The sequence below is a fragment of the Lithobates pipiens genome, unplaced genomic scaffold (assembly GCF_037356315.1).
Source record: "Lithobates pipiens isolate NorthernLeopardFrog02 unplaced genomic scaffold, aLitPip1_a1.2 Scaffold_3, whole genome shotgun sequence".
NCBI classification, from domain to species: Eukaryota; Metazoa; Chordata; class Amphibia; order Anura; family Ranidae; genus Lithobates; species Lithobates pipiens.
This window is the reverse complement of record NW_027507790.1, coordinates 56,265,504-56,337,592: the sequence shown is the minus strand read 5'-3', so window position 1 is coordinate 56,337,592 and position 72,089 is coordinate 56,265,504. Positions and strand designations below refer to the sequence as shown.

The 72,089-nt window shown below is 44.9% G+C and overlaps 1 pseudogene; it reads left to right on the top strand.

The window, feature by feature from the left end:
• The first annotated feature begins 61,063 nt into the window (after nucleotides 1-61,063).
• LOC143941231 (E3 ubiquitin/ISG15 ligase TRIM25-like) lies at nucleotides 61,064-71,573 on the top strand (annotated as a pseudogene).
• The last annotated feature ends 516 nt before the right edge of the window (nucleotides 71,574-72,089 follow it).

The window sequence follows — 72,089 nt, the reverse complement described above, 5'->3', positions numbered from 1 at the left end:
ATAAGAACATCTCCTAAATTTTAGGTATAGTGAGACAATAAGAAAGTTAAATAAACATCATTCTGATATGGACAGAGGTAAAGAATTTGACAGCAGCATAGATCACCAAAAGCACATTACACAGAACTAGCAGGATGTTCCTAGTTGCAATTAAAGGTGGAAGTTGTGAGCTGACACATACACAGAACTAGCAGGATGTTCCTAGTTGCAATTAAAGGTGGAAGTTGTGAGCTGACACATACACAGAACTAGCAGGATGTTCCTAGTTGCAATTAAAGGTGGAAGTTGTGAGCTGACACATACACAGAACTAGCAGGATGTTCCTAGTTGCAATTAAAGGTGGAAGTTGTGAGCTGACACATACACAGAACTAGCAGGATGTTCCTAGTTGCAATTAAAGGTGGAAGTTGTGAGCTGACACATACACAGAACTAGCAGGATGTTCCTAGTTGCAATTAAAGGTGGAAGTTGTGAGCTGACACATACCTGTGGGAGGAGAGAAGGAGTTATGTTAGATAGTGCTGAGCAGAAGTGCAATACTTAATCCAATATGAAATACTTTATCCAAGATGTTAGTAGCCAATGCAACCCCATGCCTGTGCAAACCCCTTGCCTGGGCATCCCCTATGGTATGCCTGATTTTATACTGAATTTGGGTGGGGGTTTTGCCAATTAATTAGTCAGGATTGCATAGGAGGAACACATGGCTAACAGAATGAACTTCTCACACCAAGACTCACTACAAGACACAGCAAGAGAGCAGAAAAGGTCAGTGCCATAAAGATAAGAACATCTCCTAAATTTTAGGTATAGTGAGACAATAAGAAAGTTAAATAAACATCATTCTGATATGGACAGAGGTAAAGAATTTGACAGCAGCATAGATCACCAAAAGCACATTACACAGAACTAGCAGGATGTTCCTAGTTGCAATTAAAGGTGGAAGTTGTGAGCTGACACATACACAGAACTAGCAGGATGTTCCTAGTTGCAATTAAAGGTGGAAGTTGTGAGCTGACACATACACAGAACTAGCAGGATGTTCCTAGTTGCAATTAAAGGTGGAAGTTGTGAGCTGACACATACACAGAACTAGCAGGATGTTCCTAGTTGCAATTAAAGGTGGAAGTTGTGAGCTGACACATACACAGAACTAGCAGGATGTTCCTAGTTGCAATTAAAGGTGGAAGTTGTGAGCTGACACATACACAGAACTAGCAGGATGTTCCTAGTTGCAATTAAAGGTGGAAGTTGTGAGCTGACACATACACAGAACTAGCAGGATGTTCCTAGTTGCAATTAAAGGTGGAAGTTGTGAGCTGACACATACACAGAACTAGCAGGATGTTCCTAGTTGCAATTAAAGGTGGAAGTTGTGAGCTGACACATACACAGAACTAGCAGGATGTTCCTAGTTGCAATTAAAGGTGGAAGTTGTGAGCTGACACATACACAGAACTAGCAGGATGTTCCTAGTTGCAATTAAAGGTGGAAGTTGTGAGCTGACACATACACAGAACTAGCAGGATGTTCCTAGTTGCAATTAAAGGTGGAAGTTGTGAGCTGACACATACCTGTGGGAGGAGAGAAGGAGTTATGTTAGATAGTGCTGAGCAGAAGTGCAATACTTAATCCAATATGAAATACTTTATCCAAGATGTTAGTAGCCAATGCAACCCCATGCCTGTGCAAACCCCTTGCCTGGGCATCCCCTATGGTATGCCTGATTTTATACTGAATTTGGGTGGGGGTTTTGCCAATTAATTAGTCAGGATTGCATAGGAGGAACACATGGCTAACAGAATGAACTTCTCACACCAAGACTCACTACAAGACACAGCAAGAGAGCAGAAAAGGTCAGTGCCATAAAGATAAGAACATCTCCTAAATTTTAGGTATAGTGAGACAATAAGAAAGTTAAATAAACATCATTCTGATATGGACAGAGGTAAAGAATTTGACAGCAGCATAGATCACCAAAAGCACATTACACAGAACTAGCAGGATGTTCCTAGTTGCAATTAAAGGTGGAAGTTGTGAGCTGACACATACACAGAACTAGCAGGATGTTCCTAGTTGCAATTAAAGGTGGAAGTTGTGAGCTGACACATACACAGAACTAGCAGGATGTTCCTAGTTGCAATTAAAGGTGGAAGTTGTGAGCTGACACATACACAGAACTAGCAGGATGTTCCTAGTTGCAATTAAAGGTGGAAGTTGTGAGCTGACACATACACAGAACTAGCAGGATGTTCCTAGTTGCAATTAAAGGTGGAAGTTGTGAGCTGACACATACACAGAACTAGCAGGATGTTCCTAGTTGCAATTAAAGGTGGAAGTTGTGAGCTGACACATACACAGAACTAGCAGGATGTTCCTAGTTGCAATTAAAGGTGGAAGTTGTGAGCTGACACATACACAGAACTAGCAGGATGTTCCTAGTTGCAATTAAAGGTGGAAGTTGTGAGCTGACACATACACAGAACTAGCAGGATGTTCCTAGTTGCAATTAAAGGTGGAAGTTGTGAGCTGACACATACACAGAACTAGCAGGATGTTCCTAGTTGCAATTAAAGGTGGAAGTTGTGAGCTGACACATACACAGAACTAGCAGGATGTTCCTAGTTGCAATTAAAGGTGGAAGTTGTGAGCTGACACATACACAGAACTAGCAGGATGTTCCTAGTTGCAATTAAAGGTGGAAGTTGTGAGCTGACACATACCTGTGGGAGGAGAGAAGGAGTTATGTTAGATAGTGCTGAGCAGAAGTGCAATACTTAATCCAATATGAAATACTTTATCCAAGATGTTAGTAGCCAATGCAACCCCATGCCTGTGCAAACCCCTTGCCTGGGCATCCCCTATGGTATGCCTGATTTTATACTGAATTTGGGTGGGGGTTTTGCCAATTAATTAGTCAGGATTGCATAGGAGGAACACATGGCTAACAGAATGAACTTCTCACACCAAGACTCACTACAAGACACAGCAAGAGAGCAGAAAAGGTCAGTGCCATAAAGATAAGAACATCTCCTAAATTTTAGGTATAGTGAGACAATAAGAAAGTTAAATAAACATCATTCTGATATGGACAGAGGTAAAGAATTTGACAGCAGCATAGATCACCAAAAGCACATTACACAGAACTAGCAGGATGTTCCTAGTTGCAATTAAAGGTGGAAGTTGTGAGCTGACACATACACAGAACTAGCAGGATGTTCCTAGTTGCAATTAAAGGTGGAAGTTGTGAGCTGACACATACACAGAACTAGCAGGATGTTCCTAGTTGCAATTAAAGGTGGAAGTTGTGAGCTGACACATACACAGAACTAGCAGGATGTTCCTAGTTGCAATTAAAGGTGGAAGTTGTGAGCTGACACATACACAGAACTAGCAGGATGTTCCTAGTTGCAATTAAAGGTGGAAGTTGTGAGCTGACACATACACAGAACTAGCAGGATGTTCCTAGTTGCAATTAAAGGTGGAAGTTGTGAGCTGACACATACACAGAACTAGCAGGATGTTCCTAGTTGCAATTAAAGGTGGAAGTTGTGAGCTGACACATACACAGAACTAGCAGGATGTTCCTAGTTGCAATTAAAGGTGGAAGTTGTGAGCTGACACATACACAGAACTAGCAGGATGTTCCTAGTTGCAATTAAAGGTGGAAGTTGTGAGCTGACACATACACAGAACTAGCAGGATGTTCCTAGTTGCAATTAAAGGTGGAAGTTGTGAGCTGACACATACACAGAACTAGCAGGATGTTCCTAGTTGCAATTAAAGGTGGAAGTTGTGAGCTGACACATACACAGAACTAGCAGGATGTTCCTAGTTGCAATTAAAGGTGGAAGTTGTGAGCTGACACATACCTGTGGGAGGAGAGAAGGAGTTATGTTAGATAGTGCTGAGCAGAAGTGCAATACTTAATCCAATATGAAATACTTTATCCAAGATGTTAGTAGCCAATGCAACCCCATGCCTGTGCAAACCCCTTGCCTGGGCATCCCCTATGGTATGCCTGATTTTATACTGAATTTGGGTGGGGGTTTTGCCAATTAATTAGTCAGGATTGCATAGGAGGAACACATGGCTAACAGAATGAACTTCTCACACCAAGACTCACTACAAGACACAGCAAGAGAGCAGAAAAGGTCAGTGCCATAAAGATAAGAACATCTCCTAAATTTTAGGTATAGTGAGACAATAAGAAAGTTAAATAAACATCATTCTGATATGGACAGAGGTAAAGAATTTGACAGCAGCATAGATCACCAAAAGCACATTACACAGAACTAGCAGGATGTTCCTAGTTGCAATTAAAGGTGGAAGTTGTGAGCTGACACATACACAGAACTAGCAGGATGTTCCTAGTTGCAATTAAAGGTGGAAGTTGTGAGCTGACACATACACAGAACTAGCAGGATGTTCCTAGTTGCAATTAAAGGTGGAAGTTGTGAGCTGACACATACACAGAACTAGCAGGATGTTCCTAGTTGCAATTAAAGGTGGAAGTTGTGAGCTGACACATACACAGAACTAGCAGGATGTTCCTAGTTGCAATTAAAGGTGGAAGTTGTGAGCTGACACATACACAGAACTAGCAGGATGTTCCTAGTTGCAATTAAAGGTGGAAGTTGTGAGCTGACACATACACAGAACTAGCAGGATGTTCCTAGTTGCAATTAAAGGTGGAAGTTGTGAGCTGACACATACACAGAACTAGCAGGATGTTCCTAGTTGCAATTAAAGGTGGAAGTTGTGAGCTGACACATACACAGAACTAGCAGGATGTTCCTAGTTGCAATTAAAGGTGGAAGTTGTGAGCTGACACATACACAGAACTAGCAGGATGTTCCTAGTTGCAATTAAAGGTGGAAGTTGTGAGCTGACACATACACAGAACTAGCAGGATGTTCCTAGTTGCAATTAAAGGTGGAAGTTGTGAGCTGACACATACACAGAACTAGCAGGATGTTCCTAGTTGCAATTAAAGGTGGAAGTTGTGAGCTGACACATACACAGAACTAGCAGGATGTTCCTAGTTGCAATTAAAGGTGGAAGTTGTGAGCTGACACATACACAGAACTAGCAGGATGTTCCTAGTTGCAATTAAAGGTGGAAGTTGTGAGCTGACACATACACAGAACTAGCAGGATGTTCCTAGTTGCAATTAAAGGTGGAAGTTGTGAGCTGACACATACACAGAACTAGCAGGATGTTCCTAGTTGCAATTAAAGGTGGAAGTTGTGAGCTGACACATACACAGAACTAGCAGGATGTTCCTAGTTGCAATTAAAGGTGGAAGTTGTGAGCTGACACATACCTGTGGGAGGAGAGAAGGAGTTATGTTAGATAGTGCTGAGCAGAAGTGCAATACTTAATCCAATATGAAATACTTTATCCAAGATGTTAGTAGCCAATGCAACCCCATGCCTGTGCAAACCCCTTGCCTGGGCATCCCCTATGGTATGCCTGATTTTATACTGAATTTGGGTGGGGGTTTTGCCAATTAATTAGTCAGGATTGCATAGGAGGAACACATGGCTAACAGAATGAACTTCTCACACCAAGACTCACTACAAGACACAGCAAGAGAGCAGAAAAGGTCAGTGCCATAAAGATAAGAACATCTCCTAAATTTTAGGTATAGTGAGACAATAAGAAAGTTAAATAAACATCATTCTGATATGGACAGAGGTAAAGAATTTGACAGCAGCATAGATCACCAAAAGCACATTACACAGAACTAGCAGGATGTTCCTAGTTGCAATTAAAGGTGGAAGTTGTGAGCTGACACATACACAGAACTAGCAGGATGTTCCTAGTTGCAATTAAAGGTGGAAGTTGTGAGCTGACACATACACAGAACTAGCAGGATGTTCCTAGTTGCAATTAAAGGTGGAAGTTGTGAGCTGACACATACACAGAACTAGCAGGATGTTCCTAGTTGCAATTAAAGGTGGAAGTTGTGAGCTGACACATACACAGAACTAGCAGGATGTTCCTAGTTGCAATTAAAGGTGGAAGTTGTGAGCTGACACATACACAGAACTAGCAGGATGTTCCTAGTTGCAATTAAAGGTGGAAGTTGTGAGCTGACACATACACAGAACTAGCAGGATGTTCCTAGTTGCAATTAAAGGTGGAAGTTGTGAGCTGACACATACACAGAACTAGCAGGATGTTCCTAGTTGCAATTAAAGGTGGAAGTTGTGAGCTGACACATACACAGAACTAGCAGGATGTTCCTAGTTGCAATTAAAGGTGGAAGTTGTGAGCTGACACATACACAGAACTAGCAGGATGTTCCTAGTTGCAATTAAAGGTGGAAGTTGTGAGCTGACACATACACAGAACTAGCAGGATGTTCCTAGTTGCAATTAAAGGTGGAAGTTGTGAGCTGACACATACACAGAACTAGCAGGATGTTCCTAGTTGCAATTAAAGGTGGAAGTTGTGAGCTGACACATACACAGAACTAGCAGGATGTTCCTAGTTGCAATTAAAGGTGGAAGTTGTGAGCTGACACATACACAGAACTAGCAGGATGTTCCTAGTTGCAATTAAAGGTGGAAGTTGTGAGCTGACACATACACAGAACTAGCAGGATGTTCCTAGTTGCAATTAAAGGTGGAAGTTGTGAGCTGACACATACCTGTGGGAGGAGAGAAGGAGTTATGTTAGATAGTGCTGAGCAGAAGTGCAATACTTAATCCAATATGAAATACTTTATCCAAGATGTTAGTAGCCAATGCAACCCCATGCCTGTGCAAACCCCTTGCCTGGGCATCCCCTATGGTATGCCTGATTTTATACTGAATTTGGGTGGGGGTTTTGCCAATTAATTAGTCAGGATTGCATAGGAGGAACACATGGCTAACAGAATGAACTTCTCACACCAAGACTCACTACAAGACACAGCAAGAGAGCAGAAAAGGTCAGTGCCATAAAGATAAGAACATCTCCTAAATTTTAGGTATAGTGAGACAATAAGAAAGTTAAATAAACATCATTCTGATATGGACAGAGGTAAAGAATTTGACAGCAGCATAGATCACCAAAAGCACATTACACAGAACTAGCAGGATGTTCCTAGTTGCAATTAAAGGTGGAAGTTGTGAGCTGACACATACACAGAACTAGCAGGATGTTCCTAGTTGCAATTAAAGGTGGAAGTTGTGAGCTGACACATACACAGAACTAGCAGGATGTTCCTAGTTGCAATTAAAGGTGGAAGTTGTGAGCTGACACATACACAGAACTAGCAGGATGTTCCTAGTTGCAATTAAAGGTGGAAGTTGTGAGCTGACACATACACAGAACTAGCAGGATGTTCCTAGTTGCAATTAAAGGTGGAAGTTGTGAGCTGACACATACACAGAACTAGCAGGATGTTCCTAGTTGCAATTAAAGGTGGAAGTTGTGAGCTGACACATACACAGAACTAGCAGGATGTTCCTAGTTGCAATTAAAGGTGGAAGTTGTGAGCTGACACATACACAGAACTAGCAGGATGTTCCTAGTTGCAATTAAAGGTGGAAGTTGTGAGCTGACACATACACAGAACTAGCAGGATGTTCCTAGTTGCAATTAAAGGTGGAAGTTGTGAGCTGACACATACACAGAACTAGCAGGATGTTCCTAGTTGCAATTAAAGGTGGAAGTTGTGAGCTGACACATACACAGAACTAGCAGGATGTTCCTAGTTGCAATTAAAGGTGGAAGTTGTGAGCTGACACATACACAGAACTAGCAGGATGTTCCTAGTTGCAATTAAAGGTGGAAGTTGTGAGCTGACACATACACAGAACTAGCAGGATGTTCCTAGTTGCAATTAAAGGTGGAAGTTGTGAGCTGACACATACACAGAACTAGCAGGATGTTCCTAGTTGCAATTAAAGGTGGAAGTTGTGAGCTGACACATACACAGAACTAGCAGGATGTTCCTAGTTGCAATTAAAGGTGGAAGTTGTGAGCTGACACATACACAGAACTAGCAGGATGTTCCTAGTTGCAATTAAAGGTGGAAGTTGTGAGCTGACACATACCTGTGGGAGGAGAGAAGGAGTTATGTTAGATAGTGCTGAGCAGAAGTGCAATACTTAATCCAATATGAAATACTTTATCCAAGATGTTAGTAGCCAATGCAACCCCATGCCTGTGCAAACCCCTTGCCTGGGCATCCCCTATGGTATGCCTGATTTTATACTGAATTTGGGTGGGGGTTTTGCCAATTAATTAGTCAGGATTGCATAGGAGGAACACATGGCTAACAGAATGAACTTCTCACACCAAGACTCACTACAAGACACAGCAAGAGAGCAGAAAAGGTCAGTGCCATAAAGATAAGAACATCTCCTAAATTTTAGGTATAGTGAGACAATAAGAAAGTTAAATAAACATCATTCTGATATGGACAGAGGTAAAGAATTTGACAGCAGCATAGATCACCAAAAGCACATTACACAGAACTAGCAGGATGTTCCTAGTTGCAATTAAAGGTGGAAGTTGTGAGCTGACACATACACAGAACTAGCAGGATGTTCCTAGTTGCAATTAAAGGTGGAAGTTGTGAGCTGACACATACACAGAACTAGCAGGATGTTCCTAGTTGCAATTAAAGGTGGAAGTTGTGAGCTGACACATACACAGAACTAGCAGGATGTTCCTAGTTGCAATTAAAGGTGGAAGTTGTGAGCTGACACATACACAGAACTAGCAGGATGTTCCTAGTTGCAATTAAAGGTGGAAGTTGTGAGCTGACACATACACAGAACTAGCAGGATGTTCCTAGTTGCAATTAAAGGTGGAAGTTGTGAGCTGACACATACACAGAACTAGCAGGATGTTCCTAGTTGCAATTAAAGGTGGAAGTTGTGAGCTGACACATACACAGAACTAGCAGGATGTTCCTAGTTGCAATTAAAGGTGGAAGTTGTGAGCTGACACATACACAGAACTAGCAGGATGTTCCTAGTTGCAATTAAAGGTGGAAGTTGTGAGCTGACACATACACAGAACTAGCAGGATGTTCCTAGTTGCAATTAAAGGTGGAAGTTGTGAGCTGACACATACACAGAACTAGCAGGATGTTCCTAGTTGCAATTAAAGGTGGAAGTTGTGAGCTGACACATACACAGAACTAGCAGGATGTTCCTAGTTGCAATTAAAGGTGGAAGTTGTGAGCTGACACATACACAGAACTAGCAGGATGTTCCTAGTTGCAATTAAAGGTGGAAGTTGTGAGCTGACACATACACAGAACTAGCAGGATGTTCCTAGTTGCAATTAAAGGTGGAAGTTGTGAGCTGACACATACACAGAACTAGCAGGATGTTCCTAGTTGCAATTAAAGGTGGAAGTTGTGAGCTGACACATACACAGAACTAGCAGGATGTTCCTAGTTGCAATTAAAGGTGGAAGTTGTGAGCTGACACATACACAGAACTAGCAGGATGTTCCTAGTTGCAATTAAAGGTGGAAGTTGTGAGCTGACACATACACAGAACTAGCAGGATGTTCCTAGTTGCAATTAAAGGTGGAAGTTGTGAGCTGACACATACACAGAACTAGCAGGATGTTCCTAGTTGCAATTAAAGGTGGAAGTTGTGAGCTGACACATACACAGAACTAGCAGGATGTTCCTAGTTGCAATTAAAGGTGGAAGTTGTGAGCTGACACATACACAGAACTAGCAGGATGTTCCTAGTTGCAATTAAAGGTGGAAGTTGTGAGCTGACACATACACAGAACTAGCAGGATGTTCCTAGTTGCAATTAAAGGTGGAAGTTGTGAGCTGACACATACACAGAACTAGCAGGATGTTCCTAGTTGCAATTAAAGGTGGAAGTTGTGAGCTGACACATACCTGTGGGAGGAGAGAAGGAGTTATGTTAGATAGTGCTGAGCAGAAGTGCAATACTTAATCCAATATGAAATACTTTATCCAAGATGTTAGTAGCCAATGCAACCCCATGCCTGTGCAAACCCCTTGCCTGGGCATCCCCTATGGTATGCCTGATTTTATACTGAATTTGGGTGGGGGTTTTGCCAATTAATTAGTCAGGATTGCATAGGAGGAACACATGGCTAACAGAATGAACTTCTCACACCAAGACTCACTACAAGACACAGCAAGAGAGCAGAAAAGGTCAGTGCCATAAAGATAAGAACATCTCCTAAATTTTAGGTATAGTGAGACAATAAGAAAGTTAAATAAACATCATTCTGATATGGACAGAGGTAAAGAATTTGACAGCAGCATAGATCACCAAAAGCACATTACACAGAACTAGCAGGATGTTCCTAGTTGCAATTAAAGGTGGAAGTTGTGAGCTGACACATACACAGAACTAGCAGGATGTTCCTAGTTGCAATTAAAGGTGGAAGTTGTGAGCTGACACATACACAGAACTAGCAGGATGTTCCTAGTTGCAATTAAAGGTGGAAGTTGTGAGCTGACACATACACAGAACTAGCAGGATGTTCCTAGTTGCAATTAAAGGTGGAAGTTGTGAGCTGACACATACCTGTGGGAGGAGAGAAGGAGTTATGTTAGATAGTGCTGAGCAGAAGTGCAATACTTAATCCAATATGAAATACTTTATCCAAGATGTTAGTAGCCAATGCAACCCCATGCCTGTGCAAACCCCTTGCCTGGGCATCCCCTATGGTATGCCTGATTTTATACTGAATTTGGGTGGGGGTTTTGCCAATTAATTAGTCAGGATTGCATAGGAGGAACACATGGCTAACAGAATGAACTTCTCACACCAAGACTCACTACAAGACACAGCAAGAGAGCAGAAAAGGTCAGTGCCATAAAGATAAGAACATCTCCTAAATTTTAGGTATAGTGAGACAATAAGAAAGTTAAATAAACATCATTCTGATATGGACAGAGGTAAAGAATTTGACAGCAGCATAGATCACCAAAAGCACATTACACAGAACTAGCAGGATGTTCCTAGTTGCAATTAAAGGTGGAAGTTGTGAGCTGACACATACACAGAACTAGCAGGATGTTCCTAGTTGCAATTAAAGGTGGAAGTTGTGAGCTGACACATACACAGAACTAGCAGGATGTTCCTAGTTGCAATTAAAGGTGGAAGTTGTGAGCTGACACATACACAGAACTAGCAGGATGTTCCTAGTTGCAATTAAAGGTGGAAGTTGTGAGCTGACACATACACAGAACTAGCAGGATGTTCCTAGTTGCAATTAAAGGTGGAAGTTGTGAGCTGACACATACACAGAACTAGCAGGATGTTCCTAGTTGCAATTAAAGGTGGAAGTTGTGAGCTGACACATACACAGAACTAGCAGGATGTTCCTAGTTGCAATTAAAGGTGGAAGTTGTGAGCTGACACATACACAGAACTAGCAGGATGTTCCTAGTTGCAATTAAAGGTGGAAGTTGTGAGCTGACACATACACAGAACTAGCAGGATGTTCCTAGTTGCAATTAAAGGTGGAAGTTGTGAGCTGACACATACACAGAACTAGCAGGATGTTCCTAGTTGCAATTAAAGGTGGAAGTTGTGAGCTGACACATACCTGTGGGAGGAGAGAAGGAGTTATGTTAGATAGTGCTGAGCAGAAGTGCAATACTTAATCCAATATGAAATACTTTATCCAAGATGTTAGTAGCCAATGCAACCCCATGCCTGTGCAAACCCCTTGCCTGGGCATCCCCTATGGTATGCCTGATTTTATACTGAATTTGGGTGGGGGTTTTGCCAATTAATTAGTCAGGATTGCATAGGAGGAACACATGGCTAACAGAATGAACTTCTCACACCAAGACTCACTACAAGACACAGCAAGAGAGCAGAAAAGGTCAGTGCCATAAAGATAAGAACATCTCCTAAATTTTAGGTATAGTGAGACAATAAGAAAGTTAAATAAACATCATTCTGATATGGACAGAGGTAAAGAATTTGACAGCAGCATAGATCACCAAAAGCACATTACACAGAACTAGCAGGATGTTCCTAGTTGCAATTAAAGGTGGAAGTTGTGAGCTGACACATACACAGAACTAGCAGGATGTTCCTAGTTGCAATTAAAGGTGGAAGTTGTGAGCTGACACATACACAGAACTAGCAGGATGTTCCTAGTTGCAATTAAAGGTGGAAGTTGTGAGCTGACACATACACAGAACTAGCAGGATGTTCCTAGTTGCAATTAAAGGTGGAAGTTGTGAGCTGACACATACACAGAACTAGCAGGATGTTCCTAGTTGCAATTAAAGGTGGAAGTTGTGAGCTGACACATACACAGAACTAGCAGGATGTTCCTAGTTGCAATTAAAGGTGGAAGTTGTGAGCTGACACATACACAGAACTAGCAGGATGTTCCTAGTTGCAATTAAAGGTGGAAGTTGTGAGCTGACACATACACAGAACTAGCAGGATGTTCCTAGTTGCAATTAAAGGTGGAAGTTGTGAGCTGACACATACACAGAACTAGCAGGATGTTCCTAGTTGCAATTAAAGGTGGAAGTTGTGAGCTGACACATACACAGAACTAGCAGGATGTTCCTAGTTGCAATTAAAGGTGGAAGTTGTGAGCTGACACATACCTGTGGGAGGAGAGAAGGAGTTATGTTAGATAGTGCTGAGCAGAAGTGCAATACTTAATCCAATATGAAATACTTTATCCAAGATGTTAGTAGCCAATGCAACCCCATGCCTGTGCAAACCCCTTGCCTGGGCATCCCCTATGGTATGCCTGATTTTATACTGAATTTGGGTGGGGGTTTTGCCAATTAATTAGTCAGGATTGCATAGGAGGAACACATGGCTAACAGAATGAACTTCTCACACCAAGACTCACTACAAGACACAGCAAGAGAGCAGAAAAGGTCAGTGCCATAAAGATAAGAACATCTCCTAAATTTTAGGTATAGTGAGACAATAAGAAAGTTAAATAAACATCATTCTGATATGGACAGAGGTAAAGAATTTGACAGCAGCATAGATCACCAAAAGCACATTACACAGAACTAGCAGGATGTTCCTAGTTGCAATTAAAGGTGGAAGTTGTGAGCTGACACATACACAGAACTAGCAGGATGTTCCTAGTTGCAATTAAAGGTGGAAGTTGTGAGCTGACACATACACAGAACTAGCAGGATGTTCCTAGTTGCAATTAAAGGTGGAAGTTGTGAGCTGACACATACACAGAACTAGCAGGATGTTCCTAGTTGCAATTAAAGGTGGAAGTTGTGAGCTGACACATACACAGAACTAGCAGGATGTTCCTAGTTGCAATTAAAGGTGGAAGTTGTGAGCTGACACATACACAGAACTAGCAGGATGTTCCTAGTTGCAATTAAAGGTGGAAGTTGTGAGCTGACACATACACAGAACTAGCAGGATGTTCCTAGTTGCAATTAAAGGTGGAAGTTGTGAGCTGACACATACACAGAACTAGCAGGATGTTCCTAGTTGCAATTAAAGGTGGAAGTTGTGAGCTGACACATACACAGAACTAGCAGGATGTTCCTAGTTGCAATTAAAGGTGGAAGTTGTGAGCTGACACATACACAGAACTAGCAGGATGTTCCTAGTTGCAATTAAAGGTGGAAGTTGTGAGCTGACACATACCTGTGGGAGGAGAGAAGGAGTTATGTTAGATAGTGCTGAGCAGAAGTGCAATACTTAATCCAATATGAAATACTTTATCCAAGATGTTAGTAGCCAATGCAACCCCATGCCTGTGCAAACCCCTTGCCTGGGCATCCCCTATGGTATGCCTGATTTTATACTGAATTTGGGTGGGGGTTTTGCCAATTAATTAGTCAGGATTGCATAGGAGGAACACATGGCTAACAGAATGAACTTCTCACACCAAGACTCACTACAAGACACAGCAAGAGAGCAGAAAAGGTCAGTGCCATAAAGATAAGAACATCTCCTAAATTTTAGGTATAGTGAGACAATAAGAAAGTTAAATAAACATCATTCTGATATGGACAGAGGTAAAGAATTTGACAGCAGCATAGATCACCAAAAGCACATTACACAGAACTAGCAGGATGTTCCTAGTTGCAATTAAAGGTGGAAGTTGTGAGCTGACACATACACAGAACTAGCAGGATGTTCCTAGTTGCAATTAAAGGTGGAAGTTGTGAGCTGACACATACACAGAACTAGCAGGATGTTCCTAGTTGCAATTAAAGGTGGAAGTTGTGAGCTGACACATACACAGAACTAGCAGGATGTTCCTAGTTGCAATTAAAGGTGGAAGTTGTGAGCTGACACATACACAGAACTAGCAGGATGTTCCTAGTTGCAATTAAAGGTGGAAGTTGTGAGCTGACACATACACAGAACTAGCAGGATGTTCCTAGTTGCAATTAAAGGTGGAAGTTGTGAGCTGACACATACACAGAACTAGCAGGATGTTCCTAGTTGCAATTAAAGGTGGAAGTTGTGAGCTGACACATACACAGAACTAGCAGGATGTTCCTAGTTGCAATTAAAGGTGGAAGTTGTGAGCTGACACATACACAGAACTAGCAGGATGTTCCTAGTTGCAATTAAAGGTGGAAGTTGTGAGCTGACACATACACAGAACTAGCAGGATGTTCCTAGTTGCAATTAAAGGTGGAAGTTGTGAGCTGACACATACACAGAACTAGCAGGATGTTCCTAGTTGCAATTAAAGGTGGAAGTTGTGAGCTGACACATACACAGAACTAGCAGGATGTTCCTAGTTGCAATTAAAGGTGGAAGTTGTGAGCTGACACATACACAGAACTAGCAGGATGTTCCTAGTTGCAATTAAAGGTGGAAGTTGTGAGCTGACACATACACAGAACTAGCAGGATGTTCCTAGTTGCAATTAAAGGTGGAAGTTGTGAGCTGACACATACACAGAACTAGCAGGATGTTCCTAGTTGCAATTAAAGGTGGAAGTTGTGAGCTGACACATACACAGAACTAGCAGGATGTTCCTAGTTGCAATTAAAGGTGGAAGTTGTGAGCTGACACATACACAGAACTAGCAGGATGTTCCTAGTTGCAATTAAAGGTGGAAGTTGTGAGCTGACACATACACAGAACTAGCAGGATGTTCCTAGTTGCAATTAAAGGTGGAAGTTGTGAGCTGACACATACACAGAACTAGCAGGATGTTCCTAGTTGCAATTAAAGGTGGAAGTTGTGAGCTGACACATACCTGTGGGAGGAGAGAAGGAGTTATGTTAGATAGTGCTGAGCAGAAGTGCAATACTTAATCCAATATGAAATACTTTATCCAAGATGTTAGTAGCCAATGCAACCCCATGCCTGTGCAAACCCCTTGCCTGGGCATCCCCTATGGTATGCCTGATTTTATACTGAATTTGGGTGGGGGTTTTGCCAATTAATTAGTCAGGATTGCATAGGAGGAACACATGGCTAACAGAATGAACTTCTCACACCAAGACTCACTACAAGACACAGCAAGAGAGCAGAAAAGGTCAGTGCCATAAAGATAAGAACATCTCCTAAATTTTAGGTATAGTGAGACAATAAGAAAGTTAAATAAACATCATTCTGATATGGACAGAGGTAAAGAATTTGACAGCAGCATAGATCACCAAAAGCACATTACACAGAACTAGCAGGATGTTCCTAGTTGCAATTAAAGGTGGAAGTTGTGAGCTGACACATACACAGAACTAGCAGGATGTTCCTAGTTGCAATTAAAGGTGGAAGTTGTGAGCTGACACATACACAGAACTAGCAGGATGTTCCTAGTTGCAATTAAAGGTGGAAGTTGTGAGCTGACACATACACAGAACTAGCAGGATGTTCCTAGTTGCAATTAAAGGTGGAAGTTGTGAGCTGACACATACACAGAACTAGCAGGATGTTCCTAGTTGCAATTAAAGGTGGAAGTTGTGAGCTGACACATACACAGAACTAGCAGGATGTTCCTAGTTGCAATTAAAGGTGGAAGTTGTGAGCTGACACATACACAGAACTAGCAGGATGTTCCTAGTTGCAATTAAAGGTGGAAGTTGTGAGCTGACACATACACAGAACTAGCAGGATGTTCCTAGTTGCAATTAAAGGTGGAAGTTGTGAGCTGACACATACACAGAACTAGCAGGATGTTCCTAGTTGCAATTAAAGGTGGAAGTTGTGAGCTGACACATACACAGAACTAGCAGGATGTTCCTAGTTGCAATTAAAGGTGGAAGTTGTGAGCTGACACATACACAGAACTAGCAGGATGTTCCTAGTTGCAATTAAAGGTGGAAGTTGTGAGCTGACACATACACAGAACTAGCAGGATGTTCCTAGTTGCAATTAAAGGTGGAAGTTGTGAGCTGACACATACACAGAACTAGCAGGATGTTCCTAGTTGCAATTAAAGGTGGAAGTTGTGAGCTGACACATACACAGAACTAGCAGGATGTTCCTAGTTGCAATTAAAGGTGGAAGTTGTGAGCTGACACATACACAGAACTAGCAGGATGTTCCTAGTTGCAATTAAAGGTGGAAGTTGTGAGCTGACACATACACAGAACTAGCAGGATGTTCCTAGTTGCAATTAAAGGTGGAAGTTGTGAGCTGACACATACACAGAACTAGCAGGATGTTCCTAGTTGCAATTAAAGGTGGAAGTTGTGAGCTGACACATACACAGAACTAGCAGGATGTTCCTAGTTGCAATTAAAGGTGGAAGTTGTGAGCTGACACATACCTGTGGGAGGAGAGAAGGAGTTATGTTAGATAGTGCTGAGCAGAAGTGCAATACTTAATCCAATATGAAATACTTTATCCAAGATGTTAGTAGCCAATGCAACCCCATGCCTGTGCAAACCCCTTGCCTGGGCATCCCCTATGGTATGCCTGATTTTATACTGAATTTGGGTGGGGGTTTTGCCAATTAATTAGTCAGGATTGCATAGGAGGAACACATGGCTAACAGAATGAACTTCTCACACCAAGACTCACTACAAGACACAGCAAGAGAGCAGAAAAGGTCAGTGCCATAAAGATAAGAACATCTCCTAAATTTTAGGTATAGTGAGACAATAAGAAAGTTAAATAAACATCATTCTGATATGGACAGAGGTAAAGAATTTGACAGCAGCATAGATCACCAAAAGCACATTACACAGAACTAGCAGGATGTTCCTAGTTGCAATTAAAGGTGGAAGTTGTGAGCTGACACATACACAGAACTAGCAGGATGTTCCTAGTTGCAATTAAAGGTGGAAGTTGTGAGCTGACACATACACAGAACTAGCAGGATGTTCCTAGTTGCAATTAAAGGTGGAAGTTGTGAGCTGACACATACACAGAACTAGCAGGATGTTCCTAGTTGCAATTAAAGGTGGAAGTTGTGAGCTGACACATACACAGAACTAGCAGGATGTTCCTAGTTGCAATTAAAGGTGGAAGTTGTGAGCTGACACATACACAGAACTAGCAGGATGTTCCTAGTTGCAATTAAAGGTGGAAGTTGTGAGCTGACACATACACAGAACTAGCAGGATGTTCCTAGTTGCAATTAAAGGTGGAAGTTGTGAGCTGACACATACACAGAACTAGCAGGATGTTCCTAGTTGCAATTAAAGGTGGAAGTTGTGAGCTGACACATACACAGAACTAGCAGGATGTTCCTAGTTGCAATTAAAGGTGGAAGTTGTGAGCTGACACATACACAGAACTAGCAGGATGTTCCTAGTTGCAATTAAAGGTGGAAGTTGTGAGCTGACACATACCTGTGGGAGGAGAGAAGGAGTTATGTTAGATAGTGCTGAGCAGAAGTGCAATACTTAATCCAATATGAAATACTTTATCCAAGATGTTAGTAGCCAATGCAACCCCATGCCTGTGCAAACCCCTTGCCTGGGCATCCCCTATGGTATGCCTGATTTTATACTGAATTTGGGTGGGGGTTTTGCCAATTAATTAGTCAGGATTGCATAGGAGGAACACATGGCTAACAGAATGAACTTCTCACACCAAGACTCACTACAAGACACAGCAAGAGAGCAGAAAAGGTCAGTGCCATAAAGATAAGAACATCTCCTAAATTTTAGGTATAGTGAGACAATAAGAAAGTTAAATAAACATCATTCTGATATGGACAGAGGTAAAGAATTTGACAGCAGCATAGATCACCAAAAGCACATTACACAGAACTAGCAGGATGTTCCTAGTTGCAATTAAAGGTGGAAGTTGTGAGCTGACACATACACAGAACTAGCAGGATGTTCCTAGTTGCAATTAAAGGTGGAAGTTGTGAGCTGACACATACACAGAACTAGCAGGATGTTCCTAGTTGCAATTAAAGGTGGAAGTTGTGAGCTGACACATACACAGAACTAGCAGGATGTTCCTAGTTGCAATTAAAGGTGGAAGTTGTGAGCTGACACATACACAGAACTAGCAGGATGTTCCTAGTTGCAATTAAAGGTGGAAGTTGTGAGCTGACACATACACAGAACTAGCAGGATGTTCCTAGTTGCAATTAAAGGTGGAAGTTGTGAGCTGACACATACACAGAACTAGCAGGATGTTCCTAGTTGCAATTAAAGGTGGAAGTTGTGAGCTGACACATACACAGAACTAGCAGGATGTTCCTAGTTGCAATTAAAGGTGGAAGTTGTGAGCTGACACATACACAGAACTAGCAGGATGTTCCTAGTTGCAATTAAAGGTGGAAGTTGTGAGCTGACACATACACAGAACTAGCAGGATGTTCCTAGTTGCAATTAAAGGTGGAAGTTGTGAGCTGACACATACACAGAACTAGCAGGATGTTCCTAGTTGCAATTAAAGGTGGAAGTTGTGAGCTGACACATACACAGAACTAGCAGGATGTTCCTAGTTGCAATTAAAGGTGGAAGTTGTGAGCTGACACATACACAGAACTAGCAGGATGTTCCTAGTTGCAATTAAAGGTGGAAGTTGTGAGCTGACACATACCTGTGGGAGGAGAGAAGGAGTTATGTTAGATAGTGCTGAGCAGAAGTGCAATACTTAATCCAATATGAAATACTTTATCCAAGATGTTAGTAGCCAATGCAACCCCATGCCTGTGCAAACCCCTTGCCTGGGCATCCCCTATGGTATGCCTGATTTTATACTGAATTTGGGTGGGGGTTTTGCCAATTAATTAGTCAGGATTGCATAGGAGGAACACATGGCTAACAGAATGAACTTCTCACACCAAGACTCACTACAAGACACAGCAAGAGAGCAGAAAAGGTCAGTGCCATAAAGATAAGAACATCTCCTAAATTTTAGGTATAGTGAGACAATAAGAAAGTTAAATAAACATCATTCTGATATGGACAGAGGTAAAGAATTTGACAGCAGCATAGATCACCAAAAGCACATTACACAGAACTAGCAGGATGTTCCTAGTTGCAATTAAAGGTGGAAGTTGTGAGCTGACACATACACAGAACTAGCAGGATGTTCCTAGTTGCAATTAAAGGTGGAAGTTGTGAGCTGACACATACACAGAACTAGCAGGATGTTCCTAGTTGCAATTAAAGGTGGAAGTTGTGAGCTGACACATACACAGAACTAGCAGGATGTTCCTAGTTGCAATTAAAGGTGGAAGTTGTGAGCTGACACATACACAGAACTAGCAGGATGTTCCTAGTTGCAATTAAAGGTGGAAGTTGTGAGCTGACACATACACAGAACTAGCAGGATGTTCCTAGTTGCAATTAAAGGTGGAAGTTGTGAGCTGACACATACACAGAACTAGCAGGATGTTCCTAGTTGCAATTAAAGGTGGAAGTTGTGAGCTGACACATACACAGAACTAGCAGGATGTTCCTAGTTGCAATTAAAGGTGGAAGTTGTGAGCTGACACATACACAGAACTAGCAGGATGTTCCTAGTTGCAATTAAAGGTGGAAGTTGTGAGCTGACACATACACAGAACTAGCAGGATGTTCCTAGTTGCAATTAAAGGTGGAAGTTGTGAGCTGACACATACACAGAACTAGCAGGATGTTCCTAGTTGCAATTAAAGGTGGAAGTTGTGAGCTGACACATACACAGAACTAGCAGGATGTTCCTAGTTGCAATTAAAGGTGGAAGTTGTGAGCTGACACATACACAGAACTAGCAGGATGTTCCTAGTTGCAATTAAAGGTGGAAGTTGTGAGCTGACACATACCTGTGGGAGGAGAGAAGGAGTTATGTTAGATAGTGCTGAGCAGAAGTGCAATACTTAATCCAATATGAAATACTTTATCCAAGATGTTAGTAGCCAATGCAACCCCATGCCTGTGCAAACCCCTTGCCTGGGCATCCCCTATGGTATGCCTGATTTTATACTGAATTTGGGTGGGGGTTTTGCCAATTAATTAGTCAGGATTGCATAGGAGGAACACATGGCTAACAGAATGAACTTCTCACACCAAGACTCACTACAAGACACAGCAAGAGAGCAGAAAAGGTCAGTGCCATAAAGATAAGAACATCTCCTAAATTTTAGGTATAGTGAGACAATAAGAAAGTTAAATAAACATCATTCTGATATGGACAGAGGTAAAGAATTTGACAGCAGCATAGATCACCAAAAGCACATTACACAGAACTAGCAGGATGTTCCTAGTTGCAATTAAAGGTGGAAGTTGTGAGCTGACACATACACAGAACTAGCAGGATGTTCCTAGTTGCAATTAAAGGTGGAAGTTGTGAGCTGACACATACACAGAACTAGCAGGATGTTCCTAGTTGCAATTAAAAGGTGGAAGTTGTGAGCTGACACATACACAGAACTAGCAGGATGTTCCTAGTTGCAATTAAAGGTGGAAGTTGTGAGCTGACACATACACAGAACTAGCAGGATGTTCCTAGTTGCAATTAAAGGTGGAAGTTGTGAGCTGACACATACACAGAACTAGCAGGATGTTCCTAGTTGCAATTAAAGGTGGAAGTTGTGAGCTGACACATACACAGAACTAGCAGGATGTTCCTAGTTGCAATTAAAGGTGGAAGTTGTGAGCTGACACATACACAGAACTAGCAGGATGTTCCTAGTTGCAATTAAAGGTGGAAGTTGTGAGCTGACACATACACAGAACTAGCAGGATGTTCCTAGTTGCAATTAAAGGTGGAAGTTGTGAGCTGACACATACACAGAACTAGCAGGATGTTCCTAGTTGCAATTAAAGGTGGAAGTTGTGAGCTGACACATACCTGTGGGAGGAGAGAAGGAGTTATGTTAGATAGTGCTGAGCAGAAGTGCAATACTTAATCCAATATGAAATACTTTATCCAAGATGTTAGTAGCCAATGCAACCCCATGCCTGTGCAAACCCCTTGCCTGGGCATCCCCTATGGTATGCCTGATTTTATACTGAATTTGGGTGGGGGTTTTGCCAATTAATTAGTCAGGATTGCATAGGAGGAACACATGGCTAACAGAATGAACTTCTCACACCAAGACTCACTACAAGACACAGCAAGAGAGCAGAAAAGGTCAGTGCCATAAAGATAAGAACATCTCCTAAATTTTAGGTATAGTGAGACAATAAGAAAGTTAAATAAACATCATTCTGATATGGACAGAGGTAAAGAATTTGACAGCAGCATAGATCACCAAAAGCACATTACACAGAACTAGCAGGATGTTCCTAGTTGCAATTAAAGGTGGAAGTTGTGAGCTGACACATACACAGAACTAGCAGGATGTTCCTAGTTGCAATTAAAGGTGGAAGTTGTGAGCTGACACATACACAGAACTAGCAGGATGTTCCTAGTTGCAATTAAAGGTGGAAGTTGTGAGCTGACACATACACAGAACTAGCAGGATGTTCCTAGTTGCAATTAAAGGTGGAAGTTGTGAGCTGACACATACACAGAACTAGCAGGATGTTCCTAGTTGCAATTAAAGGTGGAAGTTGTGAGCTGACACATACACAGAACTAGCAGGATGTTCCTAGTTGCAATTAAAGGTGGAAGTTGTGAGCTGACACATACACAGAACTAGCAGGATGTTCCTAGTTGCAATTAAAGGTGGAAGTTGTGAGCTGACACATACACAGAACTAGCAGGATGTTCCTAGTTGCAATTAAAGGTGGAAGTTGTGAGCTGACACATACACAGAACTAGCAGGATGTTCCTAGTTGCAATTAAAGGTGGAAGTTGTGAGCTGACACATACACAGAACTAGCAGGATGTTCCTAGTTGCAATTAAAGGTGGAAGTTGTGAGCTGACACATACACAGAACTAGCAGGATGTTCCTAGTTGCAATTAAAGGTGGAAGTTGTGAGCTGACACATACACAGAACTAGCAGGATGTTCCTAGTTGCAATTAAAGGTGGAAGTTGTGAGCTGACACATACACAGAACTAGCAGGATGTTCCTAGTTGCAATTAAAGGTGGAAGTTGTGAGCTGACACATACACAGAACTAGCAGGATGTTCCTAGTTGCAATTAAAGGTGGAAGTTGTGAGCTGACACATACACAGAACTAGCAGGATGTTCCTAGTTGCAATTAAAGGTGGAAGTTGTGAGCTGACACATACACAGAACTAGCAGGATGTTCCTAGTTGCAATTAAAGGTGGAAGTTGTGAGCTGACACATACACAGAACTAGCAGGATGTTCCTAGTTGCAATTAAAGGTGGAAGTTGTGAGCTGACACATACACAGAACTAGCAGGATGTTCCTAGTTGCAATTAAAAGGTGGAAGTTGTGAGCTGACACATACACAGAACTAGCAGGATGTTCCTAGTTGCAATTAAAGGTGGAAGTTGTGAGCTGACACATACACAGAACTAGCAGGATGTTCCTAGTTGCAATTAAAGGTGGAAGTTGTGAGCTGACACATACACAGAACTAGCAGGATGTTCCTAGTTGCAATTAAAGGTGGAAGTTGTGAGCTGACACATACACAGAACTAGCAGGATGTTCCTAGTTGCAATTAAAGGTGGAAGTTGTGAGCTGACACATACACAGAACTAGCAGGATGTTCCTAGTTGCAATTAAAGGTGGAAGTTGTGAGCTGACACATACACAGAACTAGCAGGATGTTCCTAGTTGCAATTAAAGGTGGAAGTTGTGAGCTGACACATACACAGAACTAGCAGGATGTTCCTAGTTGCAATTAAAGGTGGAAGTTGTGAGCTGACACATACACAGAACTAGCAGGATGTTCCTAGTTGCAATTAAAGGTGGAAGTTGTGAGCTGACACATACACAGAACTAGCAGGATGTTCCTAGTTGCAATTAAAGGTGGAAGTTGTGAGCTGACACATACACAGAACTAGCAGGATGTTCCTAGTTGCAATTAAAGGTGGAAGTTGTGAGCTGACACATACACAGAACTAGCAGGATGTTCCTAGTTGCAATTAAAGGTGGAAGTTGTGAGCTGACACATACACAGAACTAGCAGGATGTTCCTAGTTGCAATTAAAGGTGGAAGTTGTGAGCTGACACATACACAGAACTAGCAGGATGTTCCTAGTTGCAATTAAAGGTGGAAGTTGTGAGCTGACACATACACAGAACTAGCAGGATGTTCCTAGTTGCAATTAAAGGTGGAAGTTGTGAGCTGACACATACACAGAACTAGCAGGATGTTCCTAGTTGCAATTAAAGGTGGAAGTTGTGAGCTGACACATACACAGAACTAGCAGGATGTTCCTAGTTGCAATTAAAGGTGGAAGTTGTGAGCTGACACATACACAGAACTAGCAGGATGTTCCTAGTTGCAATTAAAGGTGGAAGTTGTGAGCTGACACATACACAGAACTAGCAGGATGTTCCTAGTTGCAATTAAAGGTGGAAGTTGTGAGCTGACACATACACAGAACTAGCAGGATGTTCCTAGTTGCAATTAAAGGTGGAAGTTGTGAGCTGACACATACACAGAACTAGCAGGATGTTCCTAGTTGCAATTAAAGGTGGAAGTTGTGAGCTGACACATACACAGAACTAGCAGGATGTTCCTAGTTGCAATTAAAGGTGGAAGTTGTGAGCTGACACATACACAGAACTAGCAGGATGTTCCTAGTTGCAATTAAAGGTGGAAGTTGTGAGCTGACACATACACAGAACTAGCAGGATGTTCCTAGTTGCAATTAAAGGTGGAAGTTGTGAGCTGACACATACCTGTGGGAGGAGAGAAGGAGTTATGTTAGATAGTGCTGAGCAGAAGTGCAATACTTAATCCAATATGAAATACTTTATCCAAGATGTTAGTAGCCAATGCAACCCCATGCCTGTGCAAACCCCTTGCCTGGGCATCCCCTATGGTATGCCTGATTTTATACTGAATTTGGGTGGGGGTTTTGCCAATTAATTAGTCAGGATTGCATAGGAGGAACACATGGCTAACAGAATGAACTTCTCACACCAAGACTCACTACAAGACACAGCAAGAGAGCAGAAAAGGTCAGTGCCATAAAGATAAGAACATCTCCTAAATTTTAGGTATAGTGAGACAATAAGAAAGTTAAATAAACATCATTCTGATATGGACAGAGGTAAAGAATTTGACAGCAGCATAGATCACCAAAAGCACATTACACAGAACTAGCAGGATGTTCCTAGTTGCAATTAAAGGTGGAAGTTGTGAGCTGACACATACACAGAACTAGCAGGATGTTCCTAGTTGCAATTAAAGGTGGAAGTTGTGAGCTGACACATACACAGAACTAGCAGGATGTTCCTAGTTGCAATTAAAGGTGGAAGTTGTGAGCTGACACATACACAGAACTAGCAGGATGTTCCTAGTTGCAATTAAAGGTGGAAGTTGTGAGCTGACACATACACAGAACTAGCAGGATGTTCCTAGTTGCAATTAAAGGTGGAAGTTGTGAGCTGACACATACACAGAACTAGCAGGATGTTCCTAGTTGCAATTAAAGGTGGAAGTTGTGAGCTGACACATACACAGAACTAGCAGGATGTTCCTAGTTGCAATTAAAGGTGGAAGTTGTGAGCTGACACATACACAGAACTAGCAGGATGTTCCTAGTTGCAATTAAAGGTGGAAGTTGTGAGCTGACACATACACAGAACTAGCAGGATGTTCCTAGTTGCAATTAAAGGTGGAAGTTGTGAGCTGACACATACACAGAACTAGCAGGATGTTCCTAGTTGCAATTAAAGGTGGAAGTTGTGAGCTGACACATACACAGAACTAGCAGGATGTTCCTAGTTGCAATTAAAGGTGGAAGTTGTGAGCTGACACATACACAGAACTAGCAGGATGTTCCTAGTTGCAATTAAAGGTGGAAGTTGTGAGCTGACACATACACAGAACTAGCAGGATGTTCCTAGTTGCAATTAAAGGTGGAAGTTGTGAGCTGACACATACACAGAACTAGCAGGATGTTCCTAGTTGCAATTAAAGGTGGAAGTTGTGAGCTGACACATACACAGAACTAGCAGGATGTTCCTAGTTGCAATTAAAGGTGGAAGTTGTGAGCTGACACATACACAGAACTAGCAGGATGTTCCTAGTTGCAATTAAAGGTGGAAGTTGTGAGCTGACACATACACAGAACTAGCAGGATGTTCCTAGTTGCAATTAAAGGTGGAAGTTGTGAGCTGACACATACACAGAACTAGCAGGATGTTCCTAGTTGCAATTAAAGGTGGAAGTTGTGAGCTGACACATACACAGAACTAGCAGGATGTTCCTAGTTGCAATTAAAGGTGGAAGTTGTGAGCTGACACATACACAGAACTAGCAGGATGTTCCTAGTTGCAATTAAAGGTGGAAGTTGTGAGCTGACACATACACAGAACTAGCAGGATGTTCCTAGTTGCAATTAAAGGTGGAAGTTGTGAGCTGACACATACACAGAACTAGCAGGATGTTCCTAGTTGCAATTAAAGGTGGAAGTTGTGAGCTGACACATACACAGAACTAGCAGGATGTTCCTAGTTGCAATTAAAGGTGGAAGTTGTGAGCTGACACATACCTGTGGGAGGAGAGAAGGAGTTATGTTAGATAGTGCTGAGCAGAAGTGCAATACTTAATCCAATATGAAATACTTTATCCAAGATGTTAGTAGCCAATGCAACCCCATGCCTGTGCAAACCCCTTGCCTGGGCATCCCCTATGGTATGCCTGATTTTATACTGAATTTGGGTGGGGGTTTTGCCAATTAATTAGTCAGGATTGCATAGGAGGAACACATGGCTAACAGAATGAACTTCTCACACCAAGACTCACTACAAGACACAGCAAGAGAGCAGAAAAGGTCAGTGCCATAAAGATAAGAACATCTCCTAAATTTTAGGTATAGTGAGACAATAAGAAAGTTAAATAAACATCATTCTGATATGGACAGAGGTAAAGAATTTGACAGCAGCATAGATCACCAAAAGCACATTACACAGAACTAGCAGGATGTTCCTAGTTGCAATTAAAGGTGGAAGTTGTGAGCTGACACATACACAGAACTAGCAGGATGTTCCTAGTTGCAATTAAAGGTGGAAGTTGTGAGCTGACACATACACAGAACTAGCAGGATGTTCCTAGTTGCAATTAAAGGTGGAAGTTGTGAGCTGACACATACACAGAACTAGCAGGATGTTCCTAGTTGCAATTAAAGGTGGAAGTTGTGAGCTGACACATACACAGAACTAGCAGGATGTTCCTAGTTGCAATTAAAGGTGGAAGTTGTGAGCTGACACATACACAGAACTAGCAGGATGTTCCTAGTTGCAATTAAAGGTGGAAGTTGTGAGCTGACACATACACAGAACTAGCAGGATGTTCCTAGTTGCAATTAAAGGTGGAAGTTGTGAGCTGACACATACACAGAACTAGCAGGATGTTCCTAGTTGCAATTAAAGGTGGAAGTTGTGAGCTGACACATACACAGAACTAGCAGGATGTTCCTAGTTGCAATTAAAGGTGGAAGTTGTGAGCTGACACATACACAGAACTAGCAGGATGTTCCTAGTTGCAATTAAAGGTGGAAGTTGTGAGCTGACACATACACAGAACTAGCAGGATGTTCCTAGTTGCAATTAAAGGTGGAAGTTGTGAGCTGACACATACACAGAACTAGCAGGATGTTCCTAGTTGCAATTAAAGGTGGAAGTTGTGAGCTGACACATACACAGAACTAGCAGGATGTTCCTAGTTGCAATTAAAGGTGGAAGTTGTGAGCTGACACATACACAGAACTAGCAGGATGTTCCTAGTTGCAATTAAAGGTGGAAGTTGTGAGCTGACACATACACAGAACTAGCAGGATGTTCCTAGTTGCAATTAAAGGTGGAAGTTGTGAGCTGACACATACACAGAACTAGCAGGATGTTCCTAGTTGCAATTAAAGGTGGAAGTTGTGAGCTGACACATACACAGAACTAGCAGGATGTTCCTAGTTGCAATTAAAGGTGGAAGTTGTGAGCTGACACATACACAGAACTAGCAGGATGTTCCTAGTTGCAATTAAAGGTGGAAGTTGTGAGCTGACACATACACAGAACTAGCAGGATGTTCCTAGTTGCAATTAAAGGTGGAAGTTGTGAGCTGACACATACACAGAACTAGCAGGATGTTCCTAGTTGCAATTAAAGGTGGAAGTTGTGAGCTGACACATACACAGAACTAGCAGGATGTTCCTAGTTGCAATTAAAGGTGGAAGTTGTGAGCTGACACATACACAGAACTAGCAGGATGTTCCTAGTTGCAATTAAAGGTGGAAGTTGTGAGCTGACACATACACAGAACTAGCAGGATGTTCCTAGTTGCAATTAAAGGTGGAAGTTGTGAGCTGACACATACCTGTGGGAGGAGAGAAGGAGTTATGTTAGATAGTGCTGAGCAGAAGTGCAATACTTAATCCAATATGAAATACTTTATCCAAGATGTTAGTAGCCAATGCAACCCCATGCCTGTGCAAACCCCTTGCCTGGGCATCCCCTATGGTATGCCTGATTTTATACTGAATTTGGGTGGGGGTTTTGCCAATTAATTAGTCAGGATTGCATAGGAGGAACACATGGCTAACAGAATGAACTTCTCACACCAAGACTCACTACAAGACACAGCAAGAGAGCAGAAAAGGTCAGTGCCATAAAGATAAGAACATCTCCTAAATTTTAGGTATAGTGAGACAATAAGAAAGTTAAATAAACATCATTCTGATATGGACAGAGGTAAAGAATTTGACAGCAGCATAGATCACCAAAAGCACATTACACAGAACTAGCAGGATGTTCCTAGTTGCAATTAAAGGTGGAAGTTGTGAGCTGACACATACACAGAACTAGCAGGATGTTCCTAGTTGCAATTAAAGGTGGAAGTTGTGAGCTGACACATACACAGAACTAGCAGGATGTTCCTAGTTGCAATTAAAGGTGGAAGTTGTGAGCTGACACATACACAGAACTAGCAGGATGTTCCTAGTTGCAATTAAAGGTGGAAGTTGTGAGCTGACACATACACAGAACTAGCAGGATGTTCCTAGTTGCAATTAAAGGTGGAAGTTGTGAGCTGACACATACACAGAACTAGCAGGATGTTCCTAGTTGCAATTAAAGGTGGAAGTTGTGAGCTGACACATACACAGAACTAGCAGGATGTTCCTAGTTGCAATTAAAGGTGGAAGTTGTGAGCTGACACATACACAGAACTAGCAGGATGTTCCTAGTTGCAATTAAAGGTGGAAGTTGTGAGCTGACACATACCTGTGGGAGGAGAGAAGGAGTTATGTTAGATAGTGCTGAGCAGAAGTGCAATACTTAATCCAATATGAAATACTTTATCCAAGATGTTAGTAGCCAATGCAACCCCATGCCTGTGCAAACCCCTTGCCTGGGCATCCCCTATGGTATGCCTGATTTTATACTGAATTTGGGTGGGGGTTTTGCCAATTAATTAGTCAGGATTGCATAGGAGGAACACATGGCTAACAGAATGAACTTCTCACACCAAGACTCACTACAAGACACAGCAAGAGAGCAGAAAAGGTCAGTGCCATAAAGATAAGAACATCTCCTAAATTTTAGGTATAGTGAGACAATAAGAAAGTTAAATAAACATCATTCTGATATGGACAGAGGTAAAGAATTTGACAGCAGCATAGATCACCAAAAGCACATTACACAGAACTAGCAGGATGTTCCTAGTTGCAATTAAAGGTGGAAGTTGTGAGCTGACACATACACAGAACTAGCAGGATGTTCCTAGTTGCAATTAAAGGTGGAAGTTGTGAGCTGACACATACACAGAACTAGCAGGATGTTCCTAGTTGCAATTAAAGGTGGAAGTTGTGAGCTGACACATACACAGAACTAGCAGGATGTTCCTAGTTGCAATTAAAGGTGGAAGTTGTGAGCTGACACATACACAGAACTAGCAGGATGTTCCTAGTTGCAATTAAAGGTGGAAGTTGTGAGCTGACACATACACAGAACTAGCAGGATGTTCCTAGTTGCAATTAAAGGTGGAAGTTGTGAGCTGACACATACACAGAACTAGCAGGATGTTCCTAGTTGCAATTAAAGGTGGAAGTTGTGAGCTGACACATACCTGTGGGAGGAGAGAAGGAGTTATGTTAGATAGTGCTGAGCAGAAGTGCAATACTTAATCCAATATGAAATACTTTATCCAAGATGTTAGTAGCCAATGCAACCCCATGCCTGTGCAAACCCCTTGCCTGGGCATCCCCTATGGTATGCCTGATTTTATACTGAATTTGGGTGGGGGTTTTGCCAATTAATTAGTCAGGATTGCATAGGAGGAACACATGGCTAACAGAATGAACTTCTCACACCAAGACTCACTACAAGACACAGCAAGAGAGCAGAAAAGGTCAGTGCCATAAAGATAAGAACATCTCCTAAATTTTAGGTATAGTGAGACAATAAGAAAGTTAAATAAACATCATTCTGATATGGACAGAGGTAAAGAATTTGACAGCAGCATAGATCACCAAAAGCACATTACACAGAACTAGCAGGATGTTCCTAGTTGCAATTAAAGGTGGAAGTTGTGAGCTGACACATACACAGAACTAGCAGGATGTTCCTAGTTGCAATTAAAGGTGGAAGTTGTGAGCTGACACATACACAGAACTAGCAGGATGTTCCTAGTTGCAATTAAAGGTGGAAGTTGTGAGCTGACACATACACAGAACTAGCAGGATGTTCCTAGTTGCAATTAAAGGTGGAAGTTGTGAGCTGACACATACACAGAACTAGCAGGATGTTCCTAGTTGCAATTAAAGGTGGAAGTTGTGAGCTGACACATACACAGAACTAGCAGGATGTTCCTAGTTGCAATTAAAGGTGGAAGTTGTGAGCTGACACATACACAGAACTAGCAGGATGTTCCTAGTTGCAATTAAAGGTGGAAGTTGTGAGCTGACACATACACAGAACTAGCAGGATGTTCCTAGTTGCAATTAAAGGTGGAAGTTGTGAGCTGACACATACACAGAACTAGCAGGATGTTCCTAGTTGCAATTAAAGGTGGAAGTTGTGAGCTGACACATACACAGAACTAGCAGGATGTTCCTAGTTGCAATTAAAGGTGGAAGTTGTGAGCTGACACATACCTGTGGGAGGAGAGAAGGAGTTATGTTAGATAGTGCTGAGCAGAAGTGCAATACTTAATCCAATATGAAATACTTTATCCAAGATGTTAGTAGCCAATGCAACCCCATGCCTGTGCAAACCCCTTGCCTGGGCATCCCCTATGGTATGCCTGATTTTATACTGAATTTGGGTGGGGGTTTTGCCAATTAATTAGTCAGGATTGCATAGGAGGAACACATGGCTAACAGAATGAACTTCTCACACCAAGACTCACTACAAGACACAGCAAGAGAGCAGAAAAGGTCAGTGCCATAAAGATAAGAACATCTCCTAAATTTTAGGTATAGTGAGACAATAAGAAAGTTAAATAAACATCATTCTGATATGGACAGAGGTAAAGAATTTGACAGCAGCATAGATCACCAAAAGCACATTACACAGAACTAGCAGGATGTTCCTAGTTGCAATTAAAGGTGGAAGTTGTGAGCTGACACATACACAGAACTAGCAGGATGTTCCTAGTTGCAATTAAAGGTGGAAGTTGTGAGCTGACACATACACAGAACTAGCAGGATGTTCCTAGTTGCAATTAAAGGTGGAAGTTGTGAGCTGACACATACACAGAACTAGCAGGATGTTCCTAGTTGCAATTAAAGGTGGAAGTTGTGAGCTGACACATACACAGAACTAGCAGGATGTTCCTAGTTGCAATTAAAGGTGGAAGTTGTGAGCTGACACATACACAGAACTAGCAGGATGTTCCTAGTTGCAATTAAAGGTGGAAGTTGTGAGCTGACACATACACAGAACTAGCAGGATGTTCCTAGTTGCAATTAAAGGTGGAAGTTGTGAGCTGACACATACACAGAACTAGCAGGATGTTCCTAGTTGCAATTAAAGGTGGAAGTTGTGAGCTGACACATACCTGTGGGAGGAGAGAAGGAGTTATGTTAGATAGTGCTGAGCAGAAGTGCAATACTTAATCCAATATGAAATACTTTATCCAAGATGTTAGTAGCCAATGCAACCCCATGCCTGTGCAAACCCCTTGCCTGGGCATCCCCTATGGTATGCCTGATTTTATACTGAATTTGGGTGGGGGTTTTGCCAATTAATTAGTCAGGATTGCATAGGAGGAACACATGGCTAACAGAATGAACTTCTCACACCAAGACTCACTACAAGACACAGCAAGAGAGCAGAAAAGGTCAGTGCCATAAAGATAAGAACATCTCCTAAATTTTAGGTATAGTGAGACAATAAGAAAGTTAAATAAACATCATTCTGATATGGACAGAGGTAAAGAATTTGACAGCAGCATAGATCACCAAAAGCACATTACACAGAACTAGCAGGATGTTCCTAGTTGCAATTAAAGGTGGAAGTTGTGAGCTGACACATACACAGAACTAGCAGGATGTTCCTAGTTGCAATTAAAGGTGGAAGTTGTGAGCTGACACATACACAGAACTAGCAGGATGTTCCTAGTTGCAATTAAAGGTGGAAGTTGTGAGCTGACACATACACAGAACTAGCAGGATGTTCCTAGTTGCAATTAAAGGTGGAAGTTGTGAGCTGACACATACACAGAACTAGCAGGATGTTCCTAGTTGCAATTAAAGGTGGAAGTTGTGAGCTGACACATACACAGAACTAGCAGGATGTTCCTAGTTGCAATTAAAGGTGGAAGTTGTGAGCTGACACATACACAGAACTAGCAGGATGTTCCTAGTTGCAATTAAAGGTGGAAGTTGTGAGCTGACACATACACAGAACTAGCAGGATGTTCCTAGTTGCAATTAAAGGTGGAAGTTGTGAGCTGACACATACACAGAACTAGCAGGATGTTCCTAGTTGCAATTAAAGGTGGAAGTTGTGAGCTGACACATACACAGAACTAGCAGGATGTTCCTAGTTGCAATTAAAGGTGGAAGTTGTGAGCTGACACATACCTGTGGGAGGAGAGAAGGAGTTATGTTAGATAGTGCTGAGCAGAAGTGCAATACTTAATCCAATATGAAATACTTTATCCAAGATGTTAGTAGCCAATGCAACCCCATGCCTGTGCAAACCCCTTGCCTGGGCATCCCCTATGGTATGCCTGATTTTATACTGAATTTGGGTGGGGGTTTTGCCAATTAATTAGTCAGGATTGCATAGGAGGAACACATGGCTAACAGAATGAACTTCTCACACCAAGACTCACTACAAGACACAGCAAGAGAGCAGAAAAGGTCAGTGCCATAAAGATAAGAACATCTCCTAAATTTTAGGTATAGTGAGACAATAAGAAAGTTAAATAAACATCATTCTGATATGGACAGAGGTAAAGAATTTGACAGCAGCATAGATCACCAAAAGCACATTACACAGAACTAGCAGGATGTTCCTAGTTGCAATTAAAGGTGGAAGTTGTGAGCTGACACATACACAGAACTAGCAGGATGTTCCTAGTTGCAATTAAAGGTGGAAGTTGTGAGCTGACACATACACAGAACTAGCAGGATGTTCCTAGTTGCAATTAAAGGTGGAAGTTGTGAGCTGACACATACACAGAACTAGCAGGATGTTCCTAGTTGCAATTAAAGGTGGAAGTTGTGAGCTGACACATACACAGAACTAGCAGGATGTTCCTAGTTGCAATTAAAGGTGGAAGTTGTGAGCTGACACATACACAGAACTAGCAGGATGTTCCTAGTTGCAATTAAAGGTGGAAGTTGTGAGCTGACACATACACAGAACTAGCAGGATGTTCCTAGTTGCAATTAAAGGTGGAAGTTGTGAGCTGACACATACCTGTGGGAGGAGAGAAGGAGTTATGTTAGATAGTGCTGAGCAGAAGTGCAATACTTAATCCAATATGAAATACTTTATCCAAGATGTTAGTAGCCAATGCAACCCCATGCCTGTGCAAACCCCTTGCACACCAGTAAACCACTTTCTTCTGATAATGTTTGCAGATCTGTTCACCTGGTCAGGGCTAAAAACGTGTGTCAGAATTCAACAGGATGCATTGTTTTCTTTTCCACAAGAAAAACAAGTCAATATTTATTCACCTGTATTAACATTTACTGTGTATTTCACTAAAAGCCCACAAGATGGCAGCAACATTACACATTTTACATTGAAGAAGGGAGAGACTGAAGCTGTATTGAAAATAATGGACTAAACATGACCTTTAAAGTGGTAGTAAACTCTGTACTACTACTTGCACCTACAAATAAACTATAATAAAGCCTACCTGTAGGTATTGTGAATATCTACTAAACTTGCACAGTTTAGGACACATTCAGAATGCATGCAGCCAATGACATCATCAGCACATGTCCTCTCAAAGTGCAGGTTACAGAGTTCTGCGAAGCCCTCAGAGTTTTTTTTTAGAGAAACTTAGTGAGCAAACAGCATCATGAAGGCAAAGGAACACACCAGACAGGTCAGTGATAAAGTTGTGGAGAAGTTTAAAGCAGGGTTTCGATATATATGGAATTCACCAAAGCTTCACAGGTTTCCACTGGAGTCCTCTTCCATTCCTCCATGATAACATCATAGAGCTGGTGGGTGTTAGAGACCTTGAGCTCCTCCACCTTCCATTTGAGAATGTCCCACAGATGCTCAATAGGGTTTAGGTCTGGAGACATGCTTGGCCAGTCCATCACCTTTACCCTCAGCTTCTTTAGCAAGGCAGTGGTTGTCTTGGAGTTGTGTTTGGAGTCGCTATCATGTTGAAATACTGCCCTGTGGCCCAGTCTCTGAAGGGAGGGAATAACGCTCTGCTTCTGTATGTCACAGTACATATTGGCATTCATGCAGCCCCAGACCATGACACTCCCACCACCATGCTTGACTGTAGGCTATAGGCAAGACACACTTGTCTTTGTACTTCTCACCTGTTTGCTGCCACACACGCTTGACACCGTCTGAACCAAATAAGTTTATCCTGGTCTCATCAGACCACAGAACATGGTTCCAGTAATCCACATCTTTAGTCTGCTTGTCTTCAAACTGTTTGCGGGCCTCATCTTTAGAAGAGGCTCCCTTCTGGGATGACAGCCATGCAGAACAACTTTGATGCAGCGTGTGGCGTATGGTTTGAGCACTGATAGGCAGACACCCCACCCCTTCAACCTCTGCAGCAATGCTGGCAGCAATCATATGTCTATTTCCTGAAGACAACCTCTGGATATGACACTGAGCACATACACTCAACTTCTTTGGCCAACCATGGCGAGGCCTGTTCTGAGTGGAACCTGTCCTGTTAAACCGCTGTATGGTCTTGGCCACCGTGCTGCAGTTCAGTTTCAGGGTCTTGGCAATCTTCATATAGCCTAGGCCATCTTACTGTAGAGCAGCAATTCTTTTTTTCATATCCTCAGAGAGTTCTTTGCCATTAGGTGCCATGTTGAACTTCCAGTGACCAGTATGAGAGAGTGAGAGCGATAACACCAAATTTAACACTGCTGCTTCCCCAAGATACCGGGGAGAGAAAATGGCCCAATTTAGACATTTTCCCTTAGGGATGTACTCACTTTTGTTGCTAGTGGTTTAGACATTAATGGCTGTGTGTTGAGTTATTTTGAGGGGACAGCAAATTTACACACAATCTTTCCTCACATAAAGACAGCTTTTGAGAAAAGGAGAGTTGATCTGTGCAGGATCACAATGTGTACATCACGGAACACATAACGGAACACAGAGGCTTCATAGAAATTACTATGTGGGTTATAGGCCTTCTGGTGATGGACACTGGCACATCCAAAACAGGAAGTCCCCCTCCCTATATAACCCCTCCCATACAGGGAGTACCTCAGTTTTTGCACCAGTGTCTAAGGTATTGAAGTCTTATAAAGAGCTTTGCTGGAGGATCCCTAGGGGTCCAAGGGGCTATGCAACCAGATTCAAAGTGCCTAAGGGTTAAAGTGGATGGTACCTTGGCCTTGTGGATGAAGAACAAGGTTTTGCCTGTAATGTTTCTCTTGATTGAGAGCTGGACCCTGAGACACAGTACTTTGGTCATTTGACTAAATGCCAAAAGTTTTTTCTGGTGGTATGATATACGGTCCAGAAGAGTGGACCCATTTTAGGGGTCCTGGTTCCTGAAGGTTCTATTATAACACTGCCTGCCGTGATAGGTGAAGATTGGGTCTGTCTGCTTGCAGCAGAATCCTACGGTGGGAAAGGTAAGTGAAGATATCCTAAGGAACTTGGTTCACTTATAGGATTTCTTCCCTGTTTGAGTTTGGTGTTGTCTTGCCTGCAATTCACCACTAGAGTGTGTGAGAGTACACATACCATGCTCGCTTGTGTCAGAAGGCTTGAACAGGTCACCTGGCTCCTCCACAGTGCACTCATTCCCTGATGGAAGTGGCTGCAGCGGCTGTTCCTTCCTTCTGTGACAGACAGGGGTTACCCTGCCCCAGGGAAAGGACTGCGGTGCGGCATGCGGCTTCTTCCTCCTCTCCCCGGGGGTTGCGGAAGTCCATTCGGAGCCTCCGGCATTTTTTTCTTCCCCCCACGCTATACCCAAGAATTTAAAGTGGAGGTCCACCCTAAAATAAAATAATACATTAACATTCTCCAAAAAATCAATAAAAAAAAATTGAAAATAAAAATGTTTTTACTTACCAGAAACGCCTGTTGCTAGGCAATCTTCCTAATCTGCCTCTTCCTATTCCACGGAGCTGTTCGGTTACTTCCTCCTCTTTGGTGAGCTGCCCGTTGTCTTCTGGGACCTGGGTGTGTCCCAGAAGATGACAGGGGCATTCACAAAGTGACGAGCGACATGCGCATGAGCAGTAGGAAATGGGCAGTGAAGCTGCAAGGCTCCCCTGCCTGTTTCCCTTAGTTAGGATGGAGGCACTGGCACCCGATCCAATGGACGGATCAGCCTCAGGGGTGGACAATGCGCCTGTTGCTAGGCAATCTTCCTAATCTGCCTCTTCCTATTCCACGGAGCTGTTCGGTTACTTCCTCCTCTTTGGTGAGCTGCCCGTTGTCTTCTGGGACCTGGGTGTGTCCCAGAAGATGACAGGGGCATTCACAAAGTGACGAGCGACATGCGCATGAGCAGTAGGAAATGGGCAGTGAAGCTGCAAGGCTCCCCTGCCTGTTTCCCTTAGTTAGGATGGAGGCACTGGCACCCGATCCGATGGACGGATCAGCCTCGGGGGTTGACAACGCGGGCTTGCTGGATAGGTAAGTGCCCTTATTAAAAGTCAGCAGCTACAGTGTTTGTAGTTGCTGACTTTTTAAAAAAAATAAAATGGCTGGAACACCGTTTTAAATCGGTAAGCTGTGGAGGGGGAGAGGGGCGTGGCTTGACGGCACGTGTGCATCAATCAGCGTGACGCAGCGCAGGTGCAGAGTTACGGTGTCTTAAAAGAGCCTCCTCAAAACAGCATCTGCTTACAGAGGGGCACAGAGAGGAGGGCATGTAAGTTGGTGGATACAGGCACTTCCAAGGGGACACATCTACTCAGCATCAGGCTGTACGGTAATAGTAGCATATTAATTGCTGGACTAGAGCTCAGCAGTGAATGCAAGATTGTTAGTACCTCTGATTTTGGGCTTAGGACTATGTCTTACCGGAGGGAGAGTTCAAGCACTGTTAAAAGGAGTGCAAAAACGTTGCCATCAGGCTCCAAGGACTCTGGTCATGCCCCCACGGTACCCTCCACCCTGGAGAAACCAGAGGTGGCTAGTCAAGATGAGCCTTCGGGACTTTTGGGGGCTACAGTTGTTTCCAACATATCAGCCCCTGTATATGTTACCAAAGAAGTTTTTCTTCAACTCTAGTGGGGCTGGAAGAGAGATTGGCGGCTTTAATAGCATCTCAGTGTGGGAAAAAGCATGGTAGACCCCCTTCTCCCACCCCAGGCCCCCAAGCTAGGGATCAGCTGTGGGCAGAGGGGGATGAGTTACTCCCGGATGACTGGGAAGAGGGACAGACTGATGACTCCTCTTCTGAGGAGTCAACTTCAGATGATCCATTTTCAGCCTCACAATCTGAAAAGTTGATGGTACAATCTCTGACAGAATTGGTCGGTTCAATGTTTAAATTACCTTTAACTGAGGCAGCTGGCATCCCTGTTTTTCCTTTAGGGTCTTTGAAGCCTCTGCAGGCTTTACATGCCTTTCAGGTTTATTAGTTGCTGGAACAGCTTATGTATGTGGACTAGGATCATCCAGACAAGCATTTTCTTCCTCCTAAAAGGTTTTCTTTACTTTATCCCATGGAGGAAAAATTCACCAAGAAATGGTGTGTGCCAGCAGTAGACGCTGCTATCTCTTGTGTGAATAAAAATCTAACTGGTCCAGTAGACAATGTTCAGATGTTCAAAGATCCAATGGATAAAAGATTAGAATCTTTGCTAAAACCCCCCTTTCTGCTGTTGCAGATATGGTAACTCAACCGGCAGTTGTAGCAATAGGGGTTTGTCAATCTCTACAAGATCAGATGAAGCAGCTCCTCAAGATGGTTCCTGCTCAGCAGGCCTGGGACTTAGCCGACCTCCCAAGGGCTTTATGTTTTGCGGTTGATGCTATCAAGGACTCTATTCAGCAGGCATTGCGCCTTGCTTCCATTCTGGTATGCATCCACACAGGGCAGGACTTAGGGTTGTGGGGGTGCCTGGGCTTGAGCCACTTTCGGCCCTACCTTCTATACCTTACCGTATTTATCAGTGTATAACACGCACCCCAAGTTTAGGAGGGAATTTTAAGGAAAAATTTTACATTTAAATGCCCATCAATGCAGCCTTATCAGTGTCCATCTGCAGCCTTGCCCATCCATCTGCAGCCTTGTCTGGTGTCATTTGAAGTCTTATCAGTGTAGCCTTGTCATTTGCAGCCTTGTCATTGCAGTCTTGAAGTTTAAAAATGGCGTCGCTCGGGTCCTGTCAGTGGCTCTTGGCGTCTCTCGGGTCCTCTCGGTGGCTCTCGAGTCCTCCCGCAGTTCCCGAGCAGAGCCGAGAGTAGCCGAGTGACTGTGAGCGGAGCCAAGCCCAGTACACTCGGCTCCGTATCTTGGCGGGGCCCCCTTTTGGGCGGGACCCATGGGCTTGAGCCCAGTCAAGCCCAATGGTAAGTCCTGCCCTGCATCTGCATAATTCTCTGGTTAAAACACTGGTCAGCTGAAACACCATGTAAAAAACTGTTAGCTGGTTTTCCTTTTCATGGAGAATGGCTATTTGGAGAAGATTTGGACAAGTATATCCAAAAAATTTATAGTGGGAAAAGTACTCTTTTTACCAGTTAAAATAAGGAGTAAGCATCCTTCATATATACATGCTTCTTCTCCAGGATTGGGGGACGGCTGCCTCCAGGCAGCCGCGACGGTCTCCACCATCAGGATTAAAGGGGAAAGCTCAGGGTCAAACCCAGGGACAAAAGAGATAATGGGGACAGAAACCTACAAAGCAGAGTCCTAATGCCTCCTTATGAAGCGGTGCCCCCACTCGCCCAAGTCGGGGTAATGCTTCTTCAGTTCTCAGGAGGTGATCCAGGACAGATGGGTCATTTCCACAGTATCTCTAGGCTACAAGCTAGAGTTCCGGGAGTTTCCTCCAACACGTTTTCTGAGATCAAGCGTTTCCAAAGATCCAGGGAAAAGAAGATCTTTGTTTCTGGCGCTAGACCATTTGTTGTCTCTAGGGGTGATCACAGAGATTTGAACAGAAGAGCAGGAGGTTTTATTCAAATCTCACCAAATGGAGATGTCAGACCCATTCTAGATCTCAAAGGTGTAAATCTTAATTCCTAAATATCTGCTCTTTATGCATGGAGTCAATCTGGCCAGTAGTTTCCACTAGGGGTGCAACGGATCAAAAAACTCACAGATCGGATCGTTCCTCGGATCAGAGTCACGGATCGGATAATTTTTTGGATCAGCAAATACCGTATTTGCCGGTGTATAAGGCGACCCAGCATATAAGACGACCCCCTAATCTTACAGGACAAAAACGCTTTTAAAACTGTACTTACCGTATAAGACGACCCGGCTTTCGAGGCTTCCGAGGCTTCCAAGGATTCATATTTCTTCCTTCTTCCTGCATTTGCTGGAGCCAATCACGGCAAGCGATGTATTCTATTAATGAATACAAAGCCTGCTTGGGTTGGCAGAGGCTGTAACATCATCAGCCCACGCCTCTCTGACTCTCCAAGCCAATCCGAGCAGGCTACAGAGTAGCCTGCTCGGATTGGCAGAGGTCGTTACTCCAATCCGAGCAGGCTTTGTATTCATTTGAATACATCGCTCACCAGGATTGGCTCAGCGGTATATACTGTATGTAGCCAAAGCTACATACAGTATTACCGAACACCAAGCAGCCATCCGAGGGGCTGACCCGGCGTATAAGACGACCCCTGCTTTTTGGCCAATTTTTTTACATGTAAAAGGTCGTCTTATACGCCGGAAAATACGGTAATAATTAAATTTGCAAAAACCTGTGAAAATTCCACCACCGTATAGTCCCCACTGTAATATCCACAATCTCTCCCACTGTAATATTGGCTGAGTATGGCTGGGTACGGCTGAGCATGGCTGAGTATGGCAGAGCATGTCTGGGTATCGCAGAGCATTGCTGGGTATTGCAGAGCATTAGAGAGTATGGCTGGGTATCGCAGAGTATGGCTGGGTATCGCAGAGTATGGCTGGGTATCGCAGAGTATGGCTGGGTATCGCAGAGTATGGCTGGGTATCGCAGAGTATAGCTGGGTATCGCAGAGTATGGCTGGGTATGGCGGTGTATGGCAGAGTTTTACAGAGTATGGCTGGGTATGGCAGAGTATTGGCTGGGTATGGCAGAGTATTTGCAGAGTATTTGCAGAGTATTGGCAGGGTATGGCAGGGTATTGCAGAGTATTGGCAGGGTATTGCTGAGTATTTGCAGAGTATTGGCAGGGTATTGTAGCGTATTGGCAGGGTATTGCAGCGTATTGGCAGGGTATTGCAGAGTACTGCAGGGTATTGGCAGGGTATTGCAGACTAAGTATTGGCAGAGAATTGGCAGGGTACTGCAGAGTATTGGCAGGGTATTGAGAGATGGCTGCGACTGCAATTGTCACAGAGCAGCGATATGGGCACTACAGATGCAGCCCACAGCGCTGCTTCCATCCGATCTCTCCCCTCCACTGTACAGATCTGTACAGTGGAGGGGAGAGAGGAACCAGCGTCGTCATGAAGTGATCGATCTGTCATTTGACGGAGCGATCACATTGGGTGTAGAAAGATGCCCGCCGCTTCGGAGCTAGGCCGAAGCCGCGCCCTTTCCTAAGGCCAAGACCGCGGAGCGCTCTACGGATCGCGGCGTGTGCCGATCCGAGCGGGGTGACCCGTTCGGATCACGGATCAGTGATGATCTGTTGCACCCCTACTTTCCACCCTAAGGGGAGGAAAACTGCTAGCATCAATAGGCACATGCATATATGCATCCTTGATGTCGATTTTCCCTGCTCATCAGAAGTTTCTGGAGTTCGAAATAGAGCGCCACCATTTTCAGTTTGTGGCCCTACCCTTCGGTCTAGCTACTGCACCCTGAGTTTTTACAAAGGTGCTGGCTCCTGCAATAGTAATGGGATACCTGAACAACCTGCTACTCGTAGATCAGTCGGTAGAACGCTTAACCAAAATTTGGTCAGTGCGGTCGAGTATCTGGAACACCTAGGTTGGATTCTCAATCTAGTAAAGTCTTTCTTACAGTAAAGGGGCTGGAATACTTAGGTCTGCTCATAGACACAGACTGAAAAGCTGTTTTTTTTTTTTTTTTGCAATTAACAATTTTTATTAGAGTATGCGAAATGAAAACATCAACAGTACATAATCTATCAGAAATCAGTACATGCCAAAAGTACAGCGGTAGGGTGAACATTCAAAGCGCAACTTTCAATTGCGGTATCCACTATGCCAAGTTTGAGGGATAAGTGTTAACAATTACTGGCACACATGGCCCTACCGAAGTAATCGGCAAGGTACACAGAAAACTAAATCGTAGCTCATGGAATTAATAATGCAAAGGAGTAGCGAGAAAAGAAGAAGAGAAGAGTGGGAGAGTAGAAGAAAGAAAAAAGGGGGGGGGGAGAGAAGAGGAAAAGGGGATGAAGGATTAGATGGATGGATAAACTACTGTCCCGGCCCCCAGGCCAGCTCACCTCGTGTCCTCCCGAAGATGCCAGCGCCCCCAGATCACATCACGGTTCATCCAGCCTATCTCTCATCCTAGCCGTCAATTTTTCCATCAGTTCAAAATCTTTAATTCTGGCATATAGGGCCTCTTGGGACGGGGGCGTGTTTTTTTTATGGCTATTTGACAGCGGGCTGCTGTGAGTATATGTCGAAGTAATTTTCTGCACGGTTTGGCCATCTTCGGATGGGATAGACCAAATAGAAACATTTTTGGTGTGAAGGGTATAGGTGTTTCAAAGAGGTGGATCAGTAATTGCTGTATGGAATTCCAGTAGGAGGTTATTAGGGGACACGTCCAGTAAATGTGGAAGAGGGAGCCTCTTTCGCGCTGGCACCACCAGCATCGGTCAGAGGTGGAGGGATATATTTTATGCAGGAGATCCGGAGTCTGATACCAAAAGTAGAGGATCTTATAAGAATTTTCTTTATAGAGAGTACATACAGAGCTTTTGGCAGCCTGCCTCCAGACTGTCTGCCACGCCTCCATTGGGAGTTCCTCCCCCAGCTCCCTCTCCCACCTCAACATGTAGGCGTGCTTGCCCTTCGTGCTCCTTGGGAATGCGTTAGGAAGCTGATATATATCTGATATTAAACCCCTACGATTACGCCCTTCAAGTATTATCTGTTCAAACTGAGACGGAGGAGAGAATTGCAGGGTAGGGGCTATGGTTTGGGCAAAGTGTCTAATCTGTAGGTAGCTGAAGAGGGTCAGTTTTGGCAGGTCATGTTTGGTCTGGAGCTCCGGGGAACGGCAGCAGCCTACGGGTTACAGGATGTACCAGGTGACCGATATGAAACAGATTTCTAGAGGCCCAAGGCCAAGACATCTGGTGAGTGAGGCTGAATGGGATCTTGGGGTTGTAAAGGAACGAGTTCATAACTGAACATTTTGATTGCAGTAGCCCAGGGCTAGACAACTTGCGCCAGAGCTCCCGGAAGTGGGACATGGGTCCTAGCAGTTGGTTGGGAGGCACTGCCACGTTCATGTTCCATAGGAGGCTATTGGGATAGATTGGGGCCAACCATATTTTTTCAATCTGCGACCATTTATTGTAGGACCACTGGGGGAACCACGAGAGCAACCCCCGTAATTGGGATGCTTAATAATATTTCACGTAATTTGGGAATGCCTAGCCCCCATCGGCCCGGGACGCGGTCATAACAGCTCGGTATTCTATGTTTCCGATAGTTCCAGACATATCTCAACGCATCACCTTGGAGCTTGCGTAAAAGGGCGTAGGGGACGGGGATGGGTAGAGTCTGAAAGAGATAGAGGAGCTTCGGCAGGATAACCATCTTAATAGATGAGATCCGACCCAGGAGAGAGATCTGGTGGGGCTTCCATTTTTGGTGAAGAGCTCTTATCGAGTTGTACAAGGGTGGGAAGTTACCGTGATATAAAGTGCTATAAGAGGGAGTGATAAAGACACCCAAGTATTTAAGAGAAACAGATTCCCTTCTGTAGGGAAAAGCAGACTGCAAGTGTCCGACCTCCGCTGCTGGTATATTCAGGGGAAGGGCAATGGATTTTGTTGCATTTATCTTGTACCCCGACAGTGCCCCGTAGGCATCCAACTCAGCGTGAAGGTTAGGCAAGGAGATCCTGGGGTGGGTCAGTGTCAGGGTGATATCATCCGCAAACAGGGACACCTTGAACTCTTCGCCTCTCACCAAAACACCCCTAATGTCTGGGTTGCCCCTAATGGCAGCCGCCAGCGGCTCTACGCACAGTGCAAAGAGCAGAGGGGATAGGGGGCAGCCCTGGCGAGTGCCATTAGTCACCCAGAATGTGGGTGAAGTGGCAAACGGGGTCTTAACTTGAGAAGTAGGGTCAGTATAAAGATTCCCTTAAAGCCCATATGCCGCAGTGTGGCTATCATAAAGAGCCAGCTCAGGCGATCAAACACCTTCTCGGCGTCTAGGCTCAAGAGCACCGATTCTATGCCTTCCCTATTGGCCACGTCAATTGAATCAATGACTTTCCGAGTATTGTCCCCTGCCTGGTGCAGAGGGACAAAACCCACCTGGTCCTTATGAATTAAAGTGGGAAGGAGTACATTCAATCTGTTTGAAAGAATTTTAGTAAATATTTTCAAGTCAGAGTCAAGCAGGGCTATGGGTCTGTAACTGGCGCACAACGCCGGGTCTTTGTCCGGGTTCGGGATCAGGGACAAGAAGGATTTTTGCATGTCGCTAGGGACCGGAGTTTGATGGAGAAAGGCGTTATATAGTTTAGTCATGTGTGGGCTAAGTAGGGGAAGGAAGGTCTTATGATATTCATACGGCAGTCCATCTGGCCCGGGGGACTTATGGGTGGGGAGGCCTTTCACCGTCGCCTCTAGTTCCTCTGCAGTAATGGAGGCATTAAGACCTAATAGATCGTCTTCCCGCAATCGAGGTAGTCCCACGTGCTCTAAGTAGTGAGTGATGCTGTCTGTCAGGTCGGGCGACGGGTAGTTATGCGGTACCTCTGCCTTATTATAGAGGTCTGTATAATAGTCAGAAAAGCCGTTTACAATCTCCTGGGGATGGGTCAAAAGAACACCCCACTTATCCTTAAAGCGGTTCTTCACCCTAAAGGAGAAGTTCCGCTAATCTGATCCCTCCCCCCCTCTGGTGCCACAATCGGCACCTTTCAGGGGGGAGGGGGGGTGCAGTTACCTGGATAATCCAGGTATCTGCACCCACTTCCGGGCAGACCGCCGCAGACCCCCGCAGACGCCCCGCCCCCCCCATTGTGTTCTGGGAAACACACAGTTCCCAGGACACAGCGGGGATCTGAAGAGACGCGCAGCGCGACTCGCGCATGCGCAGTAGGGAACCGGGCAGTGAAGCCGCCATGCTTAAATTCCCGATTCCCTGACAGAGGATGGCGGCGGTGGCAGCAGCCAGACGAGCGATCTCTCGTCATCTGCTGCCGACATCGCTGGACCCTGGGACAGGTAAGTGTGATTTTATTAAAAGTCAGCAGCTGCAATATTAGTAGCTGCTGTCTTTTAATATTTTTTTTAGGTGCAGAACCACTTTAACCACTTGCTTACTGGGCACTTAAACCCCCCTCCTGCCCAGACCAATTTTCAGCTTTCAGCGCTGATGCACTTTGAATGACAAATTGCGCAGGCATACAACACTGTACCCAAATGAAATTTTTATAATTTTTTTCCCACAAATAGAGCTTTCTTTTGGTGGTATTTAATTACAGCTCGGAGTTTTATTTTTTGCTAAGCAAACAAAAAAAGATGCAAAAAAAAATAAAAAAAATCGTGTTTAATAGTTTGTTATAAAATTTTGCAAACAGGTCATTTTTCTCCTTCATTGAAGTGCGCTGATGAGGCGGCACTGATAGGCTGCACTGGTGGGCACTGATAGGCTGCATTGGTGGGCACTGATAGGCTGCACTGGTGGGCACTGATAGGCATAGTTAAGGCGGCACTAATAGGCACAGATAAGGCGGCACCGATGGGCACAGATAAGGCGGCACTGATGGGCACAGATGGGCACAGATAAGATGGCACGGATGGGTGGCACAGATGGGTGGCACAGATGGGTGGCACTAAGGGGCACTGATAGGTACCACTGATAGATGGGACTGATGGGCACTGATAGGTGGCACTGATAGGTGGCTCTGATAGGTGGCACTGCTGGGCACTGATGGGCGGCACTGCTGGGCACTGATGGGCACTGGTAGATGACACTGATGGGCACAGATATGTGGCACTGGGGTGCAGCACCTTTGTTGAGCCAGATTGTGGGCACTGCTGGGTGGCACTGTGGGCACTGCTGGGTGGCACTATGGGCACTGCTGGGTGGCACTAACAGGGGGGGACACATTTTTTATTGATGTGGCACTGGCAGGGGGCAGGTGGGCACTGGCAGGGCTGGCCGTGATCAGGACTGATCTCCCGATCACGGCCGCCGGTGATCGGCTCTTTTTTTTTTCTCCTCGCGCTGTCAGCGCGAGGAGGAATAATAGCCAATTACCGGCTCCGTTGTATCACATGATCAGCTGTCATTGGCTGACAGCTGATCACGTGATAAGGGGTCGGGATCGACCCCTTGCTCGCCGATCACAGAGCGCGCTGCGCGCGCCCCTCGGGGGGCGCGCAAGCCGCTCGTGCACGGGACGACGTCAATAGACGTAGTCCCGGCAAAGGAGATCCGCGCTGTAGCCGTCATTTGGCTATAGCGCGGGTCTCAAGTGGTTAATCTGATGGGGCGTAGACATATGCACTCGCTCAGCTAGTTTACGGGCTAGGAGTGACTGTGCCTTATTGCCCTTATCGTAATACACCTGTTTTAAGCGGACCAGGGCTTTTTCTACTTGACCCAAGACCAAGTCCCGCAGTGTTGCACCATACACAGACGATCTGTCGTAAGAGTGGAATCGAGGGGGAGTCTTGGAGTCTTGCCTCCAGGGACTTCAGTCTTTTGGAGGCTAATTGTTCGGCTGCCCTGGCATCCTTCTTCATAGCCGAAGAGAGGGCAATACAGCAGCCCCGAAGGACAGCCTTATGGGCTGACCATAAATTCTGGAGCGAAACGTCAGGGGTGTCATTTTCTATGAAGTGATGTGGATTCTAGCTCAATTTTGGATGGGGGGTGCTGTAGAAGGAAGTTGTTAAGCTGCCAATTACACGGCCGTCGCATAGGGGCACCTAGATTCAGTGACATTGCGATGGGGGCGTGGTCCGACCATGAGATGGGAAGAATTTGCGCAGATTTAGTAATACGTAGTGCGTTATTGTTTACAAAAAGGTAATCGATACAGGAGTGGGTTTGGTGGGGGGCAGAATAGAAAGTGTATTGGCGATCAGTCGGATGAAGAGCCCTCCAAGCGTCAAAGAGGCCGTGTCTCCTAGTAAGCTGGTGGAATAGCTTGGAGTCTCTGAGGACTCGTGCCTGCGGCGCCTGAGGGTTCACTGCCAGGCGATCATAGACAGCAGAGTGGGAGAGGTTAAAGTCTCCCCCTAGTACAAGAAGGTCAGAGGGCGTGCGGGACAGGCGGGTAAGAACCTTAGCCAGAAAACTGAGTTGGTGCGTGTTTGGAGAGTACAAGGCACACAGGGTAATGGCCTGTGCCTGCCAAGTGCCATGAAGAATAACAAAGTAGCCAAGTGGGTCGAGATAAACGTTGGTGCACGTGAAAGGGGCCCCTTTTTTAAAAAGGATAGCGACCCCTGCTCTCTTACGTGGATTAAAAGCCTGATAGGCCAGTGGGTAGTGTCTGGATGCGAATTTAAAGGAGTCCCCCTTGTTAAAATGCTTTTCCTGAATCATAATGATATCAGCCCGTGACCGCCAAAATTCCCAGAGTGCTAGATGTATTTTTTTGTTAAGCCCGTGGATGTTTAGTGACAGTACCTTAGCCATTGTCATATGGGAAGTAGGTGGGAGGTATACTTAGCTGAGTCCAGTAGTAGCAGTTTGTGACCAGGGAGCGTGGCATCCAGGGGAGGAGGACAGGTGGCGGGCCAGGTAGGGAGGTCTGTAGAGCAGAGGGAAAGAGAGATCTAGAGTAAAGAAAAAGAGTTAGAATACAAGCATAGTTAGGTAATAACACAGTCATTAACAATCGGGCCTACAGGAACCGAAAGGTCCTGGGGCCAAGTTCCAGTTGCCCCAACCCCCAAAAAGAAATATAAATCTGGGGAGGGAGGTCCCAGGTAGGGAGACCCGGAAAAACAAGAGTCCAAACAAGAATGCAAAAACAACTGACAAAAAAAAAGGGAAGGGGGAAAGGGAACTATCGAGTGGCAAACCACGGGGGGTAACTCAGAAACCAGTCTGTCCGAAGAAAATCCAAGGCCAGCCCAGTTTATGTAACAGGGGCGGTTAGGCTGCAGGCCAACGAGGGGCATAAAAAAGAAAAAAAAGAAAGAAAACGTAATGGAGCTCGTGGGTGCTCAGGGAGGCAGGTTTGTTGCCAGCATTGTTAGGTTGGAAGGAGGGAAAAAGCAGTATTCCACAAGTTTCCCCAAAGGGAGGTCATCCCATTCTGTGCTTAGGGGACTTGCGCGAATGCTCTGGGCCCCTGCCAGACCACCAGCGGTGGAGGTGGCGTGGCCAACAGGTCCCATGCAGGCATGGTCACAGAAGGATTCCAGATCTTCCGGATAGCGTAGGATGGCTGTCTTCACCTGGTGTTTAGCAGTTAAGCTGAAGGGATATCCCCATCTATAGGCAATATTCCTTTCCTGGAGTGTACGCAAGAGAGGCTGCAGCAATCTGCATTTTTGGAGTGTGATCCAGGAAAGGTCCGGGTATATCTGCAATGGGGATTTATCAAAGGTAAGGTTGCGGATGGAGCGGGCTTTCCGCATAATGTCCTCCTTCAGAGGAAAGGAGTGGACCCGACAGATAATGTCCCGAGGTTGTGATGCTGAACCTTTAGGACGGAGGGCGCGGTGGGCTCTATCCATCTCAATAGGTTTGTCCGCGGGCTCTCCTAGCATTTAATTGAATAGCTCTTGTAACGTGGATTGAAGGTCTTCAGCACCCTCCGATTCTGGGAGGCCACGGACGCGGATATTATTCCGGCGCCCCCTATTGTCCAGATCCTCAACTTGGCGTTGCATTTCCCGGAGCATGAGGCGGTGGTCTGAGCCCTGCATTTGGGTCTGATGGACTGTTAGCTTTGTGTCTTGCAACTCCTCTTCCACCTTTTCCACCCGGTCAGCTAGGGATCCGCAACTGGGAGTGTTGCCCTGCCATGGGGAACCATGGGTGCAACTCAGTGGCGGCAACCGGCGCCATCTTGCCACTCAACGGAGGCTGCAGTGCGGCCCTGTCCTCCAGACGGTCGGGTGAGGAGCCGGGAGGATAGGGGGGGTCGTGCTGGTGACTCACCCCCTGGTGCATCTCGGCAAAGTCCCGGAGATCCGCGAGTTGGATCGCTGTTCTGCCGCGGGGAGCCATGGGAGCAGACCGGTGGTGTAGAAGGCTAGTGCTGCATGGCGGCGGCCGGCGCCATCTTGCTACTCCCACCCAGGGAGTCATCCAGCGGCATGAAATAGCCCCTGAAAGCCGCCAAGGAGCCCGGAGGCAGCTGCGATGACCCCCAGGCTGACGCTGAGCGGGTGGTCCGTGAGCAGCCCATGAATGCTGGCTATGACCCCCGTTTCTGGCCTATGTAGCTCTGGACTGGACAGGAGCTCCTCGGCTAGGCATCCGTCCAGGTCGGCTTCCGGTCACGCCCCCAAAAAGGAGTTTTTTTATTGCCCCAGACAAAGGTCAATGCTTTGAGGGAGCTGATCCAGATCGTCAGGATGAAGAAAGATCCCTCCATTTGCTTTTCCATGAGGTTATTAGGGAAGATGGTGGCTTCATTCGAAGCAGTTCCCTATGCCCAATTTCAGTCAAGACTGTTACAAAACAGTATCTTGTCCGCTCGGAATAATAAGATCCATGCTCTGGACTTTCCAACGTATCTGGCCCCAAGCATGCGCCAGAGCCTCAGGTGGTGGATGGTGTCCAAGAATCTCCAATAAAGGGAAATCCTTCATTCCAGTTTCCTGGAAGGTGGTGACAGCAGATGCCAGCCTTTCAGGCTGGGGAGCAGTCCTGGAAGAAACCACTGTCCAAGGAAGGTGGTCCAGGGCCGAGAGGATTTTACTTATCAACATCATAGAAATTCGGGCGGCACGTCTGGATCTGAAAGCCTGGACTTTCAGATTGAAGGGTTGTCCTGTCAGGGTTCAATTTGACAATGCCACAGCAGTAGGGATGAGCTTGGTGTTCGAGTCGAGTCGAACACCAGCTGTTCGCCTGTTCAGCAAAGCCAGAACTCTGTGGGCCTTTCGCGCCAAATTCGTGTGGCACTCATGACCCACAATGCACTGAGCCATCGCAGTGCATTGCTGGCTCATGATTGGCCAAGCATGCACTGTGACCTCGCATGCTTGGCCAATCACAGTGCCGGCAGCGAGGAGAGCCATGATTGGACACAGGCAGGATGCCTGTGGCCAATCATAGCTCAGGATGTGTAGTACGCGCCCACACTATATAAGGCCGCCAGCGTGGCGGCCTTTTGTAGGGTGTTGGCGTCTACAGGAGTTAGTGGGTGTTCTCTGTGTACCTTCAGCGCAGTATACACCTGTATCTACCTATTTAGCGTTATTGCTCTTCTGTAATTGAGCTATCGGCCCTCTGCAGGAGTTTCTGGGTGTTGTCTGTGTACCCTGAGTGCAGTATACACCTTTATCCACCTATATAGCGTTATTGCTCTTCTGTAATTGAGCTATCAGCCATCTGCAGGAGTTTCTGGGTGTTGTCTGTGTGCCCTGAGTGCAGTATACACCTTTATCCACCTATATAGCTATATTGCTCTTCTGTAATTGAGTTATCAGCCATCTGCAGGAGTTTCTGGGTGTTGTCTGTGTGCCCTGAGTGCAGTATACACCTTTTATCCACCCATATGGCTATATTGCTCTTCTCTAATTGAGCTATCAGCCCTCTGCAGGAGTTTCTGGGTGTTGTCTGTGTGCCCTGAGTGCAGTATACACCTTTATCCACCCATATAGCTATAATGCTCTTCTCTAATTGAGCTATCAGCCATCTTCAGGAGTTTCTGGGTGTTGTCTGTGCGCCCTGAGTGCAGTATACACCTTTATCCACCCATATAGCTATATTGCTCTTCTCTAATTGAGCTATCAGCCATCTGCAGGAGTTTCTGGGTGTTGTCTGTGTGCCCTGAGCGCAGAATACACCTGTATCAACCCATTTTTCTCTTCTATAATTGAGCCATCTGCAGGAGTTAGTTGGTGTTGTGTGCCTCCAGCACAGCACAGTATAGACCGGTATCTACCCTTTAATTTCTGTTGTTCTATAATAAAGGCATCTGCAGGAGTTGGTGGGTGTTGTGTGCCTCCAGCACAATATACACTAACCAATTGCTGGTTTTCCCATCTCCCTTCAGGCCATTACCATGTCTGGAAGGCCAACAAGGAGAGGCAGACAGGCACGAGCCGATAAAAGAGGGCAAGCAGGCTCTGTGTCTAGAGACAACAGTGCTGGTCGTGGATGTGGTGCATCGTCATCAGCACGTGGCCATGGGATACGCTTGTCTATTATTTTCGGCAGCTGGATGTGTTGAGCCCCATCATGCCGAAGACTTGGTAGAGTGGATGACCAAGCCCTCTTCATCCTCCTCATCCTCTCTCACCCAGGCTCAGGGTACTAGCAAAGAAGCTGCCAACGCATCCTCTTCCCTTGTCTCAATGTCCTCATCAGTGACTCCTTCCCTAGACCAACCACGTCCTCCTGAGGAGTCCCCTGAACTCTTTGAGCACAGTGTTGGATACATGCTCCAGGAGGATGCCCAGTGTTTTGTAGGCTCTGATGATGATACTCAGCTAGAGGAAGGCAGTAGCATGAGCGCAGAGAGAGGGGATGCTCAAGATGGACAGCAATCTAGCAGTCATGTTCCACAAGCAGCAGCATACTGCCAGGTTTGCTCCAGCGATGAAGAGGTAGGGGATGATGAGGGCATTGACTCCACGTGGGTGCCTGGTAGGAGAGAGGAGGAGGAGGAGGCACATCTCCAACGAGGCAGGATGCCCTCCAGGGCCAGCTTAGGTGTAGCACACCGACTGAATCACACCGCAGAGCTCCGCCTGTGCAGGGCGCTGCCTCTGCTAGTTACTCTAAAAATTCTTTGGTGTGGGCCTTTTTTGAGACGAGTGCATCCGATCGCACCGCTGCTATTTGCAACATATCTCTCAAGCGTATCTTGTGCGGCCAAAACATTAGCCGCTTGGGCACCACATGCTTGACCAGACATATATTGACCTGCCATGCAGCTTGTTGGCAAGCGTACCTTAAAGACCCACATCAAAGAACAAAGCGGACCTCTCCTTGCTCCTCATCAGCTGGGATCTCCAACCCCCCTAGACCTTCAGTAGTCTCTGAAACCTGCGCTGAAAGGAATGAAGGTGTAGAATTAGGTGTGTCACAGCCAAGTGTTTGCGGGCACACTGCTAGCAGTACAGCCACGTCTGATTGTAGCAGGCAAATTTCCCTGCCCCAGCTGCTGGACCGTAGAAAGAAGTTCACTCCCAGCCATCCACATGCCCAGCGGTTGAATACTAGCTTGGCTATATTGCTAGCACTTCAAGTGCTACCTTTTCAGTTGGTAGACTCGGCCCCCTTCCGTGAGTTTGTGCAATGTGCGGTTCCTCAGTGGCATGTCCCCAAACGCCACTTTTCTCATGGAAGGCGATGTGGAAGGCATGTGGAAGGCAATGTCCTTGCCTCGCTGGACAGGGCGGTCAGCGGTAAGGTGCATATTACCGCTGACTCATGGTCCAGCAGGCATGGACAGGGACGTTACCTGTCTTTCACGGCCCATTGGGTCACTCTTCTGGCAGCTGGGAAGGATGCAGGACAAGGTGCAGTAGTGTTGGAGGTTGTTCCGCCACCACGCCTCCAAAATGCTACTACTGGTTGTGACACACCTCTCTCCTCCACCCCATCCTCTTCTTCTTCCTCCATGGCCTCTTCCAGTGCTCTGTCCTCGGAACCAGCGGTGCTCCATAGACGTTCAAGGGGCTACGCAAGTATGCAGGCAAAATGATGCCATGCGGTGCTTGCGCTGGTTTGTTTGGGGGACAGGAGCCACACTGAGGCAGATATTTTGTCAGCTCTGCAGGGGCAGGCCGAGAGGTGGTTGACGCCACGCCAGCTTAAGCCAGGATTGGTGGTTTGCGACAATGGCACCAACCTCCTCTCCGCCCTTCCGACAGGGACAACTGACCCATGTGCCCTGTGTGGCTCACGTCCTTAACCTGGTGGTGCAGCGGTTCTTGGGCAGGTACCCGGGCTTACAGGATGTCCTGAAGTAGGCCAGGAAAGTCTGTGTGCATTTCCGCCAATCATTTAATGCCTGTGCTTGGCTGGCTGAGCTCCAAAAGGAGTTGAACCTGCCCAAGAACCGCCTTATATGTGACATGTCCACCAGGTGGAACTTAAAGTTGGCCATGCTGCAGTGGCTGCACACGCAGCAGAGGGCCATCAATGAGTACCTTTGTGACTACGGCACCAGGACAGGGTCAGGGGAGCTCGGTTTTTTCTCACCACGCCAGTGGGGCATGATCAGGGATGCATGCACTGTCCTGTCACCGCTTGAGGAGGCCATAAGGATGGTGAGCAGTGACAGTGCATGCATCAGTGACACTGTACTTCTTGTCCACCTGTTGGAGCATACGCTGCGTGGAATAATGGGCAGGGCACGTGAGGCAGAACAGACAGTGTTCCTGCTGTCCCACCCATCACACAAGAAGAGGACGAGGAGGAGAATGAGGATGATTGTGTCAGCATGGAGGTGGAGGCTGGCACTCAGCATCAGCAGCAGCAGTCTTGTAGGGATGATTTACAGTCCCAAGAAACCCGTGGACTTGTACGTGGCTGGGAGGAGGTAGCTGCGGATCATGTTGTCCTTAGTGACCCAGAGGACTCCGGACCGAATGCCTCAGCTAATCTACGCTGCATGGCCTCCCTGATCCTGCAAAGCCTGGGGAAGGAGCCTCGTATTCTTCGGATCAAGGAGAGGGACCATTACTGGCTGGCCACTCTTGATCCACGGTACAAGGGTAAGGTTGCCGACCTTATCTTGCCATTGCAGAGGGAGCAGAGGATTTGACATCTCCGGGAGGCCTTGCAGAAAGGTCTGTGCAACGCGTTCCCAGAGACTGGGAGTTTACAAACTCCTGGTCCTGGACAACGTGTTGCTGAGGCATCGGTCAGAAGGAGAGGTGGAGAAGGTGGCCATCTGACTGATGCATTCAGACAATTTTTTAGTCCGCAGCCCCAACGTATGATCGGTTCCAGCAACCATCGCCAGCGTCTGATTTACATGGTGCAGGAATACCTAGGGGAAAGGTCAGACTTGGACACCTTTCCCACCGAAAATCCTTTGGCTTACTGGGTCTTGAGGATGGATCACTGGCCAGAGCTTGCATAGTATGCAATTGAGCTACTGGCCTGTCCTGCATCCAGCGTTCTTTTGGAACGCACCTTCAGTGCTGCTGGTGGCTTTGTTACCGATCACAGGGTGCGCCTGTCCACCGACTCGGTTGATCGACTGACCTTCATAAAGATGAATCAGTCTTGGATCACCCACAGCTACCAAGCACCTGAAGCTGATGTAACCGAATAATTTTTTTTAGAAATATCACATCCCTTCAAGACTGCCTATGCTGATGCTGAGTGACTGTCCTGTTATGTTGACTGTCTATCCTCTTCCTCCTCCGCTGATATCTTGGAAGAACATTTTTGGTTCTGGGTGATGCCGCCAGCCCAATTTTTCAGCCCCTGTTTAACAGGGGTGTGTAATTACAATTTTTGATGCAATGCTTTGCAGCAGGGCTCATTCCTGCACTACAACTAGAGTATATGGGAGAGGTTGCAGTGTCGTGGCACCAGCACCAGTGCCTGAGGCCCAATTTTTCAGTCCCTGTTTAACAGGGGCGTGTAATTAGAATTTTTGATGCAATGCTTTGCAGCAGGGCTCATTCCTGCACTACAACTAGAGTATATGGGAGAGGTTGCAGTATATAGGCCCAATTTTTCAGCCCCTGTTTAACGGGGGCATGTAATACAAATTTTGCTGCAATGCTTTGCAGCAGGGCTCATTCCTGCACTCCAACTAAAGTATCTGGGAGAGGTTGCAGTGTCGTGGCACTAGCAAGCAGTGCCTAAGGCCCAATTTTTCAACCCCTGTTTAACAGGGGCATGTAATTACAATTCTTGATATAATATTTCACAGCAGGGCCCGTTCCTGTGCCCACTGAGAATAACTGTGAGGACTTATAGTGTTGTGGCACCAGCACCACCACCACAACCACCAAGGGCCCAATTTTTCTACCACTGTTCAACAATGGCATGTAATTACAATTCTTGATATAATCGTTCACAGCAGGGCGCTCCAGCGCCCACCAAGAGTCACTTTGAGGGCTTACAATGTTGTGGCAACACCCACACCTTGTTCCGCCATTTCTGCAGAGCATATAGGGCAGGCCCCTACTTTCAAATATCCAACGTACAAACGTCTCCTACTTGCAAACGGAAGGAGACGTACGGCAAAATAAATTATATAGGGGTGATAACCTTTCCCTATGTTTTCCAAAAAGCTTAAAAATAGATTTTTTGACTGGAGCTACACTTTAAAAATGTACCAGTTCAAAATTACAAACAGATTCTACTTAACACAACAAACCTACACAGTCCCTGTCTTGTTTGCACCGCCTGTATACTGCTGTTCTGAGTATATAGGGCCTGGGGGCCCCACGTCTTTCCTTTTTTTAATATGGGTATGGGGTTACCCTTAATATCCATACAAGACCCAAAGGGGCTGGTAATGGGCAGGGGGGCTACTCATGCCATTTTTCTTATTGATTTTCATCCATATTGCCAGAACCAGATATTATATTAAAACCGCAAGCAGTTTTAAATTACTTTTTTTTCCATTAAATGTCATTTTGTGCAGGGACTGTTCTAAACACGGGAAACACGTGGCACTTCACAGGCATACAATAGACACCACCCATGCACGATATTTAGAGGAATATTTAACTTTTTTTTTCACTTTAATCATCATAAAAATCAGTGCTCCCGAAAAAACTGCAATTTTTTAAATCATTTTAGGCATTGACCCATGTCCCCTGGGGCAGGAGCCAGGTCCCCAAACCCTTTTTAGGACAATATCTTGCATATTAGCCATTAAAATTAGCAGTTTTTATTTCGAGCATTCGAGTCCCATAGACTTCAATGGGGTTCTAAAGTTCGCACCAATTTTCGGTCCGTTCGAAAGTTCTGGTGCAAACCGAACCGGGGGGTGTTCGGCTCATCCCTACACAGCAGTGGCCTATATCAATCATCAAGGGGGTACCAAGAGTCATGCGGCCTAGAGGGAGGGAAGCCATATTCTGGCCTGGGCAGAAAGCATGTACCTTGCCTGTCTGCATTCTTCATCCCGGGAATAGAAAATTGGCAGGTGGACTTCTTAAGTCACCAGCAGTTGTCCCCAGGGGAATGGTCTCTTCACCTCAAAATCTTTCTGGCTATATGCCAAAGATGGGGTACCCCGGGTATAGATCTGTTGGCATCCAGGTTCAACTACAAACTGGTCAACTTGTGTCAAGGATAAGAGATCCACTCGCATGCCGGACAGATGCATTAGTGGCCCAATGGGATCAGTATTCACTGATTTATGTGTTCCCCCCCAATTCAGCTGCTACCACGGCTTCTTTGCAGGATTAAGCATGAACAAAAGTTGGTGGTCCTGGTAGCCATGGCATGGTACACAGAAATTGTAAAGATGGCAGTAGGGGACTCGTGGACCCTTCCACTACATCCAGACCTGCTCTCACAGGGACCAGTGTTCCATCCTGCTTTACAAACTCTAAATTTAATGGTTTGGCTATTGAAACCCACATTCTAAAGAATCGGGGGCTTTCAGATTCAGTGGTGTCCACCCTGGTCAATGCTAGGAAGCCAGCCTCTAGAGTAATTTATTATAGAGTCTGGAGGGTATATTTCTTGGTGTCAATCCAAGGGTTGGCTTCCTCAGAAATATGTAATAGGTAGAATTGAGCGCTGTAATTTCAGAGCCATTGTATCTAATTTTTAGGGACTCATTAATGATGGGAATAGTCCCACTGGATTGGCGCAGGGCGAACGTGGTGCCTATATTTAAAAAGGGATCAAAGTCTTTACCAAGTAACTATAGACCTGTTAGCTTAACTTCTATAGCTGGGAAGATACTGGAGCGTTTAATAAAAGACCACATCGACGAGTTCTTGCTGAACAAAAACACTTTAAGCAACAGACAACATGGATTCATGAAAGACAGAAGTTGTCAGACAAATCTGATTTCTTTTTATGAGGAGGTAAGTAAAACCTTGGACAGAGGGGTGGCGGTGGACGTGGTATACTTGGATTTTGCAAAAGCGTTCGATACAGTTCCCCACACACGGCTCATGTGTAAGGTAAAGTCTACAGGTTTTGAAATATCAGTTTGTAAATGGATAGAAAATTGGCTAAAAGACAGAATTCAGAGAGTAGTGATTAATGATTCTTACTCTGAATGGTCTAAGGTTATCAGTGGTGTACCCCAAGGTTCAGTGCTGGGACCCTTACTTTTTAACATCTTTATAAATTATATTGGGTCTGGGATCAAAAGTAACATTTCTGTCTTTGCAGATGACACCAAGATATGCAGTGGAATAACGTCCTTACAGGATGTCTCCAATTTACAAGCCGACCTCAATACACTTTCTAATTGGGTGACTATGTGGCAGATGAGGTTTAATGTTGATGAATGTAAAGTTATGCACTTGGGGGCTAAGAATATGCATGCATCATACAGGCTAGGGGGAGTACAACTGGGGGGATCCATAGTGGAGAAGGATCTGGGGGTTTTGGTAGATCATAAGCTCAATAATAGCATGCAATGCCAAGCTGCTGTTTCCAAAGCGAGCAAAGTCCTTTCTTGTATTAAGAGAGGTATGGACTCCAGAGAGAGAGATATCATTTTGCCCCTGTTCAAATCATTAGTAAGACCTCATCTGGAATATGCAGTTCAGTTTTGGGCACCAGTTCTCAAAAAGGATATCGGGGAACTGGAGAAAGTGCAGAGAAGGGCAACCAAACTGATAAGAGGCATGAAGGAACTCAGCTATGAGGAAAGATTAGAGGAACTGAATTTATTCACTCTTGAGAAGAGGAGAATAAGGGGGGATATGATCAACATGTTCAAATATATTAGGGGTCCATATAGTGAACTTGGTGTTGAGTTGTTCTCTGTACAGTCAACCCAGAGGACAAGGGGGCACTGTTTACGTCTAGAGGAAAAGAGATTTCATCTTCAAGTACGGAAAGGTTTCTTCACAGTTAGAGCTGTGAAAATGTGGAATAGACTCCCGCCAGAGGTGGTTCTGGCCAGCTCAGTAGATTGCTTTAAGAAAGGCCTGGATACTTTCCTGAATGTACATACTATAACTGGGTACTAACATAGGTAAAGTTGATCCAGGGAAAATCTGATCGCCTCTTGGGGGATCAGGAAGGAATTTTTTTCCCCTGCTGTAGCAAATTGGAGCATGCTCTGCTGGGGTTTTTTTTTCGCCTTCCTCTGGATCAATTGTGGGCATAAAATTGGGTATTTGGATTGTACGATTATTTTTTATTTTATTTATTTGTTTTTAAGGTTGAACTGGATGGACTTGTGTCTTTTTTCAACCTGACTAACTATGTAACTATGTAACTATGTAACTATGTAGAATTCTTGCTTTTCTACAGTTAGGGCTGGAAATTAAGCTGACCTTGAGTGCTATCAAAGGCCAGGTCTCAGCCTTATCGGTATTGTTTCAACCACCGCTTGCTTCACATTCCTTGATCCCGGGCCTTTACACAAGGGGTAACACGTATTAATCCGCCAGTTAAGTCACCCCTGTGCCCATGGGACTTGAATTTAGTCTTGTCTGTGCTACAAAAGCCTTTTAAACCATTACGCCATATTCCCTTAGTCCTTTTGACAAGGGAATAGTTTTTTCTGGTTGCTATATCTTCTGCAAGAAGGGTATCAGAGTTGGCAGATTTTTTCTTGTAAAGAGCCATATGTGATTATTCACAAGGATAAAGTGGTGTTACGTAGGGATGTCCTTGCGGTTCGCCCGGCGGGCGGTTTGTGGCGAATTTTGCTAGTTCGCGATTCGTCAAAACGGCGGACTTCTGCCGCTGGTCGCGTGGCGGACATATGCATTTACATTGTGAAAGAACTTTGACCCATGATGACACATCCATCATGGGGTACAGGACAGCCAATTGAGACATTTCAGCACATGGACAATTGGACATTCCCCCTACCTTATAAATAGACCTGAACTTGCGGCCATTTTACATTCTGTCTTTTGTCAGTGTAGGGACAGGACGCTGTGTGGAGCAGGGACAGTCAGTTTAATCACTAGCTATTACTATTAGGTCCACAAAGGTCCTTTTAAGGACTGGTATAGGTGTACAGTATATAGGGTTGTACACGTATAATATACTTTCTTTCAAATATAGAAAGCCTATTATACTTGACTGCTGAGCTGAGTGCTGACCGATTCTGCAGCTGTTTTTTATCAGTGTAGGGACTGAGGGACAGTTTGGTGTTTGGAGCAGGGACAGTCTGCAAATCATTAGCTACTAGGTCCACAAAGGTCCTTTTAAGGACTGGTATAGGTGTACAGTATATAGGGTTGTACACGTATAATATACTTTCTTTCAAGTATAGAAAGCATATTATACTTGACTGGCACCTCCGGACCACCGCAGTGGAGCGCTGCATAGGTGGGGGGTAAGGGCCGGGCAGTGGGAGGGGCTCAAACACAGGTTGGCACACTGGGACACTGGCACAGGACTGCTCTGCCCTGACTGTGGCACTGATCATCTCCTGCACCCCCATCATAGCCTGGCCTGACCTTGCCTCTCCTCCATGGCCTTCATGCGCTCCTGAATTGTCAAAATTTCACAGATAAAAAAAATACTTGTCGTTGTCGATCCCAGATTCACGTAATACTTTTGTTTTGTCAGTGTCCATGTTGTGGGACTATGTGTGCACAGCTAGTAAGTATTTTGTGCCTAAAAATTTGACCTGGAGGTTTTTAAGGTTCACCTGCCATTAAAGTCAATGGGGTCCGCCGCAAACTTTGTGGTTCACAAACTTTTGGCCGCGTTCGCGTTTCGCGTTCGTGAAATGTCCCGTTGGAAGTTTGTCCATCACTAGTGTTACGCCCTCATCCAACCTTTTTGCCTAAGGTAGTGTCAGGGTTTGATCTGAATCAAGATGTTATCCTGCCTTCCTTTTATCCAGATAAGTCCAGATTAAATATATTAGACCCATGATGTGAGGTATGTACTGGGGGGGTCTGTACTGAATGGGGTAGTCTGCACTAAAGGGAGGTCTGCACCAAGGGGGGTCTGCACTAAAGGGGGGGTCTGCACTGAAAGGAGGGTCTGCACTGAAGGGGGTTCTGCACCGAAGGCAGGTCTATACTGAAGAGGGGGTCTGCACTGAAGAGGGGTCTGCATTGAAGGGTGTTCTGTACTGAAGGGGGTTCTGCACCAAAGGGGGGGTCTGCATTGAAGGGGGGTCTGTACTGAAGGTGGTCTATACTGAAGTGGGGTCTGCACTGAAGGGGGTGGTCTGACCTGAAGGGCGTGTCTGTACTGAATGGGGGGGTCTGCATTGAAAGGGGTGCTCTGTACTGAAGGTGGGTTTCTCTAATGAAGGGGTGTCTGCACTGAAGGTGGGTCTGTACTGAAGAGGAGTCGGCACTAAAGGAGGGAAGTCTGTGCTGAGGGAGGGGGTGTCTATACTGAGGTAGGGGGGGCTGTACTGAGAGAGGGTCTATACTGCTGGAGGGGGGTCTGTACTTAGTGGAGGGGGGTCTGTACTTAGTAGAGGGGGTCTGTATTGAGGCAGGGGGGTCTGTATTGAAGGGGGGTCTGTACTGAAGGGGGTGGTCTGCACTGAAGGGGGGGTCTGCATTGAAAGGGGTGGTCTATACTGAAGGGGGGTTTCTGTAATGAAGGGGTGTCTGCACTGAAGGTGGGTCTGTACTGAAGAGGAGTCTGCACTAAAGGAGGGAAGTCTGTGCTGAGGGACGGGTGTCTATACTGAGGTAGGGGGTTCTGTACTGATGAGAGGGGGCTGTACTGAGGGAGGGTCTATACTGCTGGAGGGGGGTCTGTACTTAGTGAAGGGGGGACTATAGTTGGTGGAGGGGGGTGACACCATGTTTTTCCACATCGGATGACACCAACCCTAGTAACACCACTGGTGAAAATGTTCATATTGAAGTGGTTAAGTTGCTTTTATTATTAAATTTCTGGAAAATCTAAAGGAGATTTTAAAGTCACACTTAAAACTTTAAAATTATTTGCATCAACTTTTTTTGTGCCTGTGAACGTTATTCAGATGCTTGCTAACCAGTAAAAATACTTGGTTGCAGGCTCAGTTTCTTGGCTATAAAAGGGTTAAAAACTAGACAACAGGAACAGTTCCCCACCCACTTCCTAAAGCCTGCAAGTTTCCCTTTCTCCCAGGCAGGGGCAGACTGACCATTGGGGCCCCCATCAGGGTTGCCAGCCTCAGTAAAACCAGGGACAGTATGTAAAAATTTGTGTTTTTTTTTTTTTTTTTTTTTTTTACATCTGTCGCTGAAATGTCCCTTACCAACATCCTTTTGGTCTAAAAATCCTGAGATTATAGCTGCCCAATCTCTCCGGTACCTTCTCAGCCAATAGAAACATGTCTGTGTATACTGTGTGATTTTATACTGTGTGTGTCTACTGTGTGGCCCCATAATCTCTGATTGCCTGGGGGCCCCATAATCTCCTATTGCCCGGGGGCCCCATGAGTTGTGTTGTCAGTCCGCCCCTGCTCCCGGGCTTTCCCCGCACAATGGCCTCTACAGAGCTGCGAGAGGAGCTGAGCTGCTCCATTTGCCTGAACATTTATATGGAGCCAGTGACACTGAGATGTGGACACAACTTCTGCCGGGTGTGTATTGAAAAAGTTCTGGATGTTCAGAAGGATTCAGGCAGTTACTCATGTCCTGAATGCAGAGAGGGGTATGCAGACCATCCCGTGCTGGAGAAGAAGAGGAAGCTGTGTAATATAGCAAAACATTTCCTTGTTACTCAGACACACCTGGAGGGGTCTGGGGTCATTTGTACTTACTGTGTGCACGCTCCCATCCTAGCCATCAAGACATGTCTTCAGTGTGAGACTTCCCTGTGTGACATTCACCTGGCTATCCACAACAGCGCTGTGGACCACGTTCTGATCGAGCCCATTGATTCCCTGGTCAGCAGGAAATGTCAGACCCACAACCTGGACCCTCAGGATCCAAACAACCGTAGGCCGATTACAAGCCTCAACACCATTTCTAAGATCATGGAGAAAGCTGTAGTACATCAGCTACAACTTCACCTGGATACTCACAAACTCCTGGACCTGCTGCAATCAGGCTTCCGCCCGGGTCATGGAACAGAAACAGCTCTCCTCAAGATTTGGGATGACGCCCTTGAAGCAGCAGATGACGGAGAGCCGTGTCTCCTCGTACTGCTAGACCTAAGTGCAGCGTTTGATACAGTAGATCACAATACTCTACTCGTCCGCCTCACAGAAGTAGCCGGAGTCCAAGACATAGATCTCCAATGGTTCGCGTCCTTCCTAGGAAATCGGTCACAGACAGTGAAACTAGGAAAATTCCTCTCCGAAACTCGGGCAGTCACCTGCGGAGTCCCTCAAGGCTCTCCGTTGTCACCCGTTCTCTTCAACATTTACATTCGCCCACTCCTTCAAATCATCAGATGCTCAGATCTCTGCTTCCACTCTTATGCTGACGACAGAGCAACTTTATTTCCGGATCAATGGAAAAAAAGATCACCAACAACAACTTGAAAACTGCCTCAAATCAATAGAGGACTGGATGACCACCAACTCCCTCCAGCTGAACCAATCAAAGACAGAGCTTCTTATCTTACACCCAAATCATAATCCCGCAACCAAAACCTCCTGGTCTCCACCAACCGTCTTTGGGCAGACTATCTCCCCAAAGACCAAAGCGAAGAGTCTCGGGGTTATTTTAGATGCACAAATGTCAATGGATGCGCAAATAGGATCTGTAGTCAGTCGATCTCACCATCTGCTACGCATGCTTCGCAGACTCATCCCTTTTATCCCAAAGAATGACAAAGCAGTGGTAGTTGGAACAATCATTAATTCACGACTAGACTACGCAAACTCGCTTTACATAGGATTACCACAATATCAACTTGCGCGATTACAACTGATCCAAAACATGGCGGCAAGGCTGATAACAGGAAAAAAACCCTGGGAATCCATTTCTCCTTCACTGAGGAGCTTACATTGGCTAACCGTAAAAAATCGGATCACGTTCAAGACCCTTTGCCTCACCCACAAATGCGTGCATAGAGAAGCTCCGCAATACCTAATGGAGAAAATAAATCATTACACACCAAACCGCAGTCTTCGATCAGCCAACAAAAACCTCCTCCTCATGCCCAAAGCCCGGTATAAATCCAAGGGTGATCAGAGATTCGCTGTCCAAGGGCCTCGGCTATGGAATGCTCTACCAATCAACATCCGCCTGGAAGAAAATCACCTGGCTTTTAGGAAAAAACTCAAGACCTTCCTCTTTTAGCAGATGATCAAAGCTCGCCACAGCGCCTAGAGGCGATTCAGTTCGCATTGTGCGCTATATAAGTATTTCATTCATTCATTCATTCACAACAAGCTCCTGGAATACCACTGCTGTGAAGATGCTTCCTTTGCGTGTCCTGCTTTGCTGTAGGATCCCATTGCATGCACAATGTGGAGACCCTGGATGAGGCCATGACAAGGAAGAAGGGGAAACTCAGAGAGGTCCTGGATGAATTAACTTCCCAGGTGGGAGTTATTGAGAAACAAGCCCAGAATCTACTGGATCTCTAGCTTGTCGAGTACAAAAAAGCCTCTCATGCTAAAAAGAGGGTCACATCCCTGTATGTAGATGACAGGAAACAGCTTGAGGAAAAGGAAGCCTGGATCCTAGATGTTATCTCTAAACAGGAAGACAAATTTGATTCTAAAATGTCACATCTTATCCAAAAGCTGGAGATGCAAAAAGAGTCAATATATGAGAAGATGCATCATCTCGAGGAGCTGTGCAAGATGGTGGCCCCATTGCTCATCCTGCAAGACAAGGAAACAGATAGCAAAGACTTTGTTGGACTTGGGGAGCTCAGTATTGCAGAGAAGACGGTTGATGAAGAGAATAGCTCAGAAATTAGGTTTGATGAAGGTTTGATCACAACAAGCGTGTATCTGATTTAGCCTTAAAAATGAAGAAAGCATCTTATACAATGAAGACTGTGGATCTATTGCTGGATTCTGACACAGCTGCCAACAATGTCCTTGTCTCAGGAGATCAAAAAGTTGCTTCCTGGGTGAGTGGTGTGCTGAATCAGACAGTTCAAAGCGTTTCACATCTTACTGTCAGGTGTTCACCAAGAATTCATTTGTTAAAGTACAGCATTACTGGGAAGTGGACACCAGTGAATCAGACTTCTGGATGGTGGGCTTGGCATATGCCTCCATACAGAGTAAAGGCTCAGGGTCAAAGATTGGAAACAATAAACATTCCTGGTGCTTCAATAGATCTGAGAATGGCTATCTTGTGATTCACGACTCGCTTGGAGGCAAACTTTCATTTGAATCCCCCATTCAAAGATTAGGAATATACCTGGATTATGAAGCTGGTTTTCTGTCCTTCTACCAGCTGTGTGACTCTGCCAAACTCCTGTACACCTTCCATGCCACATTCACCCTGCTTTTGTGGTATGGAAGGGTGGTTGGATCAGGATTAAAAGCTAGAATAATCATCATTGTTGCTAACCTACGACACAAATTTCCAGGAACACTTTGTTGCTAAGTTGATGATTTTTAAGTGATTCTATTGTGATAGAAGAAAAGGGACATGCTGAAAATTGCCTGGTTTTATACCCATGAAAAAAAATAGAATATATTACCGCTTACCAAACTTTAGATGTGATGGCTGCATTCATTTTCTAGCTCTAGAAAATAAATGATGACTACACAAAATTAACTTCTAAGTTGTGCTAGGCGCAGTACGTTATAGTGTAAATCCTTCTCCATCTTAAACAGGTTGTGCTGGGGCAGACAGCTTTCCTTTTTTTCACATGTTGACTCCAGTCTTTGCATTCTGTGTATATGCTCTATGGCCAAAGGTTCGTAGACATCTGACCATCACACCAACATTACAATACAAAAATATGGGGGGACCCATACACATGATTGAATTTGGCTGTTTCAAGTGAAAGGAACTGTTAATACTATAGCATAGAAAGACAAATGTGTGCTTCCAACCTTGTGGTAACAGGGGAAGACTCCTTTCTGTTCCAGCATGATTATGCCCATGTGCACAAAATCACCTCCACAAAGATATGACCAGCTTGGTGTGGAGGAACTCAAGTGTACAACACAGAGCCCTGACTTCAACCCTACCGCCTGCCCTCCATAAAGACAAGGTTTGATGAGTTTTGTGTGGAGGAACTTAAGTGTTCTGCAAAGAGTCCTGATTTAAACCCTACAGACCACCCTCCATAAAGACATGGTTTGATGAGTTTGGTGTAAGGGAACTCTAGTGTCCTGCACAGGGCTCTGACCTCAACCCTACTGACCACCCTTCATAAAGACTTGGTTTGGTGAATTTGGTGTGAAGGAACTCAAGTGTCCTAAACAGAGTCCTGACTTCAACCCTACTAACTACCCTCCATAAAGACAAGGTTTGATGAGTTTTGTTTGGAGGAACTCAGGTGTTCTGCAAGGAATCCTGATTTAAACCATACTGACCACCCTCCATAAAGACAAGGTTTGATGAGTTTTGTTTGGAGGAACTCAAGTGTCCTTCGCAGAGCCCTGACTTCAACCCTACTGACTTCCCTCCATAAAGACAAGGGTTGATGAGTTTTGGGTGGAGGAACTCAAGTGTTCTGCAAGGAGTCCTGATTTAAACCCTACAGACTGACTTCCCTCCATAAAGACATGATTTAATGAGTTTGATGTAGAGGAACTCGAGTGTCCTGCATAGAGGCCTGACCTCAACCCTACTGAACACTTTTGGGATTTATTGGAAGACCATTTGCTAGCCAAGTCTTCTTGTCCAAAATCACCACCTGACATCATAAATGATCTGACTGTATGAATGGGCACAATTTTCCACAGACACACTACCAACATTTTGTGGAAAGCCTTCCTAGAAGCATGGAAGCTGTTACAGCCAGTGGTGAGTTTGAGAACTTAATGGAGTGCAATTCCATATTAATGGCCATGGTTCTGGAATGAGATGTCCAAAAATCTCCTATAAATGCGATGGTCAGGTGCCCATAAACCTTTAGCCTTTTAGTATCTTGCTAACAACAATCTACTACATAGAAAATCAAAAGCACAACACCATAAAAATAGTAATAAGCTGGCGGGCTTAGGAGCTGGGAGAGGACATACGGACTGGTAACAGCTTCTTCCCTGCAGGTAGGAGTCCTGAGTAGGGGAAGCAGAGATTGATGTTAGAGAGGAAAGGAGGAGAGGGGACAGACTGCAGGGGCACTGTAATGTAATGGGGGCTGTGATGTAAAGGGGGCACTGTTACAGTGCCCCTTTACTGTGCAGTCCCCTTTATATAACAGTGCCCCCTTTACATTACATTGCCCCTTTACAGAGAAGTTCCCCCTTACAAATAATGTAAAGGGGACTGCACTGTAAAGGGATACTGTAATGTAAAGGGGGAACTGTGATATAAAGGGGGACTGTGCTGTAAAGGGGCATTGTGTGAAGGGGGCTAAGGACAGACTTTATAATAGTGAAGTTATGCGACAGATAGGGTTGTTAATGGCAGATAATCCAGGGACCCCATTGTTGATCATAGGGGTTTCAATAATGTATGCAATCCTAGTATGGATAGATATCCTGCAGGCCCTTATGTAGATACTACAATCTATAGTTATATTCAGGAGCTGTGACTGCAGGATATATGGCATCTTAGGAACCCGTTTTCTAATGAATATTCCTGTTGTTCTAGCATCTACTAGATCTTATCAAGAATAGATATGTCCTTGGGTACAGATTTAGTTCTTCCCTTTGTCTCTATTATTAAATATTTAACGAGAGGTTTATGGGATCATTCACCTATAGTTGTAACATTAGATAAAATAAAGCCTAAAATTAGGAATAGGTGGCAGGTTCCTGCTTTTTGGTTTAACCAGTTGCCGACCGCCGCACGCCGATGTACGTCGGTACAATGGCACGGGCAGGCATAAGGACATACATGTACGTCCCTTGCCTCCCGCGGGTCGGGGGCCCAATCGGGCCCCCGCCCGGTGCCTGCGGCGGTCGGTATTCGTTCGGGAGCGATCCCGGACGAGGGGACGGCCATTCATTCATGGCCACCCCCTCGCGATCGCTCCCGACGAATAGAAATCCCCGGTGACATCACTTCCTCTCCTGTAATGTAAACACAGGAGAGGAAGTGATGTATTCTCTCCTCCGTGTCGGTATTTTTCGTTCCGACACGGAGGAGAGCGGATCAGTAAGTTGCACCAACACTCTACACACACAGTAGAACATGCCAGGCACACTCACACCCCCCCTTTACCCCCCGATCACCCCCCCAATTACCCCTGCCCCCCAGTCACAGTGACACCAATGTCATTTTTTTATTTTTATTTTTTTTTTTTGCATTGGTGTCATTTGTGACTGTAATAACTGTTAGGGCAGTTAGAGTTAGCCCCCTTTAGTTCTAATGTACCCCCCTAACCCCCCCAATAAAGGTTTAACCCCGTGATCACCCCCCGTCGCCAGTGTCACTAAGGCTGGGTTCACATTGCAGCGGTTTATGAGAACGAATGTGATTCGCACCGCACTGCAGTGCAAATCACATCCGATCTCTGTGCGATTCGAGTTCAGCCATTCGCCGCACCCGCCACACCCGCCGCACCCGCCGCAAATTCGCACGGGACCCTTTTTTTGGCCCGCAGCAGAATCGGATCCCATGGGTGTTCACACCATGCGATCCGAGTTTGCAGATCGCACTGCGATATGCGAACTGATCTGGGGGTGTCAGTAACATTTCACTGACACTCCCAGCAGTTCGCATAGGGCAGTGTGAACTGCCGCCGGGAGGCTTGCGATGCGGGAACCCGCCGCGGATTCGCGGCGTTTCCGCATCGCTCCAGTGTGAACCCAGCCTAATAAGCGATCATTTTTCTGATCGCCGTATTAGTGTCACAGGTGACGCTAGTTAGGCAGGTAGGTATTTAGGTTCGCCGCAGCTTTTTATAGCACCAGGGACCCCCATATACTACCGCATAAAGCCCCCTGATTGCCCCCTAGTTAACCCTTTCACCAGTGATCACCATATAACTGTTACAGGTGACGCTGGTTGGTTAGTTATTTTTTTATAGTTTCAGGGCACCCGCCATTTATTACCTAATAAAGGTTTAACCCCCTGATCACCCGGCGGGTGTCATTTGTGACTAATAACTGTTAGGGCAGTTAGGGTTAGCCCCCTTTAGTTCTAAGGTACCCCCCTAACCCCCCCAATAAAGGTTTAACCCCGTGATCACCCCCCATCGCCAGTGTCACTAAGGCTGGGTTCACATTGCAGCGGTTTATGAGAACGGATGTGATTCGCACCGCACTGCAGTGCAAATCACATCCGATCTCTGTGCGATTCGAGTTCAGCCATTCGCCGCACCCGCCGCAAATTCGCACGGGACCCTTTTTTTGGCCCGCAGCAGAATCGGATTACATGGGTGTTCACACCATGCGATCCGAGTTTGCAGATCGCACTGCGATATGCGAACTGATCTGGGGGTGTCAGTAACATTTCACTGACACTCCCAGCAGTTCGCATAGGGCAGTGTGAACTGCCGCCGGGAGGCATGCGATGCGGGAACCCGCCGCGCATTCGTGGCGTTCCCGCATCGCTCCAGTGTGAACCCAGCCTAATAAGCGATCGTTTTTCTGATCGCTGCATTAGTGTCACAGGTGACGCTAGTTAGGCAGGTAGGTATTTAGGTTCGCTGCAGCTTTTTATAGCGCCAGGGACCCCCATATACTACCGCATAAAGCCCCCTAATTGCCCCCTAGTTAACCCTTTCACCAGTGATCACCATATAACTGTTACAGGTGACGCTGGTTGGTTAGTTATTTTTTTATAGTTTCAGGGCACCCGCCATTTATTACCTAGTCTCACTAGTGTACCCCTAAATTTAGGGGTGTCTACTTTCCAAAATGGGGTCATTTGGGGGGGGTTTGTGCCATCTTGGCATTTTATGGCCTTCAAAACTGTAACGCCCTTAGAAAGCCTGAAGGCGGTGCTTGGTTTTCGGGGCCCCGTACGCGGCTAGGCTCCCAAAAAGTCCCACATATGTGGTATCCCCATACTCAGGAGAAGCAGCAGAATTTATTTTGGGGTGTCATTTCACATATGCCCATGGCATGCGTGAGCAATATATCATTTAGTGACAACTTTGTGAAAAAAAAAAAAAAAGTTTGTAATTTTCCCGCAACTTGTGGCAAAATATAAAATATTCCATGGACTCAACATGCCTCTCAGCAAATAGCTTGGGGTGTCTACTTTCTAAAATGGGGTCATTTGTGGGGGTTTTGTGCCATCTTGGCATTTTATGGCCTTCAAAACTGTAATAGGTAGTGAGGAGTGAACTCAAAAATTTACGCCCTTAGAAAGCCTGAAGGCGGTGCTTGGTTTTCGGGGCCCCGTACGCGGCTAGGCTCCCAAAAAGTCCCACATATGTGGTATCCCCGTACTCAGGAGAAGCAGCAGAATTAATTTTGGGGTGTCATTTCACATATGCCCATAGCATGTGTGAGCAATATATCATTTAGTGACAACTTTGTGTAAAAAAAAAAAAAAAATTTTTTTTTTGTCATTATTCAATCGCTTGAGGCAAAAAAATAAAATATTCAATGGGCTCAACATGCCTCTTATCAATTTCCTTAGGGGGTCTACTTTCCAAAATGGGGTCATTTGGGGGGGTTTTGTACTGCCCTGCCATTTTAGCACCTCAAGAAATGAGATAGGCAGTCGTAAACTAAAAGCTGCGTAAATTCCAGAAAACGTACCTTAGTTTCTAGATGTGACAACTTTTGCGCAAACCAATAAATATACAATTATTGACTTTTTTTTTAACAAAGACATGTGGCTGAATACATTTTGGCCTAAATGTATGACTAAAATTGAGTTTATTGGATTTTTCTAATAACAAAAAGTAGAAAATATCATTTTTTTTCAAAATTTGCGGTCTTTTTACGTTTATATCGCAAAAAATAAAAATCGCAGAGGCAATCAAATACCATCAAAAGAAAGCTCTATTTGTGGGAAGAAAAGGACGCAAATTTTGTTTGGGTACAACATTGCATGACCGCGCAATTACCAGTTAAAGCAGCGCAGTGCCAAAGTGTAAAAAGACCTCTGGTCATTTACCAGCAAAATGGTCCGGTCTGAAAGTGGTTAAATGAAGAAAGCATCTTATATAACTAAATCAGCAGACCTATTGCTGGATTCTGCCACGGCATGCAACAATGTCTGAAGGACATTAAAGCGGTGTTTCAGCCCTAAAAAAATAATGTTAAAAGTCAGCAGCTGAAACAAAAGTAGCTTCTGACTTTTAATAAGGAGACTTACTTTTCCAGGGCGCCCGCGATGTCGGCTGCCGAGGTTGACATGTCCTTCGGCTCTCAGGTCCCAGCGCTGCCATCCTCACTAAGGGAAACAGGCAGTGGAGCCTTGCGGCTTCACTGACCGCTTCCTACTGCGCATGCGCGAGTCGCGCTGCGCTTTGTGAATGGGACGCGCTGTGTTAGGGAACACAGTTCCCAGAACACAGCGCACCCCATAACCCAGAAAACAGTGCGGAGGAGGGGAGAAGACCGAAGATCACAGAGGAGCAGGAAGAAGGCAGATTAGGAAGACTGCCTAGCAACAGGGATTTCTGGGCAGGTAAAATTGTTTTTTTTTCCAATTTTTTTTTTTTTTAAAGAATATTAATGCTTTTATTTTTTTTAGGGTGGCCCTCCACTTTAAGTACTCTACAAACTACTATTAACTTGTCTCTTCCCATAGTTATCTAGTTTATAAAACCCTGCCAGGCAAACTGATATAAAGTTACTTATGAAAACACGCACACTGCTGCTAGTAAATCTTATTTATTTCCCAAGAAATTAGGAAAGCTAACAAAGTATTAAAAAGACATTACAATATCACAAAACTTACAATCAGAACATATAATACAAGAATATGAAAAAAATCACAAGGCCCTCCGTGAGGCTTTGCTGCATTGGCTAGGCTCAGACCAGGAGAGGGCCTTCATCATGAGGTTTAGGCCAGGGCTAACACCCAGAGTAGGCCTCAAGATGGCCGAATCATCAGGTTAGCAGAGACACAGCCTCATGACAGGCTCTTTGCAGTGAACAGAAAGAGAGCATTGCCTGTGTGTGTGATCCTTTCATTAAAACATTCACGCCCACTCGTAGCCATCCCCATTTGCCTACCATCCAATAGATATCGCCAAGAGGTAATCCTTCACCTGTCTGCCCATTCTTCAGGAAGCATGCTGTATTGTCCACTATGGGCAGCGTCTCTATTAGCCCTGAGCCGTCTAGCTAGCTCTTATTCCCTTTGAAGCCTGTATTCACACACATCACAGCAGGTGGGCCTAAGCCAAGCCATTGTTCTTCTGATTACAAAGCTTTCATGTGTTTCATTTCAACTGAGTGGCTTCAAGTGGCTTTCTCAATCAAATAGTGAAATACCAGAAGTATTATATGAATTCAATCCAACAATGTCCTTGACTCAGGAGATCAAAAGCTTGCTTCCAGGGTGAGTGGGGCGCTAAAATGACCGGTCAGTTCAAAGCGTTTCACATGCCAGTTGTTTGCCAAGAACTGTTTCCTTAAAGGAAAGCATTGCTGGGAAGTGGACACCAGTGAATCCGCCTTCTGGATGGTGGACTTGGCATATGCCTCCATACCGCGTGAGGGCCCAAGGTTGAAGATTGGAGACAATAAATATTCCTGGTACATGAACAGGGCCAGAATAAGCTATTTTGTGATTCTCAACTTGCTTGTGACCAATCTTCCGCTCAAATCCCCCATTCAAAGATTAAGAATATACCTGGATTATGAAGCTGGTTATCTGTCCTTCTACCAGCTATGTGACTCAGCCAAACTCCTGTACACCTTCCATGCCACCTTCACTGAACCTCTACACCCTGCTTTTGTGGTATGGAACGATGGCTGGATCAAGGTTAAAAACTAGAATAATCATCATTGTTGCCAACCTACTACACTCATTTTCAGGAACACTATTGCTAAACTGATGTTTTTAAAGTAATTCTGGTGTTTCTGGCCTTCTTCTTCTATACTACAATAATATATGAACCCCTCTCCAAGGGAACTGCTAATACTACAGCATACAAAGACCATAGCTTCCATCTGTCCCTGATTTCGAGAGATTGTCCCCGATTTTGAAAAAAGCCCCTCTGCTACTCTTTCCTCCTCATTTGTCCCTCATTTTGGTCTGATCTATATAGTTTGCATATAAAATGCACTTTTTTATCTTTCAAAAAGTTTTTCCCAGTGCTAAACCTTTCATCCACATTCTAAATTGCTGCATTTATAAATTTCAAAAGCCAGTATAAAGTAATGATAGTGGTAAAGAAAAAAAACACTTGTGGGTTTAACTAAATTAATATATATTATATATATATATATATATATATATATATATATATATATATATATATATATATATATATATATATATATATATATA